The sequence below is a fragment of the Pinus tabuliformis genome, chromosome X, assembly GCF_031772625.1.
Source record: "Pinus tabuliformis cultivar Carrire ecotype Pingquan chromosome X, CPIR1, whole genome shotgun sequence".
Lineage (NCBI taxonomy): Eukaryota > Viridiplantae > Streptophyta > Pinopsida > Pinales > Pinaceae > Pinus > Pinus tabuliformis.
The window spans coordinates 705,772,587-705,844,675 of record NC_142308.1 but is presented as its reverse complement, the minus strand read 5'-3'; the positions used below and the strand labels follow the sequence as shown (position 1 = coordinate 705,844,675).

Here is a 72,089-nt window from a genome sequence, read left to right as displayed (position 1 = left end):
CAAGACAATCTCCTACCTTGCCCCAAAAAGACCTCTGCAAAAACTGTGTCTCATCCCCGCACCCAAAATTGTCGTGCTCATCTTTCCAACAAAACCCTAAAAATTTAAAATCAAACTTTCCCTATCAGTTTACTAGCCTAAAATCAGTGTTCTTTATTGGTCATCTCAGCCATTTGAAGACCTTTTGCTGAGATAGACCCGGAGAGAGCCCTCTCCTGTCCCCGTAGGGCTAGCTACGAGGCTAAGTGGTTTGATGTTGCCTTGGATTTTGTCTTTTTCAGCCTGAGGCCAAATTCAAGCGCTAACAAGCCCGATCATAAAGGAGGATCAGGTCGCCTTCAGAAAAAGTACGAGGAGAAAAATTTTGATCAAAATGAGCTTTGACAGGTTTCTTTTGGGCTTCGATTACCATCGTAACAATGTAACAAGTCTCGTCAAGACTCTCAAGGTAGAGTAACCACTCCTCTTTAGGCGAGGTATTAGGAAGAACTTCGACAACTAATTTGAGTGAAGGGATTTCACATTCAATTGGGAGAGTTGCCTATAAACCATAAACCGGATGGAATGGAGTGAATCCATTGGTCGTCTTAGCAGAAATTCTATAAGTCTAGAGAGCTGAGAATCACATGAGATGCCAGTCCTTTTTGTGCTTCCCAATGGTGCATTGAATCATAATAATCAGAAATTTATTAATTGCTTCGACTTGGTCATTGTCTTGTGGATAGTAAGGATTTGAGTTATCATGACGAAGGCCCAACTGAGAAGTTAGCTCTACCATCATATATTGACGAGAATGTGATCCATGTTAAATTACAATGGCTTGAGGAACACCAAAATGTGCTATGACGTGGTTGAAGAGGAACTGAGCAGCAGTGATACCGTCAACATTATATGTGGGCATCGCCTCGGCCCATTTAGTGAAGTATTCGATGTCGGTGATAATATAGCCATGACCCCCAGTCAAGCGAGGGTTACATGTCATGAAGTTTATGCCCCATTTAGCAAATGGTCCAATGGTAACTACTGTGTGTAAGGGTGTTGGAAAGGCGTGCTTATTGTGTTTAAAAATATGACATTCATGGCATTTTTGAATAGCCAAAATACAATATTTAAAGATGGAAGGCCGTAAATAACCAGCGCGGAGGATTTTCTGAGCAGTGGCGTAGCCTGTCATATGACCACCACATGCCCCAGAGTGGAAGTCATTCAAGACCCATTCAACCTCTTCAATTGTTAGACATCTGTGAAGAACATAGTCAACACCGACTCGGTACAATGTATCACCAAGAATTTGATAGGGTTGGGACTGATTCCAAATGCGGCATCAGTCAGATCGGGACCACTTAGATCGGAAGGTTTGGGTTTGAAGATAAACGATAACATCCCCATACCATAGGTCAAGAGTACTGATGTGAAAGAGAGTTTAATTAGGAATATGCTCAGTAAAATCAGTAGAAGTGCTTGCAGATGGAAGGGCACATATCAACTCAGCAAAAACAAGTGATTTGTTTGATTTGGAAGCAGTAAATTCCAAATCAAACTTCTACAGGATAACAATCCATTTGGAGTATTTTCCCCCAAGTAACTGACGAATCAATATATGGGTCATGGGGTTGCAATCATAAATCACCGTGGTTTTCCGTAAAAGGATATAATGACGAAATCTTTGGACAACATGGATTGCTGCCAAGGAAAGTTTCTCGACATGGGCATATCGAGATTCAGTGTCAAGGATATTTCAGCTTAAATAATAAACCACATGTTCATTGCCATCATCGTCATCTTGAACCAATACCATAGCAATGGTATTGTCAGTTGCAGCCAAGTATAGGAAATAATCGCATTGATAATCAGGGGGATGCAATAAAGGAGCACTAATAAGCGTGGTTTTTAAAGCATCGAAGGATTTCTGGGAATCTTCATCCCAAATGAAAGGGATCCATTTTTTAAGCAAGCGAGTGAAACCCTTGGTGAGTTCAACATAGTTAGGAATGAATCGATGAAGAAAGTTAGCCTTTCCTTGCAGAGTTTTCAAATGAAGTAATGAGGTGGGGGGGTAAGTTGAAAATAACCTCAACTTTTAAAGGATCTATTTGAATACCTTCGCGGGACACAACAAAACCCAAGATTCGGTCATATTCAACACAAAAAATGAACTTATACAGATTAGGTCGGATGTTATAGTGTCGAAATAACATAAATATGGATCTCAAGTGGTCCAGATGGTCATGACGCTTAGCAGAATGGGTTGGTAAGTCGTCAATGTAAGGTTGAACAATGTGTCGAATATGATGAAACTCATAAGACATTTCTCTTTGGAAGGTAGCGCCAACATTTTTTAAATTGAAAGGAATCTCCTTATAAGCAAAAGTACCCCAAGGACAGATAAAGGCCATCTTATGTTGATCAGCAGGTGAGATGTTGATTTGGTTGTAAGCAGAAAAGCCATCTATAAACGAGAAAATCTCACTCCCAGCACACTCATTGATGATCTGATCGATAAACAGAGTGGGATAATTGTCTTTTGGACATGTGTGATTCATGTCGCGGTAATAAACACATATGCGGATCGTGCCTTGCTTTTTGGCAACAGGGACAATATTAGACACCAAATCTGACAATGAAATTGGATAAATAAATCCAGCTTTTTAAAGTTTCTCAACTTCTGCTTTAATAATAGCAGCCTTTCGAGGATGCATAGGATGAAGTCATTGACGAACATGATTTACACCAGGATAGGTAGGTATTTCATGCACTACAATTGTTGGATCAATACTAGGGATTTCCTCATATGACCACACGAACACATCTCGAAATTATTTGAAAAGTTCAATGTAAACCCTGATCTCATCGGGAGAATAGGCAACCCCAATATGAACGTTCTCAACAATTCTAGGTTTGATGGAAATTTCAAGAGGCATGGTTGTAGTAATGTTTCCCATATTACCCTCAGATCGGACTACATGCACCAAAACAAGTGTTTGAAGTGGATGCATAGGGCTATGAGAAAAAAAATGCTTTAAGACACGATGGCATCTCATTGAGACTGGGAAGAAATGAAGAACAATGATGGAGACCGTTCCAAGGAGTTTCTTCTAGAGACATAACCTCAACGATACTCTCGTCATTGGGGGAATGTCTCGTTCAAAGGATCTAGAGAATCCCATGAACCAAGCCAAGGAGATGGCACATAAGTATCTAGGGTCATACTGAAAAGAACATGACTTTCTGAAGCAGCTGTTGAAGCCAAGACAATTTCTTGATATTCTTGTTCTAGTGGACTTAACAACATAGAATTACCAAACGAATCAATTTGATCTAGAGTAGGAATAATACAAGGATCTGTAGAAACAAAGATCATATTGATCGAAGTGACATTCAAAGGTGGGAGAGTAAAAGTACCCATTAAAGCATAATCGTTGAAAAGACTTGCCCCCACACTCTCATAAGGAATTTTCATATTTCCCACATATGGGACATTGCGTTCGAGATACCAGAAGAGAAAAAATATAGTTGGTCGACGGTGACTATTTTTCCTTTGTGAGGAAAACAAAGCACTCATAACAAAGAAGAAACCACACAAACATAGTGTGGGTCCAACTTCGCCCGAAGAAGAAGGTTGTAATTGAGACTCACATCTACAACTTCCACTTCTAGCTCAATGGTCTTTCCTTCCACTGTGACAGGAAAGTTTGTGAGAATACCATATGGATGGGAGCCTCTACCATCAAAGGCCTCCAAAGTGTTCGGGGACTGATTAAGGGGAGGAGAGCCAATGGCCTTCCAACATGAAATAGACATGATGCAGGTGGAAGCACCTTCATCAATAACAATTTCATGGATCGTATTTCCTTTAATGATAACTTGAATCAGAAAACTAATCTAATGAGGAAGATGAGGAACGTGGTTTTCAAGGTCAAAGGTAATTAAACTCAAATCGACAGGATCAATGGCACCTATAGCAGACAACAATGATTTTTGCAGCGTTGGACATGTTCGGAGAACCTCCAAAGCAGACATCGCTGAATGTGCTTGAGCTAAATCTTCAACAATATTATAATGTTGTGCGGCGCTACCATTCAAATTATAAGATGATTTCCGAAGTACACCTTTAGGAGGTGGTCGGATTACAGATTCATTGTTAGGACGCTCGATATGGAGTGTAATAGAATTGGATGGAGTGGAAGTAGAAGGTATATCAGTGACTTCTTTCTCCATCGTATTCTTTTGCGGGGTTTGATAGTCCTTTGTTCGAGTAGCAATTGAAATAGGCGATGGACCATGCATCATGAAAACTTGGGAACCAGAAGAGACAAAGGATTGTTGTTGGTCTACCAACTGCGTCTGCTAACGTGGAAATGGTTCTTTGAAAATAGTCGGAGTCCCTTTCAATAAACTATTAACTTCAGCACATCTGGGACAATCCTTGGTAAAATGGTCTTCCTCATAGATGAGGAAAGGATATTTCGGTTTTTGCTTGGAAGAATCATCAGCAGATGATTTGGGTGAATCATGTTTCGGGGTGTCAGTTTTAGCTACATTTACCCTTTTTCTTACCTTTTGAGGCCTTATCTACTGTGGTATACTGAACATCATGGACCTCGGAGGTTTTACCAAGATTTGACAAATTTTTTGAAGCATTTTTGGAACCAGTGTTTGAAACAGATTTTTTCTTAAAAGAAGTCTTAGTGGAAGTCTGAGAAACTAAACTAATTACATCGTCAAAAGGTGGTACATCCAAAGACTTTGAGGTTTACAGATCTAAAGATGGTCTTGGAGCATCAGGTAACATCTCATATAACATGCTAGATTGGAAATAGACTACATCTAGATACTAAGCACGGGTAATAGCTTGGTCGTTCGTAACACATCCACCCATTGCTATATCTGCAACAATTTTGTTTACGAATGATTTTGTGAACCATTCAGTTAAAAACTCATCAGGAAGAAAGGTAGAGAGAGAGAGGGAGTGACAAGGGAATGATGGAGAGAGGAGAGATAGAGGGAAGAGAGAGAGGCGAAGAGGAAGAGGGAAGGAGATAGAGATAGATATGGAGAGAGAGTGTGTATGTTTGGGGGGTAAGATAGAGAGAGGGAATAAGAAAGAGACACATAGATACAAATATAGATATTATATAGTATTATATAACCAGCCTATATCCATCTTAACCTGGATCTACCAAGTGCCCAAAAAGAGGCTTTCACATCAAGATATTGGATCCCTCTTGATGCTTGATTCGGGTTAAGATGGATCTAGGCTGGCTTAATAAGTTTGTAGTTGTATTTGATAAACTAACACTTTTTTTATGGTTGTGTTTGAAAACAATTTTTCCATGTTTGGTGTATTTATCATAATAATAATAATAATCTAATTTTAATTTAATTTTAAGCTTACCTTTTTTATGAAATGATTTTGTTGTTAGTTTATAGAGATAGACATGTTATACTTTTGGAATTTGAAAAGGAAACATGTGCTCTTAACTTGGTTGTATTGAAAACATTTAAGTGTAAGAAAGAAACATGCCCTCTTAACATGGTTGTATTAAAAACATAAGTGTTCTTGTATACTAGATGGGTGCAAACAAGAGAGAGTACATGGTAAGTGGATTAAATAGTTAAAAACAAATGTTAGTTAAGGAGAAAGTTACAAAAATCTAACTAATAGGCTAGGGTTAGGATATTACTATTTTGGGACATCTAAATTTGAAGGTACATTTTATGGAGGTGTAGTCTAAGCCCTTGGGTGTAGGGCACATATTATAGGTATCTTGGACTTTTGGTGTGTGTTAGTGGTGTCAACTAGTGGTGGAGTTTCCAACCAATGAGTAGGTTGGCATCAATCAAGTATTCTCCCTCTCTACCCAACTCTAAGATGAGGAGTGTGCATAATGGACTTATTATTGTAACAAATGGCAAATATTTGATTATCTTTAAGTTGAAGGGATTGAAGTGGCTGCCTCAACCTACAAATATTTAAAGGAACTATGTGTTTTTTAATTAAACACTTGTGGTCAAGGAGCTGCAAAGAGGAAGCCCTTATGGCTATTTTTAAGGGGTTATAATGACCCTCGTCTTGTGGTAAATATGTAGATATGATGCTAATGGTCCCAATCTTAGTACATTCATGTATATAATGTAAATATTTTCCTATTACCTTGCATTGTGTAAATATAAGAAATATTTTGTGGTTACCCTGATGTACATGTTGAAGTTCCACTTGCATGATTATGGGAAATACTTCTCAGTTATCCTTGTGTACATGGGGAAGATCATAATTACTTTATGCAATAAAAACACCTAGTAATATTTTCACACTAAACACTATACAATAAACTTAACCCTAATATCTTAGTGAATAACAAGTAACTAGCTAGACTCTGGAAGGGTTTTTGGATTGACTGTTAGTGAAACTCATTGTAGTTAGGTGTGCCAATGTGTGGTGAGTGTTAGTGAGTGCTAGGGAAACATAAACGAGCACTAGGTCAAAATACATGGAAATGAATGAATAAGAGTGTGTGATAGGGAGTTTCAATGAGTTCCAGGTGTGGTAAGAGGGGAGTGACATGGTATGCTAAGAAGCGCTAAGTCATTCTAGCTTGCCAGAGCGACATGCAACCAATATGTGCTAGGTGCCAAGGTGTGCCAAATAGTGCTAGGAAGTGTTAGGGAGTGTTAGGGAAATGCAAGTGAGCACTAGGTGAAAATAATGCATGCAAATGAATGATTAAGAGTTTGTGACAAGAAGTGTCAGTGGTTTCAGGGTGTGCTAAGGAGGGAGTGACAAGGTATGCTAGGCAGTGCTAAGGCATTTTAGAGGCCAAAGAAACATGACAAGATGTGCTAGGTGCTAAGGTGTGCTAATGCATGCCAGGGTGAGTTATGGAGTGTCAAGGAAAAACAAGGGAGCACTAGTTTCAAATGCATGGAAATGAATGAATAAGAGTGCATGACAGGGATTGTCAGTGAATTATAGGTTTGCTAAGGAGGGAGTGACAAGGTATTCTAGGTAGTTCCAAGGAATGGTAGAGTGCCAGGGTGACATGCCAAGATGTGCCAAGTCCTAGGGTGTGCTAATGTGTGTCAGGGAGTGCCATGAGAACACAAGGGAGAACTAGTTCAAATTCCATGGAAATGAATAGATAAGAGTGTGTGATAGGGAGTGTCAGCAAGTACCAATTGTGTTAAGGAGGGAGTGACAAGGGTAAATGCTAGGTAGTACTAGGGCATGTTAGGGAGTGGTAGGGTCTGTTAGGGAGTGGAAAATCATGCCAAGGAATGCAAGGGATGATAATGTGTACCATGTAGTGCCAATGGATTGTTATACGTGCCAGATGTTATGGCATGTGAAGATGTAAACTATGTTTCTTAGTTGTTTTATGGGCACTATTGGATGTGAGTCTTGACTTGGTAACTTGTTAGGTGGGATGAGTTAATATTAGATATGAGAAACCTAAGATGATCTATAGTCCATTAGGGGAACAAGGCATAGTCTAGTTGTAGTAAATGTAACTTGGTAAAGTTGTTGTAGTCAAGGCAGGACTTGGTTGGATTCCTAAGTCTAAAAGAAAATAAGGGTAGTTATGAGGGAATGATAATTACGAAGTGCCAAGGAATGAAAAGGTGTGCTGACATATGCCAGATACTGTCAATGCATGTCAAGGAGTGTTTGGGAGTGTCAGGGAATCATAAGGGAGAACTAGGTCAAAGTGCATGAAAATGAATGAATAAGAGATTATGCCAAGGAGTGTTAGTGAATTCTAGGTGTCTGATGGACGAAGTGTGTTAGGAGAATTTCATACTTGTAGGAGGAAAGCCTACGAGTTTGATAAGAGGATGGAAAAATAAGTTTGAGACAAAGGGAGACTTTGTTCTAGGCCCAACACTATTTTTTGAATGACTTGGTTGGGTTCCCAAGTCACAAAAAAAATAAGGTTAGCTATGAGGGCATGAAAACTAGGGAGTGTCAAGGTGTGCAGGGAATTTCAAGAAGTGCTAACACATGTTATAAATTTCCAAGGAATTTTAGGCATGTCAAGACATGCCAATGTGTGCTTGGTTCTAGGATTTGGCGCCAACACATGCTAGGGATTGCCAAGGAAACACAAGGGAAGACTCGTTTCAATTACATGTAAATGAATGAATGTGCGTGTGTGATAGGGAATGTTAACAAGTTATAGGTGTGCTAAGGAGGGAGTGACAAAGTATGATAAGTAGTGCCAATAGACGATAGAGTGCTAGGAAATCCTACTAAGATGTGACAAGTGCCATGGTGTGCCAATGTGTGCCAAGGAGTGTTAGGGAGTGTTAGGGAAACACAAGGGAGCAATAGGTCATAATGCATGGAAATGAAGAAATAAGAGTGTGTGGCATGGAGTGTCAGTGAGTTCCAAGTGTCTTAAGGAGGAGTTACAAGGCATGCTTGGCAATGCTAAGGAATGCTATAGTTCTAGGGCTACATGCAGCCAAGATGTGCCAACGCGTGTAAGGAAGTGTTAGCTGGGAGTGCAAGGGAGAACTATGTCAAAATCAATGGAAATGAACAAATAAGAGTTTGTGATTAGAAGTTTTAGTGAGTTCTAGGTGTGCTAAGGACAAATTGACAAGTTATGCTAGGTAGTGTTAAGGCATGCTAGAGGTTAGGGTGACATGCCAAGATGTCATAGGTGCTAGGGTGTAACAACAAGTGTCAAGGAGTGATAAGGAGTGTTACGGAAACACAAGGGAGAACTAGGTAAAAATGCATGGAAATGAATGAATAAGAGTTTGTGACCAAGAGTGTCAGCGATGTCTAGGTGTGCTAAGGAGAGAGTGACAAGGTATACTATGTAGTGCCAAGGAATGCTAGAGTGTTAAGGTGGTAGGCCAAGATGTGTCAAGTGCTAGGGTGAGCTAGGGAGTGTTAGGGGGTGTCAAGGAAACATAAGGAAGCACTAGTTAAAAATGCATCGAAATTAACGAATAAGAGTGTGTGAGATGGAGTTTCAATGAGTTCTAGGTGTTTTAAGGAGGGAGTGACAAGGTTATATGCTAGGCAATGCCAAGGTATGCTAAACTACCAAGGCATGTCAAGAAGTGCCATGGTGTGCTAGGGAGTGTCAAAGCATGCTAAGGAATGTAGTGGATGTTAACCGCATGCCCCATAGTGTCAAGGAATTCTAAGACATTTCAAGTGCTATAGCATGTCAAGACGTAAATTGTGTTGCTTAATTGTTTTAGACCAAGGTTAGATGTGATGAGCCTTGTCTTGGTAACTTGTTAAGTGGGATGAGTGAGATTGTACATGAGTACCCTAATATGAGTTACAAGTAGTTCTTAGGTGAACAAGGCATATGTTGAATTTCCATGACACATGAGAATCCGGGTTTGGCCTTAGAATTTTTTACGCGAACACACTCAAGTGCCACAACACATTTACTATGCAGAATGAAATCTTCCATGAAATAAAAAGTAATGGATTGAATGCACATAGTTTAGGGTCTGCACATCTTCATATGTTAATTCTTATTATTGTCATATACAATAGCCATTTATATGTCTAGTGTAAGACTCCTTTGGATATTTCTATCCAACAACGACATCTCTGTGGTAAAAGGTGTACTGTCAGAGGTTGCTCCATCAAAAATAACAACCAAAAGGGACCTTGTTGTGCACACAGATGAAGAATTAAGAAGGGACAAAATTACACAAGCAGTGAACCTTTTTGTTCAACCAATCAAGATCTAAAAAGGAAAATGTGTGATTATATATACATGTGTGATAGTATTTGGAGAAATGCCAATCTAACCCACAAATTTGTTGACATTTTGTTGGAGATGACCTATAATTGTTCCTAAATTTAATAAACATGTAAAATAGGACTGAATTTTCAATACAAAATATAAATTGATAGGTACATGGCCAAATTGTGAAAGTGTAAAAATTGGTATGATTTAAAGGGACTGATCCCTTTGAAAAGTCTTAAATGTGGTAATGAAGGTTGAGCCTCGTTCTAGAACCCCTTTGGGCATCAATCTTAGGAACTAGTGTAGGATGCAACACTTCAGAATAATTTTTGTAGCAGTGATGTCAACACTTGTATAGAGACATGGGGTTGGAGTTGGTCTGTTAAAGCTCACTGGTATACTTTGTAACTTCTCTAGGGTGATGCCTTAGATGATTTGGAGTATGAGGGCATGATTTGATATTTAGTTTGCATTGAAGAAGATTTGGAGGCTAGATATTGCAGAAAAACCCCTTGTTCTGAACAGGGAAGCACATGCCACTGAAGAAAGTAACAGAAAGTACACAGATTTGAAACTCAAATCACATCGCTATTTATTACTCTTTGAAACAAGAAATAACTAAAAATTTCAAACACTACTATTCACTTTCCCTTTAGTCTAGAAGGTACAATGAATCTGGAAACATGTGCAATAATGTCTCAACTTTCTTAACTCCTAATCCTAATGCACCTTCCTTGCATGGATAGGTAAGACAATTAAAGTCTGCCCTTAGTGAATATGATATGAGATATTCAAGCATGCTTCCTTAGCTAAGGCTAAGAATTAATAACTAGGGAAGTGCTCCTTTTAACTATGCATGCAAAAACTAAATAAAGCAAAGAGTTTCGCTACTCCAGGTGCCAGAAACGAATCCACTGCCTAAGGTAAGTGCTTTGCCCAGAACAAGATATTAAGGACTCAAAAACTTTGTTGCTTCCTTCAAGAGAGGTGTATGCCAAATATAACTAAGCTATCACGCACTATCCTCCAAATTCATTCACCTTTAACAGAAATCTTGTGCCCAGAAAAAGACAAGAGACCAATATCCAATAGAATTCGCTGACCAGCCAGAGACCCTTATGCTCAAACAACGAGATAATAAGGGAATGTCAACTAGGGTGGAATATTTTGCCACCAAATTTGACAAGAGATAGAAGGGGTCAAAAACTACTAGACCTAATGCTCAAGAAAAAATGAATTAATCCACACTTGGTGATCCAAAATGAATTCAAACCTTCTTTATTTATAGATTTTGTAGAGGGGTTTCATATTCTTAAGTGATTGAGTAAACCTTACTCCAAACCCCAAATTTGGGTTTTTTAAGCCCAGTTTCCCCAAAATTTCCCAACAATGGGTATTTTGGGGTTTTCCCCCCTTTATGGAGGATGATAGTCTACGGGGATGGATAGGATATTACGTCCAATTCATCCTCAATTTGTAGAGGACGTTACATGGCAACTAATAAAAGAAACAGTGCTTTAGTTTAGGAGGTAATAACTAAATGTTTATTTTTTTCCACATAGGCCATACATCTTGCAAAAATGATCATGGGGTACAAATACTACAAAAGCCGTAAATCTTACTAGCATTGTCATAGTCCAAGAATAAAAACCCTTTCAAGTGAAACAAAGTCAATACCACATACTACAAGAACAAATGACAAATTCAAAAACAATAAACTTATTCAATGAAAGAATGACAAATCATATTAGCGCACTTCAAATTTAATAGATCTTGAGTTGCAGTGTTAATCAAAATTTCTCAAGTTGGATCATAATTAAGTACTCAATGTTGTTTTGGGTCTAATTTGGGGAAACGGAGGAGCTCTTGGTGACAATGGGATGATCAGGATTTTCAGAATGGAGCTCTGCTATACTTTTCAACATACAAGCCATTCATTCTAGTGGAGGAAATATAGAGAAGCCTTTAATAAGGACCTTTCCAAGATCAATTTGGAGGAAAATCCATTTTCAAAGCTTAAACATAGTTCTATATTCAAACAAGAGTAGTCATTTTTCAAAACAATTATTAATTCCCAAGAAATTAGAGCCAAGCTGACATGTTGACCATTTATTCTTCAATTAGACAAGGAAGCATTTATGAAAAGTCCTTGGCCCTTTGATCTAGTATTTGATGTAAATATCTTGATTAGAAATGTAATAAGAGATGCAGTTTATATTAAGGAAAAGGGAATAGTAGAGGGCCAATTAATAATTATCTCTAAAAAACTCTTAATAGAATCCTAACATATTTGAAATGGAAAAGGATAAATCCATCATTATTTTTTGCTTTAGAAACTTTGCCAATTTCCATGATGCAAGCATGTATTCATGCCTTGAAAGAAGCTCTCAAATGCTTTTGATATTGGTTGAAGGAAAGAAAATGTGCAAAGTTACACTCACATAGAGGTATCGAAAAAGAGAATGTGGAGCTTGTTGTCCCAGAATCCAAACAAAGAATGGAAAAAAGGTGAAAAGACCAAGTCAAAAGGTATGTGTAGCTTTTGTCATGCAGAAGTAGTTGTTAACTCCACACTCTACAGTGAAGGCTTTGCGGTGCAAGTGACACAAAGGTTTGCATGCAGAACTTTGGATTAAAAGGAGTGGAGCTTGATGCTACATGTCCACTATACCCCACTTTCTATATGAGTTATAGGAGATAAAAATAATGAGATACAGGAGATACAGAGTAGATACTATTGTTATTAAAATTTAATAAAAAATATTACTATGTCTTCCTCGACATAAAAGAAACATCTTCCATAAAATAGTTTCTCCATGAACCTGATTTAAAATGAATCTCTTTTGTTGATGCGTCCAACCGCAAATAGAAACGATGCTGATGGGCCAATTTTAGTTTAGAAAAATCACAATTAGTTTCAATTGTAAGATCTCCTATTTTCACTTCAGATTTCAGTTACAAGTAGTGAAATAGGACTCGCCAATTAATCATGATTAATCACGAGTTGGAATCTTCTCACTCTCCAAACGATCTGATCTAAATATTTGCGAGTCTAACTCACGTTGGCCAAGTTTAACTCATGGTCAATGAAAATTTGACTTGATACTTGCTGATTAAAGCATATTCTTGCGATTCATTCCAATTTATTTGATTTTCAGCCTTGACTCTACGAGCACAATTTTTTCAAGTTTAGGTATGCCGCATTGCTAAAAACTAAACGTTAGTTGTTCCAAAATTTATTTCTCATTTCTCAGGCAAAAAACTCATATGTTGAGACCTTCAGTATTCAATCACTACTCATTATTACATAGTCCAGACTCAATATCGGGGAACCGTCAAGGTGAGCCTAAGTCCAAACTCCATATCGGGAAGTCACCAATGTGTGCTCTATCCATACTCCATATCGACCCTCGGGTAATCACGCGTCACCTTCAACATGTGTTACCTTTAGGCTTGGCCGCTTCACTATTCAAAAATCAAGGTACATTGGCACTTGGCTTAAATAATAGGTATATTACTATATTGAAGTTTCAATGTCGTTTTCAATGGCAACCTTCAAGTTTCACTGTTCAGCAATCGAATGTTCGGCGTATTTCTTTGGTTATGACTTTTCAACCCTATAAATGGGGCTTAAATAGATTTTAAAAATGCACTAAGAAATGGTTTCATACCAACCATCGACCAAGTCATCAAGCATTCCTTCCTTGGTCGATGTCTTGTCGACTTCAAAGGCTTTAACCATGCATTCACAACTTTGGGTATTTTTGTTCCTCCAGAATTTGTTATTGATGTATTGGTTCAGTTGTTTTATGCTAAACGAACTTGCAAATGAAATATTATAATGCAATATATGTTGATAATATTTCCTTTAGGTAGAATTTCCTCATATATACCTATTTGTGTTTCAAGGTCATAATGATATATTAGGTCAAAATGTGCTTGTGTTGTTGGACAAACTCCTCTTTGATCCTTAAGAAAACCTCATATCCTTTAAAACCAACCCTCTTTTTTGCGAAGTTATATATGGCATTTTTAATTTTAATTTTTTATTGTGTTTTACAGGAGCCAAATTAAATAGAAAGCACAACTCAAAATCTAAACAAAAACCGCAATTTAAACACAAGTCCAAAACAACAACAATGCCGAGGGAGAAGGACTTTGCTTGGGCTTATTGTGACAACATTCTTGGAAACCTAAGCTCCTTTGTAAATTTTGCAAAGAGAAATGTAGTGGAGGCATTTATAGATTCAAGTACCACCTTGCACAAATACTCAGCCATGATATAGGTCTCTGAAAAAACGTTGACGAAAATGTCAAACACCAAGCAACCTTGGCCATTGATATGTTGAGTTAGCATAATGCAAAGAAAGAAAAGCAAAAAAAAGAAATAGGAACTCCTGGAGTTGACAATTTTTCTTCCACTACCCCATTGTCATCTCCCTCTGTTGAATCCTCAATGCAGTTCCCAAGTTTCCCACACATGCCTCCAAGTCCAAGTCAAACTCAAGGCCAAATGAATCCTCTTGCATTCAACATTGGAGGTGGAAACATAAACACCTTTTTTTCTCCCCGCACAAAAACCAGTTCCCAACCTACCTTGGATACCACTGGTTGGAAAGAAAATATCCATAGTCATGTAAGGAAGGCCATTGCTAAATTTTGGTACTATTCTAACATACCTTTCCACTGTGCCATAAGTCCTTATTAGTAAGCTATGATTCATGCAGTTGGTGTTGCAGGTCCAGGGTTCAAAGCTCCTTCATTAGATATCATTAGGTCAAATTTGCTATTAGAAAGTGTTGAAGGTGCCATGCTTGTGCTATCTAAGTTTCGTTCATCATGGGTAGAAATAGGGTGCACGATCATGAGTGATGGATGGACAGATAAGAGGAATAGAACTTTAATAAATCTCCTTGTATCTTGTCCAGTAGGTACAATGTTTCTCAAATCAGTGGATGCCTCAGATAAGGTTAATAATGCACAACCTATTTGTGAAATGATGGAGGAAGTCATTTAAGAAGTGGGAGAAGAACATGTTGTACAAATTGTCACCGACAATGCAACTAATTATATGGTTGCTAGTAGACTTTTTGAGATTAGGCACCCCACTAATTTTTGGACCTATTGTGTTCCCCATTGTATAGATTTAATGCTTGAGGACATTGGTAAGATTCATTGGATACATGAGGTTGTGGAGAATGAAAAATCCAGAACCAAATACCTATACAACCACATTATTTTCCTAAACACCATGAGAAAATACACTGAAGGTAAAGAAATTGTTCGACCTGCAGTGACTATATTTGCAACAAATTTCATATCTTTGCAATTTGTGGTTGAGTAAAAGATAAATCTGAAGAGGATGTCCTTGGGACATAATTGGATGGCATATAAACACTCCAAGACCCTTGAAGGCATTGAAGTTTTTGCACTTGTGTTTAATGATGGTTTCTGGAAAGATGCCGAAGAGATTATTGTTGTGATCGAGTCCCTTGTTAGAGTTCTTAGGTACTTCAAGTCTTTTAACTTTTTCATGTTTTAAATTTCATTTCAAGCTTATTTTTACTTTCAATGTTTCATATTAAATTAAATTTGAAAGCTTGAACTTTCAGGATGGTTGATGGTGACAAACCCATTATGGGTTACATTTATGAGGTGATGGATCTCACAAAGGAGGCCATCAAAAGAAGATATGGGAATGAGGAGGCAAAGTATATGCCTCTTTGGGACATTATTGATGCATATTGGGATAGGAAATTGAATTCCCCCTTACATGTTGTTAGGTACTTCTTGAACCCATAGTATTTTTATGATAGGAGCAAATTTAATGAGGATGGGGAGGTTCACAGAGGAATTATGACATGCATGGAAAGGTGCTTCCTGTTATCACTCAAGTTGTCCCTTGGATCCTAAGGGATACGGCCGAGGTAACCACTAACCAATCTTTTAGCTGCAGGTACTAGCCTACCTGCAACCAGAGAGGGCTCTCTCTTCATGATTTAACTTTGTTTTTGTTATGTTAGGCTAGATATGAAGTGCAGGGTTTTGTTTTGATTTCGGTGGGAAGGATGAGGTTTTCAAGCAGAGTTGGGATGCATAGTGTGAGAAGTTCAAACCATTGGGCATGGAGTCATGGATTAGGGCTTGCTGTTGTGTTTTCTTGGTCACAAGAGGAATACAGAGCAGGATAGCTACACATAGAACAATATCAGGTTGGAATAAAGATGGAATGAAGGTCAGAGATGAAAGGCAATTGAGAATCTTTCATTAGCTAATCGAGAGGGAAGGTGAATGAAAGTTTGTCTAGGAGCAGTCAAGAATTCCTAAATAACAGTCATATGTGAAAGAAACAGGGTAAACATGATCATTTAAGTATGCATATTCATAACCATTTCTGAAGAAAACATATAGAAATAACAAGAATTGAGCATAGAGTGCAGTCAAGCAAAGCCTAAGCTATTCTTCTTTCTTTCTATTTAGATGGTAACACAATGGTGGCGTAAACATATATAAACTGTAAACAGAGGTAAGAAAACACTTATTGAGCCATGTAGTAGCACAGGAATTCCACAGTCACTCTTTGGCCATTAAATAACACAACAGACAGTTCTTCATCCAAAGCATTCCAGCAGTCTTTGATTATAGAGCTCTCAAAGTATACAACGCAAGTCTAGAATGAGGATTATCAACCAACCAACCCCAAATACGTTCTATGGGGAGGTATATATACAAAAACAAGATACAAAATATCTAGGTGATGAGTCTTCAAGCAATAAATTACATCACCAACTCTTGCGAGGGAGTAAATGAAGAATTAAACATTGCAGTTAATATTGGCTTGCTATCTGTCTATTTTGTCAGAAAACTTTGACTTTCTGGGCTAAATGAGTCGGCTGCCTGCTGCTCATTTATTCCGCGTGTGCTGCCCTGATGCTGGTATGCTACCTGTTGTTGTCTGGGTCTTCATCCTGTGTGCTCGGCTTCTTAGCATTTGATGAGCTGTAGTTATCATTTCAATTCTGCTTTATGTTGATTTACCTTTGACAGGTGTATCGTGCCATCTGTATATGCTGAACTGTAGCTTGATCAAAAAAGAATTAATAAACAAAATCACCTGAGCAATGTATCTATCATCCCTTTCCACTAATCCTCTGTAGGTAGCTGATGCTTTTGTATCTTTATCAGTGTTTCATCAGCTTCTGTGTATCTATGAAAAGTGGGCTGGAATTCGAATAGGGGGTTTATCTCATGTGCAATGTAGAATAGATTTTCTAATTTATCAAAGACACTCTGTCCTGATGGAGGCCCTGTCTCTTCTGATGCGCTTGAGGAAGCTGTGATTTGATTAGCAGCATAATTGTTCACCCTGTTGGCATAATGGTCATGTGACAGCAGTCTTCCAGCACTGGTTAATAAACTTGGTAGCCCTTTGCTATGTAATGCCATGATCTTTGTCTTGAACTCATCCACCTCTGTTTGCATTTCTTGGCATTTTCTGTCCAATGTCTACACAAAATTCCTAAGGGTTAACACCCTTTTTATTAGCAAGATAGTTTCAGTCCTGTTCCTGGTTCCTAATGCTGCCAGCTACCCTTTGGTGCGAGTATTCAAAAATTGGATCATTCTATTTGCTTGCTCAGGCATATTTCCTAAAGATGCTCTAGCCTTTTGGTTTTCAAACTGAGCCAAGTTTATCAAATCCATTTGCTCATGAATGGTTTCAATGGATTTCCATTGGTCTGTAATGGATTGGCCAATTTTGGCCCACAAAATTTTCTTGATATCTGCTAGAGTTTTTTCAAAGGTAAGCTCTTTCTCCAGCTCCTTTATTCTTAATGGATCAATTTTGTTTCTGAACTTATTCCTTATCTCACAAAAGGCTTGCAGATGAGGCTTTACTCCTTCCATATCATCAATTTGATAATCTCTATCTACCAGTGGAAGCCATTCTAGCTGTCTATGGGGTGCATTTAGTGGAGCAATGTTAAGGGCAACTGGGGCCTCCATGTTTTGACTGTGATCATAGTTGGATTAGGCCTGTATTTCAGCAGAAAACAGAGTTCTGATAATGGTTTTCTGGGCAAGGAATTCACAGTTCAAGTTTTGTGCAGAGATACTATTGAGGAGTAAAACTCAAGGGAAATGAAGCGTAAGGATGGCTCTGCAATAAGTACATTGGAAAGGGGAAAAATAAAGGACTTTAGCAACCTGTTCTTAGTGATTCCGCAGGTGAATTAGCGCTGTAATTCAAGCTGGAGATGGCAATTTTATCAGGGGGCAGATGCCAGGTTTTGGCCGTAAATGAAGTTATGTGGGGCAGAGAGGAAAAGGTTGCAGGTGCCAATATGTTTCAATGTGGATTTTTTAGGTGTATTTGGCTAATTTTGCAGAGAAATCATGAAAAACAGGGTTACTGGTGTTATCGGGTAAATACCTGTTCACTTGGAGAAATGTTGTGGTGAATGGCTGCGGGCGGAGGCCGAACAGGTCGGGTTGCAGGTCGAGTAGGTCTTGGCAACTGTTGGGCACGTCGAATGCGCAGTGGACGTGAGTGGCATGCAAAAGTTTGCAACGTTTGTTTGCATAAAAAACAAGCGAAAACGATGTTTTTTTCCATTTTTAACACCAATTTGGGCTTTTGCGGCATTTTGGTGCTTTTTTTTATATGATGTCAGCATGACGTCATCGGCGGATCCCAGGTACGGCAGGGTGATGTGGCAGCTGACTGGTTTGACAACGTGGCACAGGACATGGTGGCGGGGTAGGGATGGAGGCAGATGCGGTGGCAGTGACACGTAGCAGTGGTGGGTTGACGCGGAGATGACGCAGCGCTGTCGTCAGGGGCGGAGAGACAGAAGGCGGTTTGTGGTTTTATCGGACCACCTTCTGTACAAGAGCGGTAAGTGTCAGAGGGGATCCGATACAATCGCGTGGAGACACGCATCTTTTGTACGGTGGAGAAACCGCTAGCCTATCGGAAGCTAACCGTTGGACGTCGGGGCGGCTCCGAAATCGGTGAGAGCCGTCGGATGGGGAGGGCCCGATCCGACGGTGGACGGAACTGTGAGCTGCGGGTACGATAATGTATGGGGGTCCGCTATATTATATTGATTTATTTATGCAGCGGGGGTTCGAAAACTTTGGTTTTGTGGGTTATATGGGTTTTATATGGTTTATGCGCCGATGGTTATTAATTTGACCGAATATCAAATTAATCCCAAATAACATGTATGCGCGGAGGATATTGCTATAAGGTTTATGGGTAAGAAAGGGGGAGGGAATGGTTATTAATTTAACCAAATGCTAAATCAATCCCAGGTTTGAACGCGGAAAGGCTAATGCCAAGCCCCAAATGAACTTAGCATTTCCCCAAACTTATGTTATAGGGCTATAGTGCCAAGGGGTGGAAATATGTATTATTTTTGGGATTTTATATGATTTTTTGCATAATAGGGGATAAGGAAATGATCTAGGGAGCTAGATAATAAAGTTAGGAGTTAACATGACTTTGTGAAGTGAAAGTGTAGGGGTATGAAGCTAAGTTTATGAAATGGAACTTAGGCATAATACTGAATGGAATATGGAGAAATGATCTTTACACAAGAAATGTGGCTTCTTTTCATTGAAGAAAGTCAAAGCTTGACTTAGTATTTTTACAAAAATGAAGTGATAACAGGACTGGTTGGGCAGATCCCAAGGTCCTTCAGGGGTGTTAGTAAGAAACTTTGAGGGGGCGGGGGGGGTGAAAGGGAGTTAGACATGCTTCCATAGTTCTGCCATCAAACAACTGCTTTGGCATTTCTGTGATTGATGAGATGAGTTTTGTTTTGACCATACAAAAGAGATCCAAACCTTGCTTCTGCAACCTCAAGCTACTTACCCAGCCTAATTCACCTAGCATTTTTTCTTCCATTTGATTGGGTGCACTTAGACTTGCAGACCTTGATTAACCTTTTTTCTTTTGACTGCCCTCCTATCTAAATTTGCCCTTATCTCTTCCAAGGGCCCAGGTTAAGCAGTTGGGCTCCTTCATTTCTCTACCTAGCTACTGATCTGCCAAGCTTGAACTGTTTGGACAGATATTCATTCTCTACTCTAGAACAAGCAATTTAAACCATGGCATGGTCCAGATTGAACTGTTGGGCCATCCATCAAGCTAGTTGTGGCATTTGGACTAGCCACTTTCTTGGTCTTTCTTTGGGGTTCATTTTTATCATTTTTCTGACCAATTTACTCTTTTTTCCCTTTGATAATTCTTTTAGGGCATACCCTCTTCACATTTTTTAACTTTCCACTAATTCTTTTACAAAATATGGAACCTTTGCATCATGAAAAGATGAACATATTTGGCACTTCCAATATCAATCATGAAAAATGAAACCTATTGGTATAGGAACCTAACACTTCCCTGATCCAGAATTTCAAAGTCGTGTATTTTCCAAACTATAGGATTATAGAGCACCACCTAAATTATTTTCCTATACCAGTGTTATACAAGAAAGGTCTAAGGTGTTGTCAGGTACCCTTTCAGGCTTGAAGGCTTTATCAGTTCATTAAATTTGTTTAAACTTTATTTTGTATGTTAAATGTTTTATTAAATTTTTCTGCCTTTTTAAGTTTTTACTATTTAGTATTTAGTACGTCTACTCACGAACCCTTGCCACTTGCTAGGTCTTTGGTGGCAAAAATTTTGTAGCGATATGCCAGATTTTAAGAGATTTGGCATTCGAATCTTAAACAAAGCATGTAGTGCTTCAAGTTGTGAGTGCAACTGGAGCATGTTTTAGAAAATACATTCTAAGAAGCGAAACCGATTGACACAAAAGCGCTTAAATGACCTTGTATTTTTCCATTACAGTCTACAACTTTGCAACAAGAAAATACTAGGTGAGAGCTTGAATTTGAAGGTTTCATAATCTGATTTGGAATTTAAAGTTTAAAGTTCAAAGTCAAACTTAAATTCACATTTCATGTCTCATGATAATGATAGGTTTGGATCATTCACCAATAGACCTTGAAGAGATAGATTTGCAAACTACAAATGTAGCAGATTGGGTCCAATTAGAGGAGGCTCCTCTTTTAAGCCTACATGACTTGAATAACTTTGAGAGTCAAGCAAGTGGAGGAGTGGGAGGAATCACTTCTAGTTCTCACTCTTAAGAGTCTTATACTCTTAGTTATTGATTTTTTCTAATTAGTATGCAGTTGTTTGTAAAATTTTAGAAGCAGTTGCTTCTAGTTCTATGTAGTCACTAGTTAGGAGTCATGACTCAGTACTTTGGATCATGTTTGGACTCATAACATATATGAGATGCTTATTCATTCATGATATTTTGGACATCTATTGATATTATGAATTGTTTGGACATGGATTTACTGAATATCAATGAAAAATGTTTTTTTTTTTTTTTAATTCAATATATGTGTATATTTTTATTTATTGAATTCACTAATTTTTTCCCGATTTTTTTTTCTGATTTTTTTCCAATTTTTCCCCAATCTGATTAAAACTCTTATCTCTTTTGCCTCGCTGATTTATTGTCTATTCCGAGTCTGGTAAAATTGTTTACACATTTCATTCTTCACTTATGAGTGCTAAGGTGTGATAGAGAGTGCCAATGCATGCTGAGGAGTGTTAGGGAGTATTAGGACAACACAAGGGAGCACTAGGTCAAAATGCATGGAAGTGAATGAATATGAGGGTGTGTTAGGGAGTGTCAATCTATGCTAATTGTCATGCCAAGGAGGGAGTGACAAGGTATGCTAAGAACGGGTAAGGAATGCTAGGGAATATCAGGGAATGTTAAGAAGTGCTAGAGTGTGCTAGCTAGTTTCAAAGTGTGCTAACATGTGCCAAATAGCACCAAGGCATTCCAGGTGCTAAGACATGCTAGGATGTGCAGGGTGCCATAGTATGCCAATATACGTCAAGGAGTTTCAAGGCAACAAAAGGAATAACCAAGCTAAAATGAAAGGAAATGAACACATAAGAGGGTTAATAAGTTAGGACTTTATGTTTTTCAAAAGGGGCATGCTAGGCACACTAATAATATGTTCCAATACATGCCAAGTTCCAATGTGTGCCAAGTGCTATTTTTTGTCAATGCAATATTTTGCCAAGGAGTTCCAGGGCATGCTAGGGACTCTAGGGAATGCCAACACATGATAGGGGAGTGCTATGCTATGCTATCGCATGACAACAGGTGCTTTAGCATCCTACTCATGGCAAGATGTTATAGGTACAAAGATGTTCCAGGTACAAAGACGTTCCAATACATGTGAGGTGTCAAGGAATGTTAAAAATAGCAACAAGAAATGCTAATTATAGAAGTGCTAAAAATAACATTGCTATAAATGGCATTTCCGAATACATTCCAATTTTAGTTAGTCCCCGAACTAAAATTGAGAATTAAAATTTGAATTTGATCTTAGCAGCTGTTTGAAAAATAATTAATTAATTCAGCTTGAGTTAATTAGTTGGAGAAAATCAAGCATGAAGTCTATGTGAAGACAAGCAATAGTTTTCCCTTTGATGGAGGAAGTTATCCCTTAATTAAGGAGATCAGGATGTGTTGTACTTTGAGTTGTAATTAGTTAGCTCAGTTAACTGAGTTAAGTCCAGTTAGATTAGTTCCAACAGTTTGTGGAACTCATTGTGAGTTCAGTTAGTTAATGCATGCATGCATGCAACTAGTGTAATTCAGATAACTGAATATTCTCTCATAAATAACTCATGCATGTCAGTTCAGTCAGAGACCCAGTTGAGATCAGGGGATGGGACAGTGTACTATCAGTTGTAGGAATATTCCATTGAGGATATCTCTTGCACACAGAAGGAATTCATTCCTTGAGGATTGAGCAGTTATTTCTAAGTTTGGTGAGTTGTGCGAGAGGTGAATTCACACAGGTGGCAGCCAAAGGACCCAGGAGAAACTGCGCAAGGAAATATGAGGCTTGGAGGACTGCAAGAAGGCATATTTTTTGTCTATTCAGTCTATGAGCAGCATTGAGGGGTTGTATTGAGAGTTGGATAGCTTGTGAGCTAAAGCTTTGTTAATCTGGAGATATTTCCACTTGTATGATAATACAAATAGTGAGGTTTTTAGCTGAGGCTTTCCCCAGAGTATTCTTCTGTGTTCATGTGTGATTGATTTCTCATTCTCTGTTATATGTGTTCTATTTGATCTTGCTCAAAATCGATTAAGCTTCTGCAAAGTTTGTTGTAGAAGTAGATCAAGTATTTTGCTTTAGTATATTGTATTATCAGGTGATCTACAATGAGAATTTCTACATGGTATCAAAGCAAAGGTGATCAAAGTGGAGAATAGTATACAAAGAAGGGAGAAGTTCAAAGTTTGAATTTTTTGATTATAGAAATCGAATTCTTATCACATCTCAAATTTCACCAATGGCGTTCAGCGGTTTGAGACTTGAGTATGCCCTGGATGGCAGCTCGAATTATATAGCCTGGAAGGATTGCATGGAAGCAGTATTAGAGGACAATGGTTTGAATGACTTCATTGATCAAGAAGTCCCCAATCCAAAAGCAACTAATGCCCAAGAATTGGCGGAATGGAAGAAATGTGTGGCTAGAGCAAGGAGGATTCTTCTGGAGGGAGTTCGAAACCACATTGTCTCGAGTCTCCATGGGAAGGAGACACCGCTTTCAATGTGGAAAACATTGAAGGATATATATAAGAACAACAGTGATCAGAGGAAGCTGGCGCTAAAAGACAAGCTTCAGAAAATCAAGTGTGAAAAGGGCGACACAATCTCTACATATCTGAACAAGCTCACCACTTGCAAGGATGAGCTTGGAAGTGTAGCAATCATGACAGCCGATGATGACATGGTGAGTCTTGCTCTCCTCGGTCTTCCTAAGAGCTGGCATAGCTACCAAGACTTAGTAAATGGAAGAGAGAAAACGCCAGATTGGGAATGACTGTGGTCAGATCTGATGTAGGAGGAGATAAGGAGAAGCACCAGAGATGGATCTTCCTCAAAGCATGATGATGAATAAAATCTAGCCTTAGCGAGTAAGGCGAGGAAAGGGAAAGGGAATGTGTCCCATTCCAAATCAAGTTCTTCCCATGGTGGGAAGAAGATTGACAAATCGAAAGTGCGATGATTTCATTGTCATGAGGTGGGCTATTATGTTATGAATTGTCCACAGAAGAAATCTAAGAAGGGATCCTCGAAAGGATCAGATGGTGAGGCATTGGCCTCACAGTTCGAATTGGATTTCACCCTTATCGCATGCATGGTTTCATCGATGGTGGGTTGTGTTTGGTACCTAGATAGTGGAGCCTCATTCCACATGACCGACGACAAGAGTCTATTCAGTACATTGGAGGAGAAGGACCTCCAGATGCGCATAGAGATGGGTGATGATGGAAAGTACCGTGTTTTAGGTGAAGGTACAGTTGTGTTTCAGAGGGAGCATGGAGCTCCTCTCACCCTGACTAATGTAAAGTATGTGCCTGGTCTGAAGAAGAACCTGGTATCTGTCGCTATGTTGGAAGACAAAGGCTATGATGTAGTGTTTAGTAAAGGAAAGGCATTCCTGAGGCATATCGTCACTCGACAGACCAAGAGGGTTGGGATTTGAGTAAAGAAACTCTACAAGCTAGAGGTAGATTATTGTGCTGCATTGAGTTCCAAAGCAGAGTTGGTGCAAAGCCAAGATATTGGCGAGCTTTGGCATAGAAGATTGGACCACTTGCACCATGGGGCCTTGAAGATCATGCAACAAATTTCTACCAGACTTCCCAAAGGAAAACTAGAGCAAGTGGATACATGCAAAGGTTGTACCTTGGGTAAGTATGCAAAATCTTCCTTTTAGGATCGAGACAGTAGAGCTGGATAAATCCTGGAGTGATTTCATACAGATGTGTGTGGACCATTCTCGACAGCCTCCACCACTAAACAAAGGTACTGTGTTATTTTTATTGATGGTTTTTCTCATAAATGTTGGATCTAATACATGCAGAAGAAGGATCAAACCTTCTCAAGGTTTTGTGAGTTCAAAGCCTTGGTTGAGAAAGAATCTGGGAAGAAAATAAGGGCATTGTAAAGTGACAATGGTGGATAGTATTTCTCCCAATAGTTTAACGACTTTTGTGCAGCAGAAGGAATTAAACGGGAGTTGATGGCACCCCATAACCCACAGTAGAATGAGGTGGCCGAAAGGAAGAACCGAACAATTGTGGGAGCAGCTCGGGCGATGCTGCATGACCAAGGCCTACCACTTCATTTGTGGGATGAGTCATGCAATACATCAGTATACTTGCAGAATAGAAGCCCACATCGTATACTGGGGATGAAGACACCAGTGGAGGCCTTCTCCAAGAAGAGACCAGATGTGAGTCACTTCAGGATCTTTGGATCATTGGTTTATTGCCATGTGACCAAAGATGCCCGAAAGAAGCTAGAGCCAACAGCTGAGTTGGGGATACTTGTGGGGTACACTTATACACCCCACAACTATCGGGTGTTCTTGCCTACCAGTCAGAGGACAATGGTAAGTAGAGATCTGAAGTTTGATGAGTAGAAATCCATGCGATTATCCCTTGAGAGGGAGCTCAAGTTGCATGCAGAGGAGGAACTTTTGGTTCCAAAGGAGGAGGAGCCTCAGACTGATGCAGAGCAACCGCATGTAGAGGATCCAAGAGTGGAGACATCCACTCATGTAGAGTCTTCCAGAGATGGGCGGAAACACTCAAAGGAAGCTGACAAATTGGTGATGGATGCGAGAGAGAATGTGGGGCAGCCATCCTCTCAGCACAGACAAAGGAGATCACCTGAGCGGTACACTAGTTACATGGCCTTGGTTGGGGAATGTATAGAGTCTAAACCATCTTCCTTTGAGGAAGCAATGTAGCAGCCAGTCTAGGTTGATTCTATGGTGGAGGAGTACGACTCCATAGTTCGGAATAGTGTTTTGGATGTTGTCCCAAGACCTGAGGACAAGTCAGTGGTGAGTTCCCAATGGATTTACAAGGTAAAGCAAGCAGTTGATGGCAGTGTGGAGAAATGTAAGGCAAGATTTGTTGCCCGTGGTTTCTCACAGGTCGATGGGATTGACTATGATGATAATTTTTCTCCTGTAGCAAGGTACTCATCTATCAGATCGATGTTGGCACTATCAACACAGATGGGTTGGAAGATCCATGAGATGGATGTGAACACTGTGTTCCTTAATGGCAAGATTGAGGAAGATGTGTACATAGAGCAGCCGGAAGGATTTGAGACCTTCAATCGTGAGTCGCATCTATGCCGACTCAAGAGAGCTTTGTATGGGCTGAAGTAAGCACCTTGTGCTTGGTACACTAGGATCGACAGCTATTTCACCAGGTTGGTCTTCACAAAGAGTGAAGCAGATGCAAACCTTTACCACATCATGGTAGAAGGTAAGCCATTGATCATTGTTCTTTATGTTAATGATCTGATATTGACAGGTGATGATTAGTTTATCAAGTCTTGCAAGGAGGACCTTGCAAGAGAGTTCGAGATGAAAGACATGGGTCTCATGCACTACTTTCTAGGCATGGAAGTGTGGTAGAAGGATGGGGAAGTATTTATGTCTCAAGGAAAGTATGCCAATGAGATACTTAGGAGATTCCACATGGAGAAGTGCAAGCCCATTCAGACTCCTCTAGCACGTAACTGGAGGAAGGAGGATGCTACTTCAGGTGAGGTAGTAGCTACTACTATTTATCGGTAGCTTGTGGGTTCATTGATGTATTTAGTGAACACACGACCAGATTTATGCTTTGCGGTGAACCAACTGAGTCAAGCTATGGTTCAGCCTACCAAGTTGTTTTGGAAGGCAATGAAGCATGTGCTAAGATACCTCAGAGGCACATCTCAGTATGGATTATGGTACAAACGGACAGAGGGATTGAAGCTTCAGGGCTTCACAAATGCAGATTGGGTAGGGAGTCCATCAGATCGGAAGAGCACTTCAGGAGGAATTTTCAACCTTGGTTTAGCTGTAGTTTCTTGGTACAACAGGAAACAGAGGTCAATTGCACTTAGCTCAACAGAGGCTGAATACATGGCTACCAGTCAGGCAGCATGTGAGGCCATTTGGATGCGGAAAATTCTAGTTGGATTGTTTGATCAGAGGATGGATCCAACTGTGATCTATTACGATAATCAGAGTTGTATCAAACTCTCTAAGAATCCAGTATTTCATGACAAGCCCAAGCACATCAATATTTGGTATCATCATCTTCGAGACTGTGTGGTGAAGAGGATCATGTTGTTGCTGTATGTTTCGACCGAGGAGCAGGATGCAGATATTTTGACTAAGGCATTGTCAAAATGCAAATTCGAGTTCCACAGAGATAGGATTAGGATGACAGATAATCCCTTTCTTGTTGAGAGAGAGTGTTGAAAATAGGAACAAGAAATGCTAAATATATAAGTGCTAAAAATAAAATTGCTATAAATAGCATTTCGGGATACATTCCAATTTTATTTAGTCCCTAAACTAAAATTGAGAATTAAAATTCGAATTTGATCTTAGCAGCTATTTGAAAAATAATTAATTAATTCATCCTGAGTTAATTAGTTGGAGAAAATCAAACATGAAGTCTATGTGAAGACATGCAACATTTTTCCCTTTGATTGAGGAAGTTATCCCTTAATTAAGGAGATTAGGATGAGTTGTACTTTGAGTTGTAATTAGTTAGCTCAGTTAATTGAGTTAAGTCCAGTTAGATTAGTTCCAATAGTTTGTGGAACTCATTGTGAGTTCAGTTAGTTAATACATGCATGCATGTAACTAGTGTACTTCAGATAACTGAACATTCTCTCATAAATAACTCATGCATGTCAGTTCAGTCAGAGACCTAGTTGAGATCGGAGGATGGGACAATGTATTATCAGTTGCAGGAATATTCCATTGAGGATATCTCTTACATGCAGAAGGAATTCATTCCTTGAGGATTGTGCAATTATTTCTGAGTTTGGTGAGTTTTGTGAGAGGTGAATTCACATAGGTGGTAGCCAGAGGACCCAAGAGAAACTGCACAAGGAAATAGGAGGCTTGGAGGACTGAGGGAAGGCATATGTTGTGTCTATTCAGTTTATGAGCAGCATTGAGGGATTGTACTGAGAGTTGGATAGCTTGTGAGCTAAAGCTTTGTGTAATCCAAAGATATTTCCATTTGTATGATAATACAGATAGCGGGGTTTTTAGCTGAGGCTTTCCCCAGAGTATTCTTCTATGTTCATGTGTGATTGATTTCTCATTCTTTGTTATATGTGTTCTATTTGATCTTGCTCAAAATCGATTAAGCTTCCGCAAAGTTTGTTGTAGAAGTAGATCAAGTATTTTGCTTTAGTATATTGCATTATCAAGTGATCTACAGTGAGAATTTCTACAGTTAGTGTATTGTTCCAAAGCATGTTAAGGTGTGCCATGAGTGTTGAGGAGTGCTAGGTCTCTATCATTAATAGAATTGACAGAGCTTGATTATGTATTAAATAATATAGTTCCTACACACACTAGTGGAACTTTATTTAAAGGAAATCTGCTAGATAATAAACCTAATAGAGATTAATCATGTTTTGACTCATAGGAAGACTATATTCTTATGACTTGAGGGAAAAGATACACATTGAATACTTGACTAGCTATTATAACCACTATGACCTTGGACACATAATGAAAAAGACTCCACAACAATGGTCTTAAATCATTATATTTTGACAAAAAATATAGTAACAGGTACATAGAGTCATCAAAAACTCATTGGAATAATCAATGATGATGAAGATTTTTTGACCGTCACCAAAAGTAACCAAAAAGAGCATTGGTGAGGGTCAATAAAAGATCGTCACTCAAAGTGTCACTAAAGAGAGAATTAGTGATGGGCCTTTAACGAACCTCACCAAAAGTGTCACTAAAGAGAGAATTAGTGATGGGAAATTAACCACCCTCACCAAAAGTGTCATTGAAAATGGCTTTGGTCACAAACCTTAAAGGACCATCACTATATACACTTACAACAACAATTTTTTAAATACCATCACTATATGTGACATTGGTGATGGACCTTAAAGGTCCATCATAGGCATGAAGCGTCATAAAAAACTCATTGGAATGATAAATGATGACGAGCATTTATTGATCGTCACCAAAAATAACCAAAAAGATCATTGGTGACGGTCAATAAAAGATCGTCACTAGAAGTGTCACCAAAGAGAGACTTAGTGATGGGCATTTAACGACCCTCACCAAAGAGAGAACTAGTGATGGGCCTTTAACGAAACTCACCAAAAGTGTCATTGAAAATGGCTTTGGTGACAAACCCGTAAAGGACCATCACTATATACACTTACATCAACGTTTTTTTAAAGACCGTCACCATATGCGACATTGGTGACGGATCTTAAAGGTCCGTCACAAGCATGACCCTCACCAATGACCTTTTTTCTTGTAGTGAATCTATTGCATATCAAAATTATGACTGTGAGGCTTCATGAAGATCTTGTGTGCAAGATATGTGAGCTATGGTGAAAAAGATAGTTCTTAGGGGAAGATTAGTGACTGTTGCTGTCTTCACTTTCCCGCCCATGATCATCTCTGAAACTAGGAAATGTCTCCTGACTAGACTACTAGTACTCTCACCTCCTGGACGAGATCCAAAGAGTTGGACTCTCTCTCCCCTCCTAAACAATCCAGTGATGAAATAAATGTTTGTTTCTTCCAGCACTAGCTCCCGATCTTTGATTATGAAGAGCTCTTAATCAACATCCCATAAGATGATCAAGTACAACAGAAACTCCATTTGAGCTCTCAGTCCTGTAGTTCTAAAGAACTTAAGAAATCCACAATTCCTCAGGTCATTAATACATTGAAGATCTTGGGTTGCCTGATGGTATTCTACCTCATGGACTTGTTCTTTCCATTCTAACACCATGGTGGTAGAAATCTCCTGCAAGACATCATTAAACGCAAGTTAGAAATTTTTTCGTGGATCAAAACTAATAATTTTTTCTTTAAATAGGTTTTTTCCTTTAAACAATTCCACCTAGGAACCATCGTGCTTGTTTTTATTAACATAGCAATGACATCATGAGGGCCTTTAAGCTTGGGGGCAATCATCACGGGTCTGATGAGCAAACCCATGATGATCGCCCACGTGATTTAAAAACAAAAATCCTCATAACTACAAGCAAAAATTGAATGGAAAAGCCTAAAAATACAATGAATTACAAGAGTACAGGCAGAGCTCTTACTTTCTGAAGATGGTTTGAGGAATGATGCACTGGTTCTCCCATATTGATCATTTGAAAATCGAGCAAAATAGGGCACAAATGCACTCTCAAAACTTACTTTGGTGCAATGGTAAAAATATTTTTACTTATGGCATATTTATAATTTTTTAGTTCATTTTCGTCAATATTTTATTATTGTTTCTCGATATCAATGATGGGTGAATTTCCTTGTCCAGTTACAAGTACTTTCTGGAGAACATGTAGTTATTATTGACTAATTCAAACAAGTTTTTGTTTTATCTCTTTTTCAGACTCGTTAAACATAAATGAAAAAGGAACCCCTTTGGAGTCATCTTTAAGCTCTTTTTTGACTCTCGAAACATGAAAAGATCGCCGAGTACTTGTCATTTCGAATTTGTTAAATTAAATGAATTGACGTCGTCTTAGTATACGTTTACCCCTTCTTCGGGATGAGATTGAATATTTACAAAAAAGGTACACCTTGGTTGACATGGTCAAAAGGTTTTCTCGAATATTGTTTTCTACCTTTTCGAGTTCGAGGGACAAATTAGAAAAATGGACATGATGGAGTTTTCTTTTTCGTCTCTTTTTCAAACTCTCTAAATGTGAAAAATATACCGAGTTATTCTTACGGCAGAATCGTTAAAATTTTATGACGAAAGACTCGTCACCATGATGAGACTGAGTTTCTCCTTCCTAGGAATCGTAAAACTTACTAGGATGGATTCATTCGAAGAATGAACTTACATGACAATCATATGCTATCCCCTTCAAGATTGTGATAGAAATAATTGGGGTACTCGCTAGAAATAGCGGGGGAAAATTTGAAAATAAAACATCCTTTGTATAGGCAACATGTCGCTCTTGAACATGAAACTCTTCTATTTTCGTGTCGGGTTTGGGATATCCTCACTCAGTCACTTGTCCTCCTGAGTTTGGTTGATACGTTTTTTCCTCTCATCTGACTGTTCCATTTTGTCATCATGACTTTTAGTCCTATGTTGACTCAAATGTTGCCACACTCTAGAGTCGTGTCACTAGTGTTAAAGAGAAGTCCTATTTGTAGTTATTTACCTAAACATTTTCTGACCCGTTGTTACAGTCTTGGATCTTATTCATTTCATTCCACTTTATTCCTTGTTTCATGTTGATGATGGGGGCTTCATTATTTCCCTCCTTCAATAGGTCTCTTCCTATCGACTTTAGCTTATTATCCAAGAAGATTATTTAGAAACTCCCTTTCAGTACCTCAGAGCCTGCATGCCTCAACGGCAAGTTCTTCACATCCGACGACAGGTTTACATCATTGGACTTCGATCGAATGATTCCACAAGTGTTCGACTTCAACTTCATTATCACATTCACGGATTGTACTATTGTACCTTGAGAGCCATTGTCATTATTGGTGGTTCCACTCGTGCCTGTTAACGGTCCACATCATTGGCTAGTAATCAGGTGGTTTTCTAGCATGTTTGACTTCAAAACATTCATTCGCATGTTAGAATTCGTACTTCGATCAGGTTGGGATGGAGCGCAAGACCCTGAGTCCCGCTTGATATGACTCAAGCTGCGTGGAGTTATGTATTATTCATGATTTTACACATGTTTCTACTACACTGATGGTTGTGACCATACCATGGGACTTTACATTTATGATGATCCTTCTCATTCGAATGGTTGCACCCATGCCATGGATCCTTTCATATCATGGTAAATTTTAGGGGCAAATTATAGCCCAAAGGCGAAATTTGAGGGTTTTTACATTTTAAGAGGGCAAATTTTTTATTAAAAACCCTTTTCATATATTTAGCCCCAATTTTATTTAAAAAATAATTATTTTTTTGATTTTAGCCCAAAATAAAAAATGGGCAGATAAACTAACCAAACCTTCATTTGGCCCAATTTGCTGGTTTTGGGAAATCTTATTCCCTTAAAATCGCCAAATTTTGATATTTGCCCATGGTTTGGGAGATTAAAATGATTTAATACCTTACATTGGGTGCAATTTTTTTTAATACCATGGGTCAATACCACATGCCCAAAAACCATCTCTCATTTCACAATCAAAATATTTATAAATATTTTATTTGAATTTAATTTTATAACATTTTTTAATTAAATCTAAAAGCAAAAATATTATAATTACTTTTAAGATATATCTAAATCCCTTATCACAATCAAATATATGAGATATAAATAATAGTTATAAATCTAGATCCATTTTACCACATAAGTTAGTCTAATAATTTTGTAACCATATTTAAACTTTATTAATAAGCACATAAAAATTTAATACTTATATTATAACAATTTTTTTAACCATGGATATTCACCCCCACTTTACCATGGACATTATTAAGTTGTGAACATGCTTTGTTACAATACCATGGGCCAATACCATGTCTTATCAATACCACATGCCCAAAAACCATCTCTCATTTTACAAACATATATATATATATATATATATATATATATATATATATATATATATATGTTATTACATTTTTTGTATGGAAATGATATTGTAATGTCATGTTATGTAATCTAAATATTATGACTCAATCAAATTAAAAAAAAATGATTAATTAATTAATTAATGAAAAAATAAAATATTTTGACTCAATGAAATTACATAAAAATAGAAATTACATTAAAAAAATAAAATTAATAATTAATAATTAAATAAACCTAGATCCATTTCAACTTTGGATCTATCTAGAGATTTGATAATTAATAACCCTTTGTTAAAATGAAAAGTCTACGTAACTCTATGTAAAAATGAAAAATCTACATTATTATTTTTTTAATATATCAAGAGATATTGTTTTGTCCATTACTGGTTTTTGAGCTCAAGGTTTATAAGAACCCATGGTATTCATGTGGAATATAGTCTATATAAAGGGGGGAATTATACCATCCTATATCCATCTTCTCATTCTCCCGCTTTCTCTCTCTCTCCCTTAGTTTTGATTCACATTCTGCATTAGCCTTAACTGTTGATCTCTCAAGCTTAGAGAGGGATGGATCTTGGCTCGTGTATATCTAAAGAGAGGTATGCTATGAATTCTTAAAGTAGTATACTTGGATTTGCAAAATGTAAGATTTTTTTTACATAGGGATATCTTAAAGTAGTATACTTGAATTTGAAAAATGTAATAATTTTTTTACATAGGGATATCATTTACTTTTGATTATGGTCTTGCCTATTAAGTGCCCATATTCTGGTTTTGATGAGTTTTGATTATGGTTTTGATCAGGTGCAACGTCTATGACCCTTTCCTATTAAGTGTCTATATTCTAGTTTTGATCAGGTGAAGCGTCTATGACCCTTGTCTATTAAGTGCCCATATTCTAGCTATCATTTGGGAGGTTTTTTTTATTGCATCCAAGGATGTTGTCTTGTTCTGTGAAGTTACCAGTGGTTTTTGAGCTCCAGGTTTATGAGAACCCATGGTATTTCCCATGATATTCATGTGGAATATAGTCTTTTTAAAGGGGGAATTAAACTAGCCTAGATCCATCTTCTCCCTCTTCCTCTTCCTATGTATCGAAACCATCAGTTTTGATTCTCATTTCCCACTCGCTAGGTTTTGATTCTCATAAACTAGCCTAGATCCATCTTCTCCCTCTTCCTCTGGGTATCCCTCGAAACCCTCGGTTTTGATTCTCATTTCCCACTCACTAGGTTTTGATTCTCATTTCCCATTCACCTTAACTAAGGATGGATCTAGGTTGGTGTGTATCAAAAGAGAGTTATATTGTGAATTCTTAAAGTAGTATACTCTGGTTTGCAAAATCTAAGGTTATTTTACATAGGCATATAGTTTATTGGATTTGCTAAATGTAAGGTTTTTTTATATAGGGATATGGTTTACTTTTGATTATGGTTTTGATCAAGTGAAGCATCTATGACCCTTGCCTATTAAGTGTCCATATTCTACATATCACTTGGGAGGTTTGCATAGGTTGATCATGATTGCGAAACCCTATTCCAAAACAAAGACATCTATCCACTTAATTAATCCTTTTTTTCATTTTAAATTAAAATAAAAATCAATAATATGAAAAATATCAATTATGGGGCTGAAAAAAAGCTAGAAGCACTAGTAGTTGTTGGGAGATTTTGGGTTTTCTAATATCATGAGAAAAATGTTTTTTTTGTTGCTTTATATTTTATAGTTTGTGTACAGTAAAATATGGTATATTAACAACTTAATCACTTTCTATCTTAATGGTTAATTTTTTTAAATTCATTTATATAATTAATTAACTTGATATAAAAATTATTGATGAGACAATATTATATAAAGGGAAAGTGATTTGATAGTTATAATTATAGGTTGTCCAAATTTGTGATTGAATGATTATCTTCACTTTCAATTTCTGAATTGAGATATAATTAAATTTTTAATGGTTTATTTATATAATCATCACTCAAACATGATATTTTTCGACAAGGAGGTCACTCAATAATATATATATATATATATATATATATATATATATATATATATATATATATATATATATATATATATATATATATATATATATATATATATATATATATATTATTTAATTCCAAAACTAAAGAGGTCATTTCAAGTTACAAGGGTTTGTCTAATATATATATATATATATGAAAATTAACCATCATGCAATATAATATTACGGTGACTCCATTAAATTAAAACATAAATTATTATTTTAATATGATAACTATAATTATTATTTTATATGTCCTTAGAGGTAAAGTGTTGTTAGATTCTAGCTAGTTCATTTTTTATCATGTTAAGAAAACAATCATAGTACCTAAGGTGACCATGTATATTCATTTTAAAATTTAAATATTTTGTAATAATTTTTGTCAATATAGACAATTTTAAAACTGAAATTCACTAAGCAAAATCATAACAACACTTATCTACTACTCTCGCTTAAAACTACATCTCTCCCTAGACTTTTGTAATTAATATACATTTAAAAAATAAATATTCAAAACTGAAAACTAAATCTCTCCTTAGTTTCAAATGTTATATAAAATATTTTTTTAATTAGTGCATATTTAAAAACTAAATATTCAAAACTTATTTTTATTCACACCGAGCCAAGTTTTCCAATGATGGTCTAAAATCCAAAACCCTAGTAGAAAAAAAGATTCCTTGCCACATGATAGGCTTCTTTGCGCTCAGATTACTGGGAGGATGATACTAAGATGTAAAAACTGGCAATTCAAAAAATATTGTAAGATAAAGAATAAATAAGTTAATTACATTATAATTTTTTTGAGTTGAATTGCAAGCCACAACCCTCGAAATTTAACAAAACATCAATTAAATCATGATCAGGCTATTTACCTACTTGCAAATAGTAAAATCTCATCTTCCTTCTTAGCTCTTGTGAATATATGTAGGGCTCTACATTTTAAGGACATCGCTTTGAAATGTTGAGCATTTTTGCAGGGCAGAAACCTCTTCTTTGACTGATGCGAGGGGTTTTCACTTATTTTCGGTTAGGGCTTTGTGTTTTGGGGTTTCATCTTGATACATAAAATTCCAAGGGAGACGCAGGCTTATTATCATTGTTTTGCTTGGCCGCAGGAGTTTTAAGGCTGAATTCTATTGCAAACCTTTATGCGCTATAACCTTTGGTGTTGATTTTCATCATGCAGAATTTATTACTATGTTCTTTTAGTATGTAATGTTGGATTTTTTATGCTTTTTAGTAATAAAAAGTTTTTGGTTTGGGAATATTGTCGATACAGTTGGGGCATACTTAATAATGGACATGGCTATACCTGTACAATTTGTTACAACAAAAAAATGGGAGAATTCTATCTCTAATACTCATATTTGTTCATCTCCATCTAAAGATAGGTAGGATGAGTAAAAAACATTTCACAAAATCCATGCTCTAACATAGCTACTTGGCAACTATTTTACAAACTAATTATATAACAAGATACATAGATAAAACATTCCTAATTTCCCAATAGGCCTCAAAGGAAGTACCCAATCTCAATGAGCAAGGATTGTAATCCCAATGCTTTGTTCCATTTAAATTCTTGTTCTCACATTTCTTTCCTAGGTGTCCTCCCTCTCATGACTCGCATAGAGCTTAATGTTGTACACTTGCATAAGTGAGAGTTCTAATGTCTACCTATGTTACCCCTAGGCTGAGGGAACATCTTCCATCACTATCTCTAATCATGGTTCCTCCCATGGATTATTAATTTGTTGTTTCACCATTTTTCCCTTGTATTTCTTCTCAATTTTTCCATTTTCACCTTTTTAATTTTTTGCACTTATCTTCTTCATGTCAATTTTCTAAGGACTTATTGTGGTTCATTTCCCACTCCTCAATCATATATTTATAATCTAATACATGAGAAATATATTTATATTCCATATGCGTAATATACATATTTCAGTCCTCGAGGGATTGCTTAGAAAACAAGGCTCATAGTCATTACAAGAAATACTCATTATGAGTCCAACACATTGTCACATGTAGGATTTCTCCCTACCACCTGCAATAAACCTAATTGACTTTCCATGAGAAATATCTTTATATTACATATAAGGAATATACTTGTTTTGGTTCTTGACGGATTGATTAGCAAGGCTTCAAGCCATTACAAGAAATACTCATTATGAACTTTGTTAGCCCTTTACAAAGCCTTTATTATTCAGTGAAATATTCACCAAGATATTACAAGATTTTATAATCCAATGAAAGATTCGCCAAAAAAATTATATATACATATTATATTATTGATAAAATCGCCTTCCATTTTTCCTATGTATCATGGGGATTCGCCCATTTATTATATATATAAATTTAGGGGGGTTCTTAAAATTTTCCTTGTTTCATATAGTCCTTATCATCCGGATGGCTACGTCCATACTGTGGATTCATGTTTCAATATCACATAGGTATATGTATATGCATCTTTGATTTGCATGTCCCTTGACAGTGTTTGTCATCATCCTTGCAAAAGCTTGTAAAGCATCTCAACCATCACTCCTCGTTCTTCCTCCATGCTTTAGGGGGCATCCGTTACACAATATTTTTTCACACCTCCTGCACTTCCCTGTGACATACCCCGAAGTTCTTGAAACATGACCATTATGAAGTGTACTCATTCGTATATGCAACTCAAATCCTTCCTAAGACATTGATTGGAAAATTCCTTGAGCTTACCTTGAAGGATATAGTTCTAAAACCATAAATTTAGAATCATCACCCTTATGAGACTAAAAAAAATGATGATTGCCTATTGCACTATACTAGACTCGTGATGGCATCACTCTGTTTTCTTGTATACCCACGATGATCTGAAAAAGGCAATTTTCCCAAAGAGGATGAGAAGCTTCATTATCTAGAAGCTTCGAGAGTGGCAAGCTGGAGTTTGTTTGGTGTAGATGAGGTTGAGTTCTCCCAACTTGGCCTCTTGGTCTTATCCCTATGAGCTACCTCCTTGAGATGAGGCCATAATCCTATCTTTAGAGAGATCATAACTCCCTTTCCCAGCCTATTAATTCATCCTCTCCCATTCCCAAATGGTTGGTCTATGTATATTTGCACTCTTATGCTAAGATTGTGCATATATGCTACTCATTTGGCTTGGAGGAGTGCTTGGAGAGCTTAGCTTAGACTTGGACATTCATTCAAGGAGAGGTTATCAACATCAAGGCTTGGTTGTATGCTTCCCTTTATTTTCTATTAATATACAACTGTTGGTTCATTTTCCATCGATGTGTATGTTCATGTATCATATATCTTAACATTCCTTGATTAGTTAGGTAGGTTGCTTTTGAATATGTTATTTGTATTTTCATGCCTTGTTGTGTCTTGATCTCTTGTGGAAGTGCATAAACATTGCGAGCAATAGGAACGATCCCGTGACACAAGTGATTCAAGATCTTCAAGAAAGGACGACTTGATAGCATCAGAACAAGGTAGGCCATCTTCTTCGTCTCTCTTTTCAATTGTAACTTAGGAAAGTGTCTAGTAGATTGTCATGTAGGTTGCTAGTCCCACTCTTTGGGCTAGAGGTATCGTCTCTGTCCACAGAGAGGATTTACCTAGACAACAATGTTGATGCTACAGGAGGAGGAGACTGGAATTTTCCCATAAATTGTTCCAAGGAGGAGGTTCTAAATCCCCAATAAATTATTCCAATATAATATATACCGCCTGCTCTCAAAAATTCCATCTTGACCTGTGCATGTCTACATTGGTAGCATATCCAAGTGTTGAGCAACTCGATCCTACTCTTTGAATGTTGCAACCATTGTTCTTGTTGTTGTTGCAATCCTTGTTCAGGATTGTGTGAAGATGATCCATGATACAATATATCATCTAATTCCACGTTCCAGGCCATGTCCAATTTTTCTGTTAAGAAGTCAGCATCAATCTTTCTCTTCGTTGCAAATGTAAAAAAATTTCTCAGTGTCGATCTTACGAACTAGGATACATGCCTCGAGGGTTTCCAGGACTTGATTGGAGGCGGCAATGCGACTCTTCAATCCACCAATGACATACTAAAAGAATCCAGAAAGTTCTCTCAATTGATCAGCAATTCCCTCTCCCTCTTCCAAACCCTTTTCAGCAACGCCGGCTTGGAAAATAAAGCTTTACCTGGTGAATAGATCAACAAGTCTGCAGTTCCCAAAAACCCTTCCATCCAACCTCAAACCCTAGGATTTTGGAATTGTTTAACAATACATGCAATTGCGGAGATCCAGAGCTCCTTTAGTATACAAGAGTAGAGGAAAATAAGAATCTAGAACTATGCATCGTGACCGAGTGCTTCTGTTAACAAGGTTAATCCTCTCTCCAGACAGAGATGATCCCTCTAGCCCAATGAGTGGGTCTAGCAACTAAAGTGACAATCAACTAGACATATTCCTAGATTACAATTGAAAAGAAGAACAAAGGAGATGGCATACCTCGTTCTGATGCTATTCCAATTTCCTTTGATGAGGACCTTGAACCGCTTATGTCACAGGCTTGTTCCTGATTCTCTTAGTGTTTATGTACCTTCACAAGTGATCAAGGCACAACAAAGCATACCAAACAAATAACAAATCCAATAGAAACCTACTTAGCTGATCAAGGAATGTCAAGCTAAATGATACATGAACATATACATTTTGGGAAGATGATTTTGGGAAGATGAACCAACAATTGTGTATTATTAAAAGTAAAGGGAAGCTTACAGCCAAATCCTTGATATTGATAACTCTCCTTGAGTGGTAATCCAATTCTAAGCCAAGAACTCTCCAAGCACTCCTTCTCCAAGTCTAATGAATAGCCTCTATGCACAATCTTAGCATAAGGGTGCAAATAGACATAGACCAACCCAACATCCAACCTAAACAACCATTTGGGAATGGGAGAGGATGAATTTATAGGTTGGGAAACGGAGTTAGGACCTCTCTAAAGATAGGATTAGGCCCTCATCTCAAGGAAGTAGCTCATAGGGATAAGACCAAGAGGCCAAGTTGGGAGAATTCAAACTCATCTATGTCGAACAACCTCCAATGTGCCGCTTTGGAAGCTTCTCATCCTCTTCGGGAAAATTGCCTTTTTGGGATCATCACGGGTATATGAGAAAACTGAGCGATTCCATCGTGGGTTGGGTATAACACAACATGTGACCATAGTATTTTTTAGCCTCATAAGAGCGATGATGCTCAAATTAGGGTTAAAGATCTATTTCCTTAAGGGGAATCTCAAGGAATTTTTCAATCAATGTCTTAGGAAGGCTCTGAACTGCATATATGAATGAGTACACTGCATTATGGTCATATTTTGGGCACTTCGGGGTATGTCACAGGGAAGTGCAGGAGGTGTGAAAAAATATTATGTAACAGATGCCCCCTAAATCATGAAGGTAGAACGAGGAGTGATAGATGAGATGATTTAGGAGATTTTTCAAGGACAAGGACATACACTGTCAGGATACCTGCAAATAAAGTATGCATATACATATATCTAAGATAAAGACATGAATTTACGGAATGGGAGCAACCATCCAGATAATAAGTACTATATAAAAGGATCCATGGCATGGGCACAGCCACCCAATATAGAAGGATCATCTGTAATCTAAGATCCAAGGCATGGACGCAACCATTCAATATAGAAGGATCATCATCATAAATATAAAGTCCCAAAGTATGGTCACATCCATCTGTATAGCAGAAACATGTATGCAATCATGAACAACATATAACTCCATGTAACTTGAGTCATATTAGGCAAGACCTGGGGTCTTGCACTCCATCCCGACCCGATCAAAGTACAAATTCTAACATGTGAATGAATGTGTTGAAGTTGAACATGCTTGAAAAACCACTTGATTACCGGCCAATGATGTGGACCGTTAATAGGTACAAGAGAAACCACCAATAATGACAATGGCTCTCATGGTACAATAATACAATCCGTGAATGTGATAATGAAGCTGATGTCAAACAATCATGGAATCACCCGATCAATGGCCAATAGTGAAAACTTGTTGTCGAATGTGAAGAACTTGCCATTAAGGCATGCAAGCTCTAAGGTACTGAAAGGGATTTTCTAAGTCATCTTCCTAGATAATAAGCTAAAGTCGATAGGAAGTGACCCGTCAAAGGAGGGTCATAATGATTCCCTCATCATCGACATGAAACAAGGAATAAAGTGGAATCCAAGATTGAAGCAAAGAGTCAGACAATATATAAGTAATAAACTACAAATAGGAGTTCTCTTGAACACTAGCAACACGACCTCGGAGTGTGGCAACATTTGACTCAACATAGGACTAAAGGTCATGATGAAAAAATAGAATAGTCAAATGAGAGGCTAAATGGATCACCCAAACCCGGGAGGACAAGTGAATGAGTGAGGATATCCCAAACCCAAAATGAGAGTAGAAGAGTGTCATATTCAAGAGTGACATGATGCCTATACAAAGGATGTTTTATCTTCATTTTTCCCCGCTATTTCTAGTGAGTACCTCTTTATTTGTATACAAGCTTGCATAGGATACCATATGCTTGCCGTATAAATCCATTCTTCGAATGAATCCATCCTAGTAAGTTTTACGAGCCCTAGGAAGGAGAAAATCGGTCTCATCATGGTGATGAGTCTTTCATCACAAAATTTGAACGAGTCCGATGTAAGACAAACTCGATATCCTTTTCATATTTAGAGAGTTTGAAAAAGAGATGAAAAAGAAAACTCCACCATGTCCCTTTTCGTAATTTGTATCTCGAATCCGAAAAGGTAGAAAACAATATTCGAGAGAACCTCCTAGCCATGTTCGACTAAGGTGTTCCTTTTTTGTACAATAGTCTATCTCAGTACGGAAAAGGGTTAAACTCGTACTGAGTAGACGTCGATTCATTTACTTTAACGAGTTTGAAATGACATGTACTCGGCAATATTTTGATATGATTAGAGTTTGAAAAGAGTTGAAAGAGGACTGCATCTGGAGGAACGAGTGGTATGAAAGGATAGCAAATGGTTCCAGTCATGAGGGAACTTCTCAAAACATGTAAAGGTCAAGAGGTTGGCTAATAATACCACTCATCGCAGATGTTCCTTAGGCAAGGGTAAAAAAACCAAGTGAAAGCATATGATCGGCCAAAGAGATGGTGACGATGGAATGAAAGAACCAAGGCTCATCTGGAAAAATTGGCTGATAAAAATAGCAATCACGAGATGTAAAGTGGGAATGGTTTCATTTTTACACAAGTGTGAAATGGAAACAAACTATGCTTGGATTGTTTGCATGCCCCCAACATAATGACTCAATTCGAGATACATTCACTTACGAGATCAAGTGAAAGACTCAACTGGGATTTTACGAGATCCAATGAAAGACTCAAATGGGAAGGGGATTTTGTTTCATTTTTTGAATGAGCTTGACACAAGAAAAGAACCATGCTCATAACACCTATTTCATTTTTTAACAAGTTTTACACACTAAAAGAACTATCCTCATATCCTATTTCAATTTTTAATGAGATTGACATAGTAAAAGAACTATCCTCATGGTCCTTGTTTCATTTTTTTAACAAGCTTGACACAAGACAATGAAATTTGTTCCATCACATTGATCACAGACCAACAGAGGCCATGGCTTCCAAGAGTTTCTCATCAGATGGGAGAACAACACACTGGAAGGGATACATGTCTAGGGATCCAATTGAAAAATTGGGTTCCAATTGTTAGGTCCCTATAATACTAGTGATTACCCCATTACTATTGTAGTTGTATCCCTTATTAATATTGTTGTGCCCCTATTGTCCCCATATTGTTATTACTGTGCCCCATAGGATCCCTCTATTGTTATTTTTGTGCCTTTATATTATTATTGTTAGGTCGGCTGGGTTATATTGTGACTCCTTAGACTCCTATATATAGAAAGGAGGTTTTTTCATTTGAATCATCAAGGAATCATTCATTTGTGTAATTTAAAGGAGGTTGCCCCCTCGAAGAGGCTGAATTCTAAGGCGTTGATCTATCTTTTCTATCTTTTTGTGAACTGGTTTCATAACATTTGGTATCAGAGCTTTTGGATTCTAGGGTTTCACTGCTCCAAATAGGTCATCGTGGTATTTTCACTATAACTTTTTTTCTGCGATGTTTCAGAAGCAAAAAAAACCCATTTTAGACGAAATCTCACTGAACCTTGGGTCCAAATTTTAGATCTTTTTGCTTATATTTGCGGAGATATGATCTAAGCAAGTTTGTCTTTTTGCAGACTCCTGAATTACATTCCAAACAGGTGACTTGGGGAAAATCGTCATAACTTTCTCTCTGAGCATCGAATTGAAATTTTGTAAGAAGTTACATGAAGAAGACGGACTGTAGTTTCTTGTGTATATGTTTCAGAGCCAAAGGTTGAAACAGGGACACGTGGCACGTCGTACAAGTTAGCTCTACTGAACTAGTCAATAATCAGGTCACTGTGGGAGATTTGGCATAACTCTTCCTTGGAGAACCCAATTTGGATCAGACTAGTGGCATTGGAAAGAGGACATAGAGGGCTACTACAGATCACAATTTCAAAACTGGATGATACGAAATTACAGAGATACATCAGAGGCAATATCGAACTCCTACAAAGTGAAAAAAGGTGTGTAGATTTTTTTAAATTCTTGCTTAAGCTTGGTTTGAAAAATTATTTTGAAGGAATTCAAAGGGCATAGTAGACCATTATTATCGGTAACTGGTGCCCCGAGGAAATAAAATGCAAACACCTAGTAAGCAACCTAAAAGCTCTAGCATGACTCATGAAGAAGAGGAAGAAATGCTACATGATATATCAAAATTACAAGACCAAGTGCAACAAATGTCACTCTCACAAAAGCTAATAGAAGCTAATATAAATGGCGTGGAAGCTAAGATGAATGGCATGGAAGCTAAGATGGACAATTTGAAGATATATTTGAACACAAATTTGAAGACAGGCATGGCAGATTTGAAGACAGATTTGACAAATTTTCTACAAGAAATACTTACTAATGGCGAAAGGGTAGTAAAGGAAACTCATGATGCGAACAAAAGAAATGTTAATCATGATTTCATAGACTCTAATGTTGGATTGAAGACCCACCATATTCAAAAAATTGATATGAGGAAGTTTGATGGCAAGGATCCCGCAACATGGATATTACAGATGGAGCAATTTTTCGATATCAATAATGTGCAAAACACACAAAAGGTGCGTATTGCAACTTTATATTTGGAACCAAATCAGTTTGTATGGTATCAATGGCTTTGCTCTCGTAAACAAATTATCACTTGGGCAAATTTTACGGAAGAATTGACAGCACATTATGAGGATACAAAAAGCAACACTTTTTTTAGCCAATTGATAAGTCTCAAACAAAAGGGTTCAATAATGGAGCACATTGAGGAGTTCCAAAAATTGAACATAAGGATAAAAAATATTCTAGAAGAGCATAAGATTGATGTGTTCATAGGGACTTTAAAGGATAATATCCAACATGATGTTCGCCTTTGGGAACCTGATTCATTAGAGAAGGCATTCAGGTTAGCAAGAAAAATGGAAAGCAAAATTATGGCAACCAGGAAGCGTACCACTCACAACTATAAAGATGGAAGTGTTGTTGCCCCTAGTCTTCCACAACCTATAAGGTTGACACCACAATAATTGGAAGAAAAAAGAGCAAAAGGGCTTTGTTACAGTTGTGATAGCAAATACACTAAAGGTCATAAATGTGCTGAGAAGAAATTATTCTACATAGATTGTGAAGAGGAAGAAGAAAAGGAGCAAGAAAGGTCAAAAGAAGAGGATATACTCCAGGAACAAAGCCTAGATAAAGAAGAAATGAATCTGACCATATCTTGTAATACATTGGCTGGAATTACCACTCCTCAAACCATCAAGATAGAAGGACAAATCAAGAAGAAAAAGGTAATAGTGTTGATATATTCAGGAAGTACACACAATTTCATTCATTGTAAGGTAGCAAAAGAATTGAATTTCTTCCTATATCCAGCACCAGAGTGTCAAGTGATGGTTGCAAATGGAGGAACAATAAATTGCTCTGGAAAGTGCCATAATATCAATCTATCCATGGGAGAATATGTATTGACTAGCCCAATGCTTTCCATTCCAATGGCAGGTGCTGATGTTGTACTAGGAGTCCAATGGCTACAATCCTTGGGTACAATAGCTTTTAATTTTAAAGAACTTTTCATGAAATTTTCTGTGGAAGGAAAGGAAGTTGAATTAAGGGGTATTGCAGGGAAACCAGGAAAGATAATCAGTTCTAACGATATGACAAAGCTTCTAAAAAAGGAACAAAGAGGTGTAATTCACAATTATGTTTGCTAGATGTTTCGACATCGAAATCATCTATTTCTCCAAATCTCCAAAAAGTCTTGGACAATCATTCCAAGGTATTTGAGACTCCCAAAGGTCTCCCACCTATTTGTGATCATGATCATGCTATTCATCTGATTCCAGGAAGTGTTCCTCCAAACATCAGGCCGTACAGATATCCCTATGCCCAAAAGAGTGAAATTGAACGTATGGTTGCAGAAATGCTAGAGGCTGGTATAATTCAACCTAGTCAAAGTTCTTTCTCTGCTCCAGTAGTATTGATGCACAAGAAGGATGGATCATGGCGCATGTGTCCAGATTATAGGGAGCTCAACAAGCTCACTATTAAAGATAAGTTTCTCATTCCTGTCATTGATGAATTACTGGATGAATTGCATGGATCAATTTACTTCACCAAGTTGGATCTTCGTTCAGGATATCATCAAATCAGAATGAATACTGAAGACATTCCGAAAACAACATTTAGAACTCATGAGGGTCATTATGAATTTTTGGTCATGCCTTTTGGCCTTACCAATGCACCTTCTACATTTCAAGGTTTGATGAATTCCATTTTCAAACCCTTCCTTAGAAACTTTGTGTTAGTATTTTTTTGATGATATACTAATCTACAGCAAGTCTTGGAAGGATCATGTTGAACATGTTGACAAGGTGCTACAACTATTGGAGGAGAAACAATTATATGCAAAAAGATCCAAATGTTTCTTTGGAGTACAAGAGGTGGAATATCTGGGTCATATTGTATCTCATGAAGGAGTTAAGGTAGACCCTAGCAAAATTAAAGCCATTAAGGAATGGAAAATCCCCACATCCATAAAGCATCTGCGAGGATTTCTTGGTTTGACAAGGTATTATCGCAAGTTTTTTAAGAATTATGGGAGAATAGTAGCACCTCTAACAACATTATTGAAGAAAGATGCATTTTCATGGACTCTAGAAGCAACAAAGGCCTTCGAACATCCTAAAGAGGCAATGTGCCAAGCACCGGTCTTAGCTACACCGGACTTCACAAAAACCTTTATTGTGGAATGTGATGCTTCAGGAAATGGAATTGGTGTTGTTTTAATGCAAGATGAAAGACCCATTGCTTTTGAAAGTCGTCCAATCAAGGGAAAGCTTTTACACAAAGCTATTTATGAGAAGGAAATGTTGGCAATACTACATGCACTTAAGAAATGGCAACCCTACCTAATGGGAAGACACTTCAAGGTAAAAACGGATCATGATAGCCTTAAATACTTTTTAGAAAAAAGATTATCCTCGGAAGAGCAACAAAAGTGGGTCACAAAGATGTTGGGTTATGACTTTGAAATCATATACAAAAAAGGGAAGAGAAATGTGGTGGCAGATGCACTCTCAAGAAAGGATGAGGATGCGGAAGCATTGTTGTGCGCCATTTCTATTATCCAACCAGATTGGATAAACGAAGCAAGGGAGGAATGGAAGAATGATGAAGAAGTGTGGGCACTTATTCGAAAGTTACAACAAGATTCCAGTACATCTGATACATTTAGCTGGAAAAATGATTTGTTATGGTACAAAGATCGCTTATACCTCTGTAAGAATTCCCAACTCAAGCAAAATATTCTTATGGAATTGCACACTTCTCCCTTAGGAGGGCACTCAGGATTTTTAAAAACTTACCACATGGTTAAGAAGGAATTTTTTTGGGATGGCCTTAAATCAGATATTCAAAAGTTTGTGGCAGAATGTTTGGTTTGCCAACAAAATAAAGTTGAAACAATTAAGACCCCGGGTCTATTACAACCTTTATCCATTCCAAGCCAACGTTGGGAGGAGGTTTCAATGGATTTTATCACAGGTTTACCCAAGTCTGAGGGAAAGAGTGTCATCATGGTGGTAGTTGACAGACTTACCAAGTATGCACATTTTTGTGCATTATCACATCCATTTAAAGCCATTACAGTTTCTAATGCATTTATGGAAACAATTCAAAAGCTACATGGAAACCCAAAGATTATTGTAAGTGATAGAGATCCCATTTTCACTGGAAATTTTTAGACAGAATTATTTTCTTGTCTCGGTACTCAGTTAGCTCATAGCTCATCTTATCATCCTCAATCTGATGGGAAAACTGAGATAGTAAACAAATGTTTGGAAGGATATCTTCGTTGCTTTGTATCTGATAAACAGACACAATGGGTCAAATGGTTGCCTCTGGCTGAATGGTGGTATAACATGTCCTTCCATACAACAACAAAAATGACCCCATTTATGGCACTTTATGGATATCAGCCACCATCCATCACAACATATTTAAAAGAAAATTTTAAGTTTCAAGCAGTGGAACATCACATCGAGCATCAACAACAAGTCCTCCAACTCTTAAAGGATAACCTCGTGTTGGAGCAGAATCGAATGAAACAATAGGCAAATCAACATCGCAGCGAAAGAAGTTTTGATGTAGGTGATTGGGTATTCCTACAGCTACAACCATATAAACAAATGTCCCTCAAGCAAGCTAAGAAGGATAATAAATTATCACCAAAGTATTATGGTTCGTACAAGGTGTTGCAAAAGATTGGTAGTATGGCATACAAATTGGAGCTTCCTGCAGCTTCTCGAGTGCACCCAGTTTTCCATGTTTCATGTTTAAAGAAGGTTATAGGTGACAAGCTCCTAGTTCAAACAATATTGGCAGAACTTGACGAGGAAGGAAAAATTATATTGGAACCGGAAGCAGTCACAGAAACAAGAACTCGAAAGCTACGAAATCGATCAATTTCAGAGTATCTCATCAAGTGGAAGAACTTATCCGCTAAAGATTCCACATGGAAGGATGAGAATTTTATACAAAAGCATCCAGAACTACTCAAGCGTTGAGGACAACACTTTTTTGAAGGAGAGGGGCATGTTAGGTCCCTATAATACCAGTGATTACCCCATTACTATTGTAGTTGTATCCCTTATTAATATTGTTGTGCCCCTGTTGTCCCCATATTGTTATTATTGTGCCCCATAGAATCCCTCTATTGTTATTTTTGTGCCTTTATATTATTATTATTAGGTCGACTGGGTTATATTGTGACTCCTTAGACTCCTATATATAGAAAGGAGGTTTTGTCATTTGAATCATCAAGGAACCATTCATTTGTGTAATGTAAAGGAGGTTGCCCCCTCGAAGAGGCTGAATTCTAAGGCGTTGATCTATCTTTTCTGTCTTTTTGTGAGCTGGTTTCATAACACCAACGCCCCTAGTACATGGTGTACTACATCACCTACTAGATGATCAGTAGATGTGGGCATGGAACAGGTGCCCATGTAATTAACCTGTAGTGGGGGTGATACCGCTTGCATATAAGAACCATTTAGGGATAATGGTTGAGCGGGAGTTTATTCAGGACCAATGAATGTAAGATGAAAAATGATCACAATGCTTCCTTCATGAGGGAAACACATCACTTGAAAGAGGGAAGATACAAGAGCTCTCATGAAATAAACATAGTCACGACCAAGGAGTAGATTAAAATCCAATGACCTTGGACAACCATCACATCTATATAGATATTCTTTCCTCCCAAAGTAGTAGGTAACTTAGGAAGGATCCCTAACGGTTGACTGGTTCCTCTGTTAAAAGCTAACAGATTCTGGGTGATGGAGACAAGATGAGAATAACCTAAAGCTTTCCAAGCAGTTGAGGACATGATACTAACATATGCGCCCTCCTCTATGACTATGTTAGGTATGACCATATGGTAAGCCTGTCCTGTAATCTGGAAAGGCACACAAGATGGGAGGCGATATCCTGCTAGTTGACTCCAATCAAAAGAAGTGGCTAAACTACTCAGAGGGGGTGTCATGGGAGGGTGAGAGCTTCCCTTTTGATCTATAGGAACATGAGAGATGATCTCATGCACCTCAGGAACAGGAGGATTTCCCTCCATTTCACTCGAAACTAAAGAAACCAGAAGAACCTAAGCAGTATGAGGTTCACTCTCTACTGGAAAGGTACGGTTAACTGAAGGTGGAGTCAAGTCTACCGTTTTCCCAACCAATGGTTGGTCAAGAATGGACTCATGAGACTCACTTTCAGAGAGAGTGGGGTTGACCAAAGATGACTTGTGATCAATCACTGGATCAACGGGAAAGCTTTCGATACCTAGTCGAAAGACAAGGTTGAGAAGTTGTAAGGTTTCCCAACTCTTTGGAAGCTTCATCCTTAAGCCCAACAAAGGTGAATGGGATGATTACCTTCACACAACTTACAAGGAAATTTGACTTTTCCCTTTTTTCCATGAGCTTTACTAGTTGAAGGTTTATCACTAACATGATTGCCAGAGGCTAATGACAAAGGTCGATGTGAACTTGTAGACCACACTTCTAAGACCCTGGGAATACCAGGACAATTTTGAAGAAGGTGGTCACCCTTACATAACATGTAAGGGAATTTCACTTTCCAGGGCTGATTGGAATATTTTTTTACATTAGTTGCATCCGTAGAAATAGCTGCTTGGTTGTCCCCTTGCTTATTTTTCTTCTTCTTCTTCGTCCTCTTCTTCTTCTTCTTAGCTTCCTAATTACTAGAATCCAGACTTTCACCAAGTGAAGAGGAAGAACGGGGTGAAGAAACATGCGAAGAAGGTGATGGTTCAAAGTTAGGATCAACATGAGGTTGATGTTGTTCAGGTGGAGGAAAACTTGGTTGAAAAGCAGTTTGGACACTCGGGACCACCAAGATTTAAAATAACCAAACTAACAGACCAATGGTCAATCCAAGAAGGGACAACTTTGCCATATAGGGAGCACCATTATTTCCAAAAGAAGGAAATGGACTAGGATTCCCATAAGAGGGGTTTCCTTGACTGGTAGACTTAGGAAATGTTTCCATTGGTATCAACCTAAGATCTACTAAGGAGTATTTCCACAGGAAGGATGTTGTTTCGTGGTCAATTGATTTTATAATTTGAAACAAAAACTTTTCCTTTTCATGTTTTAAGAGTTGATAAAAGGAAAAAAATGTCACTCTAGTTACTTTTGTTGGTTTAGCGAGCTTGAAAGGACAAGTGCTCAATGATGTTTTCAAATTTTAAGTTAGAAAAGATCGAAATGACCACTCAAGTAACTCTAGGAAAAAGGAGTGCCAAGTAACCGTGAACTGCATTATACACCTCAACAAGTAGATTTACCAAGGACTTGACATACGTGCAGGAAAATATCCCCGACTGCTATGTTCGGTGTATCACGTTTACAGGGTGACAGACTCAGTTTCCTATGGATAAAGGTTTGCAACCTATGAGGGTCTCCCTTTAAATATGTGATGGTACGGGGAGAATAAGTCCATGCTAGCATTGTCTAATGCAAAAGCGAACGACAACTACTAAGTTTTATAGACACCGGAACACCTCTCTAGCCTAGACCACTAAGTATGAACGTTAATGTTTCAAATGATCCTTAGATTAATTGATAGATTTTAAAGTTGATCTTGAAATTATGTTTTGGTTTTAAGGCTTGACACGATGTCACCCGAACATCTAAGATGCAACTATATGAGAAAAATAAAGCTTTCGTTTCTATGAAAGCTAGACTAACCAAGGGAAGAAATTTCAATTAATAATACACCAAACAAAATGCATCATGCAAAATTCCTTCCACTAACTTCACTTTCGTCTTCCAAATGCAACGCCAAAAGTAAAAAATATTTCCACTTTCCACTATAAAAAATGCAACTTTTTGAAAGCAAAATGATTTTGGCTTTACAAAGGTGCCTTTATATGAATTATGCTTTTCTTTTCGTTTTGAATGATTTTATGCACCTAATTCAATTTTTGGCTTTCAATCATCAAAAAATGTGATCTATTCTCAATGATGAATCTCAAAAAATAACTTCTCAATGCAACTAATCTAATGCATTTTCATGAAAAGTAAATTTCAAAATACAAGCTAAAACAGATGCAAAACAATGTTTTCAATTATTTCTACAGAAAACAACACTCAATCAATCAGCAAAACAAACATCTCAATGACACCAACAAGCAGAAAATGATGACCAATTGACCAGGAACCCTAGTACTCAGTCATGTTTCACTTCGCAACCAATGAGACAAATTTACAAATTAATCAAGGCAATCAATCAAAACATTGACAAATCCAAGCATATAGGATGGGAAAAGACCTTAGGGGCCAAGACACACTGGATTCAAGGAAGCAATCTTAGAAATTCTCATATTCAAGGATCATCGCTACTTTACATACCCAAACCTGCGATTATCGCTACCTTTGATAGGAAAACCCGCGATGGCATCAGAACTTTGTATAGCAAAAGTAGTGATGATTTCAGCGCGACCAAATGATGAAGAATTTTTTTTTCATCACAACTGTAAAGGTAAAAACTGCGATTCCATCGCGGTTGTTAAGGCTAAACCTGTGATGGGCGAGGAATGTATGAAAAAACTAAAAATATTCCAAGAAAAAATCTAGACTTAGCATTCTAAGGTAGTAATCAGTGATGGTATACACCCAGACTGATGTAGACAAGCCGAAAAATCGACGGTTGATCAAACTCGTCAAAAGACGAGGTGAAGAATTGAAAATAAAGGATCATAGGGTCCCCAGCGGAGTTGCCATTTTGTTGACAAGGTTAATCCTCTATGTGGACAGAGACGATCCCTCTAGTCCAATCAATGGGTCTAGCAATTGAAATTACAATCAACTAGACATCTTCCTAGATTACAATTGAAAAGAAGAATCAAGGAGATGGCCTACCTCGTTCTGATGCTATTCGGTTTCCTTTGTTGAGGACCCTGAACTACTTGTGTCATGGGCTTGTTTCTGCTTCTCTTAGTGTTTATGTACCAGCACAAGTGATCAAGACACACCAAAGCATACCAAGCAAATATCAAATCTAATAGAAACCTACTTTACTGATCAAGGAATGTTAGGTTAAATGATACATGAACATATACATTTTGGGAAGATGAACCAGCAATTGTGTATTATTAGAAAGTAAATGGAAGCTTAGAACCAAAGCCTTGATGTTGATAGGATCTCCTTGAGTGGTAATCCAAGTCCAAGCCAATTAGAACTCTCCAAGCACTCCTTCTCTAAGTCTAATGAATAGCCTCTAGGCACAAGCTTAGCATAAGGGTGCAAATAGACATAGAGCAACCCAACCTCTAACCTGACCAACCATTTGGGAATGGGAGAGGATGAATTTATAGGTTGGGAAAGGGACTTAGGACCTCTATAAGGATAGGATTAGTCCCTCATATCAAGGAGGTAGATCATAGGGATAAGACCAAGAGGCCAAGTTGGGAGAATTCAAGCTCATCTATGTCGAACAACCTCCAGCTCGCCGCTCTAGAAGCTTCTAGATCACGAAGCTTCTCATTCTCTTCGAGAAAATTTCCATTTTGGGATCATCGGGGGTATATGAGAAAACATAGTGATGCCATCGCGGGTCGGGTATAGTGCAACATGCGACCATCACAGTTTTTAGCCTCATAAGAGTGATAATGCTCAAATTAGGGTTAACGAGCTATTTCCTTCATGGGAAGCTCAAGGAATTTTCCAATCAATGTCTTAGGAAGGCTTTGAACTACATATATGAATGAGTACATTGCATTATGGTCATATTTCGGGCACTTCGAGGTATGTCACAGGGAAGTTCAAGTGTGGAAAAATACTATGTAACAACTTCCCATATCAGAGCCCCAGGGTATCGTGAATACTTGAACATGCTTTCGTAAAACATTATTCTAGGATTCTAGGAGGCGTGAGGGAATTAAGCTCTCATGTGCTACACGTTAGCCCCTTGTGACCAAACCCCCTATGACTATGGTCTAACGTTATTGGGTAATTGGGAGTTCTTTTGCAAAATTCCACACCAAGGTTGCAAGGCTTGCTCAATGACACCAAAATTTATGTTGGCTGTTGTTTTATTTTGCTATCAAGTGATCGAGTAGAAAAATACCACTCCAGGATTTTGGGGGCTCGATGATGCCAAAATTTCCTTCAATGGACATATACTATTTTGACTCATAGTCTTTTCAGATGACAAACCCCAGCCTCTCAAGTGATCTGATAACAAAACACCACTCCGGGGTTCTGGGGTCCACTTAGTGTTCCATCTCATCCTCTCAACAAACAATCATAGTCTGACACATGGCCAATATTAACATGTCCTCTGCCACATGGATTTGCTAAAACAGGTGTCACTCAACTTTACACAATTGGACATCCAAAAATGCCAAATTTAGGTGACATGTTTCCTCCATTGTGACGTCATCTTCTCCACCTAACATACCACATCATTTCTCTATCATTGGTCTAGTTGGCCTATCTGTGCATTGGGCTATAGAGAAAAATTATGAAATTTTGTTGTATTCCTGATGTTCCGAGGGCCCAATGGGGATTTTATCCATTGTGAAATAGGGAACTCGAAAAGGCGAAAAGAAGTGTGGGAAGAAAGAGTATGTATTTTTTGTTCTTTCGAAAGAGTGAAAACAAAAAAACATTTCATTTTAGAATGCAAGGCCTTCAAAGACAACAAGGAAAGTTATGCAGATATTCGAGTAGCTAGCTCTTGGGATAATCTATTTGGCAAGGGGTTTTTCAAGAAGTTGGGAGCGTTTATTGTGAGGCTTCACAGGAAAAGGGTTGAATACATACCTCAGATGAAGAAGAAATATGTCCCATAGGCTATCTTTAACCTCGTGAACATTAAAATAATTTTCTTTCTTAATGCTCTTGTGACTCGGGTCTTGATTAGGTGCCAACCATCTTAGGTATCAAATAAAACATAAAGAATGGATTTGTGTTCCCAATCACTTACATTATAATATTACTCTTTATTCTTCAAATAAATATACCATTGTTTTTTCTTGGAAACTAAAATGTGTATATACAGGTTTTTCAACAACTCGAATTAGTGCTCATATAAAATACAAAATTTTGGAATATTCAACAAACACGCTCAAGTTGTCATATGCTAAGAGTTTACAATTAGGTGAACAATGATTTTTAATCCCATAATTACATTAGACTTCGACAAACATTTGCATGCCAAATAAAAGCTCTCCAAGGAAATAAATCGCGCTGAGGTATAGTGAAAGATTTGCATGGTTGATAAAATTACTCCATACCCCAAGGAAATAAACTAAAATGTCTTCAATCGGGGATAGATATGAATGGAACATGGGAGGAGAGTTTTACCTAAAACATGCTGGAAGTAATGTTTCCATGTCATGTGTAGTTGCCACTGTGATTCCCTAGGCATTAGTCTAGAAGTTGTTGATTCCTATGTTATGATTTGGAGTCGAGTCATGTCTGAGTCATAATTTGTTGGATTTAGTGATCAAATTCATATAAAAAGGGTTATAGAAAGTAATTTTGTTTATAAAAATGGTTGGTGGTTCTTAAACTGGAAGCCCTGGTGTTTGAAACATCAATTCTTGTGTAAGGCCAAGTTGTTTGATCAAACTCTTGAGCACATTCAGTATCCAGACCTCCATCCTATCAATTGACGGATAACCGAAAGTGAAATATATGAAAGATGGTGGTTGGTCCATAGGATGGATCATTACTTGATGACTCTTATCGTGGAAGTCCGGACAAGTTGAGTTGTCAATATTGTTGATCTTGCAAAGTTCGTCAACGATGGTCAGAGGCGGTTACATTTTAAATGGAGGTCAAGTAACAGCTCGAATATGTGGTGGTGAAAGAGCAGTGTTTGCCAGATTCTGGAGTGGATGTGGGTGCTGATGAAGACTAGTTAGACAAAGATTTATTTGTTTTTGTAATATGTGTTTTCAGTGTTTTCCATGTAAGCATTAAGGGAGGGTGTTGGAAGTAATGTTTCCATGTCATGTGTAGTTGTTACAATGAATCCCTAGGCATTAGTCTAGAAGTTGTTTATTCATATGTTATGAGTTGGAGTCGAGTCGTGTCTAAGTCATAATTTGTTGGAGTCAGTGATCAAATTCTTATATATGTAAATGTCTTATGTGATCAATAAAATTAGAACGTGTTTTGATGTTGTGTGTAATTGATCTCTCTGATCTTTCATTTCTAATAAAATGAGTAAATTTTGCTCATTAAAATTTTCAAATGACAAATTCATTAAATCTATATCTTCAGGAAGTAACTCAAAATCAGTAAAATGAACCCTGAAAATATTGCAATAATATATAATTCAGTGCATTACTTACTAGATAGAATTCCCTCCCTTCCAACGTTTGCCATGGCTCTGACCTCTAAGTAACTGTGAGCTTGAATTATCAACATGGCCATAAGATTGAGAATGGTCACATCATCTCTTCTCATGAATTTTTTTTTCATGATTCCTACTTTTGTCCCTCTTTTCATGTTTATTATCCCATTTGTTCCAAACATTTCTTTTTTTCCTTTTATCCTTTTCGAAATAATGGATTGTAATTCCTTCCAAAGTTGTCCTCTTGAATTGGTTATAAAAAACATGATCTATAATCAAAATTATCTCCATCCAAACTTTCCTTATTGTGTTCACCAAACTGTGAATCTTTTCAAAATTGTAGCCTTGTAGATTATGAGTATTAGAGTAGACATCAAATCTCAAAATTTGTCAATATAAAAAAAACTTGTCAATATCTCAGAAGTTATCATCATACCCAACCCTTCAATGCCTTTGAGCTTCCTTAGAGATATCTCGTCATCTAAATTTCTTGTAGATTGAGACCAAAGTTCATGAGTAGAAGCGCATGGATCTCTCTCTGGGAAAGCGTAGTTATTTCAAAAGCATCTTTTGGATAACAAGCTTTTTAGGAAGGCCACCATCAAGATAGCTTCTCTGTAATGGCTTCCACGAATGGAGGACAAACAAACATAGTACCCTACTCATTCCCTTCCCTTAGGATATAGTCTTTTATCCATTCCCTTGGGATATAGTCTTTTATAAAAGGGACAAGAACCCAAAATAATCATGGTTGAGCAACTTTGGAGTCAGTTGGGGTTTTGAGTGGTTGAAGATGAAACCCTTGAAAGGAAATAAATAAAGAAGTGGGGTTTTGAGTGGTTGAAGATGAAAACCCTCAAAGGAAATAAATAAAAAAGGAGGATTGAATTCATTTGGATATTTGTGTGGATCTTTTCATTTATGTCTTGAGATTTTCTCTTAAGATTTTTCAAGGCCCCACTCTCTCTTATCAATTTCGGTGGTAGAAATATTCCACCCGAATTGATTACTATCTTCTTCTATTTTCAGTCACAGGGATCTTATCTGAGGTAGCGATTTTCTTGGGTATTGATCTGGTTTAGGAGTCTTTTTGGAAGAAACAGAGAATTTTTTTTTAAAGAAGGGCAGTGAGTTCGTTGTATTCGATTTGGCATAAGACTATCAAGAACGAGTTTTCTGTTGACATTTCTTAGCTCTGGTCATAGCATATTGATTGAACAACGAGCTTCAGGCCTGGGCGCAAAGACATCTAGTTGTGGGTTGGGCAAGGGAGTTTTCTTTGACACCAATCTTGAATTTAGAGCATCCTTGGTTTGAAACAGCAGCGAAGGATCCAAGTCATAGCGACAGCTGAGCGAAGAATCTTAAACCCTCCTGGAAACAAATTTGACCGCTCCATTCCAAACGCGTTCTTGGAAAACCTATGCGGTGGCTACAGGGAACCCGACGTCTAGGCTTGAGATAATGAATGTCATAACAGAGAGCTACCGAGAAAACTCCTGGAGGCCCTTGAGAGAAACAAACCACCCTGAGTCGATGAAAACGGAAGACGGTTGGGACAATAAGGTCATATTAGATATATTTTTTTATTTATCATTGTAGTGGGGCCTGCTAAAATCTTACTTTAAATTATACACTAATTTGGTAGACCGTTTGAATTGTTTTGACAAAAAATGCCACTGAATTATCAGTTGACAGAACTGTTACAGTAATATATATTATGTTCTGCCAAAATCAATTGGACTATCTGTTGATTCAAAATAAGGTTGTATTTTTTGAATTGAAATGTATTTTTCAACATACTGCTCACTGTGGAAATATATTATTGAAGTACTTACAAGAATGTCTTGTCGTTTGTGAAGTATTAAAAGAAAAAAATTTATTTGTAAATCACTGTTGAGAGAGAAAATCCTAGAAAATTACCTTAGCTCTCATTACAGTGGTATCATAGCAAAGCATTTTGTTAGGGTTTTCTCTCTCACATAGTTATGACATGTGTAAGTGATATTATAGTTACCAAATTCACTCCAATAAAGGCAAATTTGGTGAAATTTGATACGTTCTACAATCCACGATTTTTATTTTATCCCATGGGTTTGTTCTTTCTCAGACATAGGATTTGACAGATTTTCTATTTCCATGCATAATATGCTAATGGAAATACCTCGCGTCTATATAGAAAGAAGGAAAGGAAAAATAATTGTGAAATTGGAAAAAAAAAATTGCTTTGATACCACTGTAATGAGAGCTAAGGTAATTTTCTAGGGTTTTCTCTCCCACTGTGATGAATAATTATTTTTTCTTTTAATATTAATACACATTTGTATATGTTGGACACCTAATCCTCTATGGGTTAGTGTGGAAGTGGAATAAACTAAGGAAGTCCAAGAGACCTTAGGATGTAGAACCCAACAGTCACACTATGTATTATAAATGTATATCATTTGTTAATAAAAAATGTACTCTCATGTTTTATCTTTCATACTATTTCTGCCATGTGTGTGTTTAACATGGTATCAGAGCGGACGATCACCTGCCCTGCTCAAGTGTGAGCCACCTGTTTCTATGGCCTTTGTAAACCAATAATCTCCTCCTAATTATACTTTTCTGAGCATTTTTTAGAATAGAGGTTGTTACCTCTATCAGCGCTGTTATTCCTCTGTTGTGAGCAGTCCTGGCCCTCTGCGACTTAAATTCTCTATTCTGAAATCCTATCAGCCATATTTTAGCTGCATTCTCTGTGCACACTAACCCAAATAGAAAATCCTGGTAGCTCTGACGCTTCCACTGACCTGAATGCATCATTATTCCCCTGCGACTCACTATTATTCCACTGGCCTGTTCCTTCTACTACGCTGCTCCTGTCGCTGCTCCACCTGCATACAAAATGTTGCTCTCTGTCCATTATTCTGACATGGTCAAAATTAAGACATTGCGCGCATCTCTTTTGAAGATTTTCTCTCCAGTCTTACCATCACCTGGAGGAGTCTTATCTGTTGTACTGTGTTGAAACGCTATCGGAATTGAAGAAGTTGTTTGATGCAAAAGGGCTGCTGTCAAAATATATTGAAATTTGGCTGTGCAGGAGGATGCAATTGCGGTGTGAACCTTGCCGTTGTTCTTGAATATCTGGCTGCTGAGGTTTTGGAACTTGCTGGTAATGCTACCCGGGATAACAAAAAGAATCATATAGTTCCAAGACATATTCAGCTTGTCGTTCGCAATGATGAGGAGCTGAGCAAGTTGTTGGGTGTTGTAACCATTGCCAATGGAGGAGTCCTGCCTAACATTCACCCGGTTCTTTTGCCTAAGAAATTTGGAAAAGACAAAGGGGAGATTGGATCTGCTTCTCAGGAGTTCTGATCTCGTGGCATGTTGTTGAGCGATTTAGAATAGTATTTTTATTTGTAAATGATTGGTCGAACAAATCTGTTTACATATATTTTTTATGAAATATGGTGAATGTCATGAGCGTGGAATAATGATGTTGTTGTTGATCGAACAACTGGCCTGTGATGTGGCATTTATAATTACCTGGTGCCTTATAATCCTTTCATACCTGCTGTAGATACAATTCCTTGCTTGATAGCTTCATTTTGTATTTCATCTAATCTTTTCGATTTTGGACATTTGAACTATCACGCTGGTGCGGTGGTTGCTTCGTTGAACGCTCCAGGTATCACGCTGGTGGTGTTTGAATAGTGTATGCAATACCGTTGTCTGAACGTTATAAGAGTGGTATCAGGCCTGCGGCAGAACAGGACATCAACATAATCCATGTTGGGCCTCTTCAGTGAAGCCTTGGTGTCTTCAACAATGTGCTTGCGGAAAAGCCCCTTGTGCCTTCAACAATGGACTTAAACCCATTGCAATAGAATTGGATGTGCCTCTAGCACAACTGCTATTGTGTGGTGTGCATCAAATCCAAATGTTAGCACAGTCATTACTGGCGCAACAAAAGAAAGCCAGATTCACGAGAACATGAAAGCAGTGGACGTTATTCCAAAGTTGACACCAGATATCTTGGAGAGGTATTAAGCCTGAGAACATAGAAGAGTTGTACAAGTCAGTGCATGCTACAATGTTTTCGGAGAGGACTACAGTGTTTTCGGAGCTCTGAAGGGTGCTTTGGATGGAGGATTAGATATTCCTCACAGTGACAAGCATTTTGCTGGCTATAACAAGGAAAGCAAGAGCTCACCTAGCCTAACATAGTATCAGATTCTCTGCGAAATTCAGTGTGTTCTATACATTCAAAAACGTGAACCTCTATATTGTGCATTCAAATCCCTTGGAGCTATGTTGAACATCCTATTTGAGCATTGGTTCATTAGTTCTATTGTGCGTTGAAGGCGTATGGAGAGACTTGCTTGTAAAAGGAGCGATGTTGCAAATGAAAGGACTTTCGACTTGTGAAAGGAGCATTGTTGTCGCTGTGTGTAGAACACTTTAAAAAAAAAAGGCCTAGTTTGAAGATTGTGCATTGCAAATGCTCCTGCATATGGTGCATTCTCCAGGAAGAATTTTAAGTATATTGCAATGAGTTCAATGTCTGTGTCAATTCATTTGTGAAAGCACAATGTGTTGAGGTCTGTGGTGGTCGATAACATGTGTTGAATACATATTCTATCAAAACCATGTATTCAATTCATTATAAATCGTGTGCGCTCCTAGATATGCGTTAACCCATGTTTTGAATTATGTATTATGTGCGATGCCCTAATTAAAAAGGACAATAGTGTTGACTATGTATAGATGGTTTTAAATGTGGGTGTTGTTTGAAGGTTGATATATACGCATACTTCTCTGGAATATGAAGCAGAAATTCTTGTGCCCTCACTGTAATTCAAAAGGCCGAGTCATTCTAGATCTAAAGGTTTCAAGAGTTGAGTTATAATAGGGAGAGAGTCGCATTATTCTAGATGCATCAACGATAGTCTCAAGAGCTTAAGTGGATCAAATCATCCGCCATCACTCCATGTCTATTGAAAGGAGACAATTCATCTAGCCATTGGAGAAGCCATGTTGCAATATTAGGATCAAAGGAATCGAACTACAGCCACTGATGTTATGATCTGATTTCATGTGCCTGTAGTAGCTTGTAATGTGCATGCAGCACTCTATCAATATCTTGTGGTTTATTTGCTTTGTAAAGAAATGGAAGATCTAGAGAAAGAGAGCACTTTACTGGGTTCACCAGAAAATTGCATTGAAGGTTATTGTGCACGGATGTTAGTATTATATGGTGTATGGTCGATGAAATATAGAAGCTAATCTCATTTCTGTTGGGGTCTTGTTATTGTTGGAAAAGAAGAGCCTGTGGGCTGCAAACCTGTCAAGCTGGACATTCTGTTAAAACAACAATATTGGAATTTTTGTGTAGAAATTGAGACACAATACATTGCGAAGTGAGAACATAAGCAGTGCAAATTAATTCGTGTTGAAAAGTTGGCAAATTAATTTTCTAAAACCATTATTGTTTCTACAAGTGCATTTTTGGTCATTTATTGATTTGATTGTTTAAATAATGGAGAAAATTCATGGATTATTGAAGTTATTAAGCACTCTAATCTTATCTACTGGTGGAAGCACAGTTAAAGTCAACAAAGACACTCTCAGAGATATTCAAACATCTTTACAACATGCACAAGAAAACATTGATTTTTTGCAGCTTGAATCTCAGCTACAACAAGCAGAATTAAAACAGAGGAGTCATCATTCTAAACCTGTTTCTGTTCAGAACATTGAAACAGACTCCCATAAGTAGCAAGTTGATTCAGATCTAGTGCTCATTTCAGAAGCAGATTTGCATGCAGATGCAGAAGTTCAGTTTGCACTTCCCAAGCCCATCATCAGACCTTGGGAACAACTTGTCCACAATAAGCACAGAACTGGTCTTGGATATGACAAGGACATGTCCTTTCATATTCCAGACTACTCCAAACCAATCCAATTTCAAAGTGTTAGATTTCTTTAGGACGGTTCATCTTCACCTGCTCCTCATGACAGTTCACCTTCAGCGGTTCCAGATTCTGCCCCTCTTCCACAACAACAAATTGTGAAATGCCAACACTGTGATCGAGTTGGCCATCTGAAAGATCACTGTTTTGATCTTCATCCATGTAAGCACTGTCATAAAACCAGTCATTTTTCAAACAGATGCTTCAGAAACAAACCTCCTGCAAGAACAAAGATTCATCTTGGATGGATCGCTTCTTGGCAATGGGCATCAATAGCCAAGAAGATATTCCAGTCATGTGTCAGAACTTGTTCTAGAGTATTGAACAGTCTTGCAGTTGATTTTTCTACATCATCTCACCCTGTATCTGACAGGGGGGGAAATAATGGTCATCTACAAGCTTCAAAGCCACATCAAGCGAGCCTGAGCCACAACTTGCCATACCAGAGTTGTAGTCAGAGACAAAGATGCCCCTGAGCATGCCTTCAATTGGTAATCTAGGACACTTCCTCTAGCAGAAGACTTCAGCTTCTTGCCAGTTTCGAAAGAATTCCAGGAATAGAATTGGGGACACCTCCTCTAGCAGAAAACTTCAGCTTCTTGCCAGTTTCAGAAGAGTTCCAAGAATTGCATTAAGCATTCCAAAGTTGTTGGTCATCCTTAAACCATCATAGGTTGAGACTTCCTTTTCAGGTTGAAGTTCTCCCTTTTATGCGGGGTGAGACCTCCCTTTCATGGTTGAAGGTTTCCCTCTTCAAAACAATAGGAGCACCTCCTCTAGCAAAAGACTTCAGCTTCTTGCCAGTTTTGGAAGAGTTCTAGGAATTTCACTAAGCATTCCAGTGTTGATGGTCATCCTTAAACCACTTCCCTTTATACCAATATTTCAAAGAGCACATTCAGCCTAGTGTTGCCATGCAATTTTTGCACATTTTGTATTACAACTCTCTTCTTGGACTCATACATAACCCTTCGGATTAAGGGGGGGAATGATGGACACCTAATCCTCTATGGGTTAGTGTGGAAGTGGAATAGATTAAGGAATTCCAAGAGACCTTGGGATGTGGAACCCAACGGTCACACCATGTACTATAAATGTATATCATTTGCTAATAAAAAATGTACTCTCATGTTTTATCTTTCATACTCTTTCTGCGATGTGTGTGTTTAACAGTATATAACTCTGTGAGAGAGAAACCCTAGCAAATTATCTTAGCTCATTACAGTCATATCAAAGCAAAGAATCTTGCCCATTTGTATAAGTACATGATCTTTGCATGTTTCCTACGGATATAAGTAACATCACTATAAGGAAAAAGGGGAATAACCACCATCCTACCATGGGAGACAGAATAGCTCAGGGAGAACATGACCCTGTTATTTTACTTTAAGAATTGATACAGGGACAACAACAGATGCATCAACAACTACATCATCAAGGGTAACAAATGATTCAAGGGAAATAACAAAATAGCACAAGGATTGACTGAAGGGCAACAACAAATCACAATGTTGATCGCTCACCTCACAGGACAACCAATGTCACTACTAATAGTACTACCACAGAAGGAAGTGGAAACCATAATCCTGGTCCACCAAAAAACCAAGCAAACAACAGAAAGAGTAGCCAACCACTCCTACCACAATTCATAGATAACCACATGCCAACAACCCAAGAACCAATTGAGCCAAATCAACTCCTTAATAGTTATGTTCAGGTTTATGCAAGATTGGAAGAAAATAATCGAGCAACCATGACCTTCAACAAGTATAGAAAATCCTGATATAGGTATAGACTTGGGGACAAATTAATGGAGAATTAGCTCTCAAGGTAAGTAAAATTCCTTTACCCTCATTTGATGGATCATCTCAATGTACAACAAGGGCTTGGGTGCAAAAATTAGACACCTACTTCATGCTCAATCCTATGACCAAAGTAGATGCAATCCAATTTTCCACATTACATTTAGAAGAGTAAGCACATGAGTGGTGGTAACATGGTCTAGTGACCCTAGGACATGCTAACATCACCTCTTATGGAGATTTTACACAAAGACTAATAGAAATATTTGATTGAAAGAACCCAGAAATCCACTTCAGAGAACTAGCACTACTTAAGAAAACGAGGTCACATGAAGATTTTATTGTATAATTTGAACGCACCGCAGTTATGGTAACAAATATATTTGAAGAGCATTTAGTTATGTTTTTCAGTGAAGCACTAGTTGAACCCCTACAGGGATGGATCATAGAATTCAATCCCACCACTCTTCAAGAAGCCATTTAAAAGGCTCAAGACTTAGGACATGCAACCGCTAAAGCTAAGGTTTCGTCCAAGCCTTTCATCCCTCCAAAAGATAAGGAGAAGATCCCTTCCAATGTGATAGGCCCAAAAAATATAGACTAGATGAGGAAACTCGAAGCAAACTAAGGAGGAAAAATATATGTTTTACTTGCAGGGAACCATGGAAACTTGGTCATCGCTGTTTAGGGAAGGGGAAGATTCATTACATCGAAGTACTCTTTGATGACGAAGAAGAAGAAGAGGCCACTCCAAATACTGATGAGGAGTCACCACAAAGGGAAGTGAAGGAAGAAGAGTATCTTGACAGCTCTAAAGAAGAACTGTCACAAGAGGAAAGTCTTAGCAGATAAAAGAAGACACGACCATAGGTCAAGATTGCAACCCTTTCAAGCACGCGCAAGTATCACACCTTCAGGGTCAGGGGCGTCATTAACGGACGACGCATCACAACCCTAATTGATGGAAGAGCCACACACAACTTCATTGATGCAACATTAGTAGCTAAAATGGGACTTCCCATCGAAGAGTTTGAGGGATTGGATGTGATAGTTGCAAATGGGTAAAACTTGGATTGCAGACAGGTAAAACTTGGATTGTACACAAATGATCCTAGGTTTGAGTGTAACTCTTGGTAACTATACTTTTACTAGTGATTTGTATGTAATAGATCTCAATATGGTACTAGGAGTTTAATGGTTATATTCATTGGGCAGACATATAATGGATTACCAAGCATTGGAAATGGAATTTAGAGCACCAAATGGAAATAAGGTCATATTAAGAGGCATGTCAAATGGTAGTAGCAGGGCATTTATGCCAAAAGGATGGAAGCCCTTTTTAGGCACAAAGATATAGCATACACAATGAAATGTTAGGTTATGACCCAAAAGACCCCTGACAATGACAAACTGCAATACCAGGTAGATATTCACCAGATATTGGACATACACAACTAGGTGTTTGACGATATTCGCCTAGGATTTCCGTCCAATAGGTTTTGAGCACACTATTGAGCTGAAGGAGGGAGCTACGCCTGTGATAACCACATCATACCAACATCTAAAGAAGTTCAAGGACGAGATATAAAAAAACATCCAGGATTTGTTGGCCATGGGGCATATTAGACCCCACTCAAGCCCGTTTGCATCATCTGTGGTATTGGTGAAGAAGAAGGATGGCACATGGAGAATGTGTATTGACTATCAAGCACTCAACAAGAAGACCATCAAAAAATGTACCCCATTCTCTAGATTGAAGATTTGTTGTATGAATTACATGGAGCAGTGTATTTTCCAAAGATTGAATTGTGCTCCAGATATCACCAAATTCTAGTTCGAGAGGAAGATGTGCCGAAAACAACATTTTGATGCCACTACGAACATTTTGAATTTATGGTCATGCCATTTGGGCTAACCAACGCCCCCACTACCTTCCCATCATGCATGAACAACATTTTCAACAAACTTTTAAGGAAGTTTTTGCTAGTGTTCTTTGATGACCTCCTCATCTACAATAAGACATGAGATGATCATTTAGGATACTTGGATCAAATTTTGAATATCATGCAAACGCAGTCTCTTTATGCCAAGGCATCAAAATGCATTTTGGGTTGACAAAGATTCTTTATTTAGGACATATGATCAACACAAAGGGGGTACAAGTTCATTAAGAGAAGATCAAAGCCATAACGGATTAGATTACACCCAAAACCCTAACAAAATTATGAGGGTTCCTTGGGATCTGCAGCGATTATCGGTGGTTTGTTAAAGGATTCTCCTAGTTAAGTGCACCCCTGACAGACTTGACTAAAAGGGGGGCATTCAGATGGACAAAAGCATCTGAAAAGGAGTTTAACAAGCTCAAAGAAATAATGAGCTTGTGTTTGGTATTGGCTCTTCTTGACTTTAGCCAACCATTCATATTAGAGTGTGATGCATCATGAGAAGGAATAGGGTTTGTCCTAATGCAGAAGGGCCACCTGATCGCATTTGAAAGTCAGAATTTGGAAGATACAAAAAGACTTTACTCCATATATGACAAGGAGATGTTGGGTATCATGCACGCATTGGAAAAGTTCAAACAATATCTTGTGGGAAATAGGTTCATAGTCAGGATAGACCACAACAACCCACACCATTTCTTGGGAAAAAGGGACTTGAATGAACGACAACATAAATGATTAAGAAAAATCCAATATTATGATTTTGAAATTGAATATGTGAAGGGGAAAAGGAACGTTTTGGCAAATTCAATTTCAAGGAAGCTAGTAACATGCGCTCTCATGGAACTCATAGAGGACTAGAAGGAACACCTCTTCGTTGAGTATGCCAAGAACCAGGTTGCTTGTGCACTATTTGATAAGATCATCTCAGATGACAGGTACAAAATAGTTGATGAAGTTATTTACTATGAAGACATGATATACCTAGTTCTTGATCTACACTCGAAGGAGAAAATTTTGAAGGTTACACATGATATTCCTTCGGCTGGACATCAAGGGTTATGCAAGACATATCGTTAGATTTGGAAACGATTCTCGTGGAAAGGGATCAAGGAAGATGTGGTGAAATACATCAGGGAATTCATGACATGTCAATAGAATAAGGTTGAGCATACACATCCTGCAAGTCTTTTCCAACCTTTACCGATTCAAAAACAAAAATGGGAAAGCATTTCGATGGATTTCATCATAGGGTTACCTAAAGCGGAATGAAAGGAATGCATATACACAGTGGTAGATAGGTTGACTAAATTCACACATTTCTTTTCCATCTCAGCTGATTACTTAACCAAAAAAGTGACAAAACTATTCTTCAAAGAGGTCTTTAGGCTACATGAGCTACCAAAGAACATAGTCAACAATCACAATAATAGATTTGTGGGCACATTTGGGCAAGATATTTTCAAATTAGTGGGAACCAAATTGACCCCTAGCACTAGCTATGCCATGCAAACTGACGATTAGACAAAGATTGTAAATAAGTGGATTGAAGGTTATCTGTGCAACAATGTGATGGGTCAACAAAAGGCATGGATTAAGTGGTTGTAACTTGGTGAACATAGTTACAACACCACCTATCACTTATCCATTGGGACGACACTCTTTCAAGCTCTATATGGATATGATGCACCATCCTTCATCGATAGGATTTTTGGTGACTGCAAGGCACTGCTTGCCAAAGACTAGATACCATGGAGTCAGGTTGTTCTTAGGGTACTCAAGGAGAATATATAGGTTGCTCATAATCGATAGAAGTTGTACACAGACCAACATGGAACAAAACGTAGCTTTAAGATAGGAGATCTTGTTTTCTTATGATTGCAACCCTATGGACAGTCTACACTAAAAAATAATGGCACAAAAAATGAAGCCGAGATTTTATGGGCCCTACAAAGTTCTCCAAAAGGTTGGTGAAGTGGAATATGAGTTGGATCTACTTAGTGACAACAAAATCCACAATGTATTCCATGTACTGTGCCGCAAGAAGACTGTGGGTTAGCAGGTCACAACTTTTGTCGAATTGCCACCATTAGATGAAGAGGGACAACTAGAATTGATTCGAGAGAAGATCATGGAAATACGAGAAAAAAAGTTAAGGGGCAAAGTAATTCCAGAATATCTCATCAAATGGAAGAATTTACAGATGAAGATGCAACATGGGAAGGAGAACGAATTCTATAACACCCTAATTTGCAATTGCTTGAGGGCAAGCAATTTCGGGAAAGAGGGACTGTAATGTCCTCCATGAATTGAGGACGAATGGGCTTAGTAACCTACCCATCCCTGCAGGCTATAGTCCTTTATAAAAGGGATAAGAACCCAAAATACCCATTGTTGGGCAAGTTTGGGGTCAGTTGGGGTTTTGAGTACACTACACTCAACCAATTAGAGTTTTAATACCCACTCTCTCTCTTATCAATTTTGGTGGTGAAAGATTCCATATTAATTGATTACTATCTTTTTCTCTTTTCAATCTCAGGGATCTTATCTGAGATAGAAATTTTCTTGGGTATTGATCTGGTTCAAGAGTTTTTTTGGAAGCATCAGAGATTCTTTTTTAAGAAGATCAGTGAGTTTGTTGCATTCCATCCGGCATAAGACTACCAAGAGCGAGTTTTCTATTGGGATTTCTTGGCTCTAGGCATAGCAGATCGATTGATAAGCTTCAAGATTGGGCACAAAGACGTCGAGTTATGGGTTAGGCAACGAAGTTTGCTTTGACATCAATCTTGAATTTCGGGCATCCTTGGTTTGAAACAACAGCGAAGGATCCAAGTCATAGCGGTAGTTGAGAAAATAAACTTAAACCCTCATGGAAGCAAATTTCACCGCTCCATTCCAAACCTATAGAGTGGCTACAGGGACACCGACGTGTAGGCTCGAGATAACGAATGCCATAACTTGGAGCTACTGAGAAAACGCGTGGAAGCCCTTAAGAGAAATAAACCACCATGAGTTAATGAAAACGGAAGTCGACTGGGACACTAAGATCATATCAGATTAATTTTTTTTATTATTGTAGTGGGGCCCGCTAAAATTTTAGCGTTAGATTATAGACTTGGGAAATTAATTTGGTAGACTGGTTGAATTGTGTTGGCATAAAATGCTACTGAATTATCGACTGACACAATTATATTCTATTCTGCCAAAAGCGATTGGACTATCTGTTGATTCAAAATAAGGTTGTATCTTTTGAATTTAAATGTATTGTTCAACCTACTGCTGACTGTGAAATATATTATTGAAGTACTTACGAAGCATTTTTTGTTGTTACTTTGTGAAGTATTAAAAGAAAATTGTTGAGTTGTAACCCACTGTGTGAGAGAGAATCACTATAAAATTATCTTAGCTCGGTACACTTTCCTTGCTAATGATCAGCCAACTCTAACATCAAATACCACACCCTACACCCTAACAATCAATAGAAAGAGAACACATAACTTTCATGAAGCTCTTCCATCACAAGACTACACTATAACATTGATGTAAGTCCATTTGCATTGAGTTAGATGGACAAAACCTTAACATCTGAAAACTAATTACTCAGAAAGCTACCATAGATTATGAAAAAAAATGCACAATTAAACCATGAAAAAATACAAAAATATTCAACCAGTGTATCTAATTCAAGTTTTTGAAACTCATATTTTGATATACAATCAAGGTTTTGGTCTGTTGGATTGAAAAACTTGATTTTTGTTAGAAAATTATATATTACAGAGAAATGGAACACATAAAAATATTGCAGAAATATAAACACAGAAAACGCATAAAACAAGAGAGACACAGAGTTATGCGGTTCAGCGAATTTGGGCTACGTCCATGGAGAAACAACTCCTTCTATATTATCCAACGAAATGAAGAGATACAACCTACAACAGATCCGTTGTAATTCCCTCTTCACTCCCACATAATATCCTCTCTCTTTCTCGCTCAGAATACACATCTACATAGTCGCAGTACAATTTCCTTATATATAGCGAGGGGTTTCCTTCTAGGGGAAAAAATCCTAAATTAAACATAACTTTTACCGTTAGATTTTCACCTAATGAACAACCCAGATTGACTACGAAATTACAACATTTTACAAGGAAAATTTAGATCTATTTTTTGGCTTCAGGGGCACTACCCCCGATCTCCCGCTGGGGGGCAGGAGGGGGAGGGGGGGAGGGGGCAGGCCTCTAAAGAATCATCATTGCCCCCCCTGGACCCCTTGGCGGCACGCAAAAACGATTACGAACTAGGTTCCAATGTGGAGATACCTTTGAGTAAAGAAGATAATCAGGTTTCACACCCAACAATTTGAACTCACAAATATTAGGGCACAAACATATATTTATATTTATTAGGCACCCATGTTATCTGCATTGCTTGGGAGGTCCCCACCAATTGCTTAAAAAAATGTTGAGGAATGTTTTGGTGAGAACCAAACAAGAGTGAAGGTATATAGAAAGTGAGCAGAGGCATATGCTTATCAGGGATTTATTTTTGGGGAATATGAAGTGGAAGATAATGAAACTATAATTTGGGATTCACCATTCTGATCTTTCCTTCGAAGTGTAGATAGTCCAGGTCAATATTCATCACCCTCTTCAACCATGAGGGTTTAGTACAATTTGGGTGACTCCCTTAATAGCTTTATGAGGAGCAAACAAACCACTAGAACATATCCTAGGGATGTTTTGTATAGTTTCATTGATGTAGTAGCAAAACTTTCTCCAATGGGGACAAGAGCTAAAACTGTCATTGAATATATCCTCCAAATAAAATAGTATTGTTATCACTGAACCTTATCTTAGTCATTGCATGCTAGTGGGAACTTTGTGTCTAAGATTCAATCTGAAATAGAAACATAGAAAATTTCCATTTTTGTTCCTTTTTTAGGCCATGAAAATGTCAAAGAAGGAGACATAAAACATGGAGAAGTATAAATTTTGTACTAATTTTTTTTCTCTATTTTGGAAGGATACAGATCAATATGTTGGAAATTATTGGATACAAGTTCATATCCTATTGGACATGTGCCATTTCTCAGTTTGGATAGGATCCAAAATGTAAATTGTGTATCTTGGTTCCTGGACTAGCAAATCTGGTAACTTTGAAATTTACCAATAACTGCGTTTGCCTAAAATTGCATAAATTCTCTTTCAAGTGTCTCAATGTTGGTCAAAGTGTTATATCTATTACAGTTACATGGACCATATCAACTTCCTAGTCAAATGTGTCTTAGAAATCACGCTAAGTAATTGGATATTGAATACATTTTACAGGTAGATATAAGTTTTCTAACATCATTAAATAATTTATCCTTGGCCTCATTTCTCACATATTATTAAGTATAGGAGACACAAGCCCATTCAAATTTGGATGTATATTAGAAGTATCTAGAGTCATACCCCATTGACTATCCATTCTTGGAATTATTTGTCCTCAACATTTATATTTTATTTGTATAAAGGCAATTTCAATAAGATGGAATTATTTAAAACCCATTTGACCGATTAAGAAAAAAAACATAGAATGTATAAAACTAAAAATTAGTTCAAAGGAAACATATATTAAATAAGAAAAAAATTCAGAACTAACATACATCCAATAATTTCAGTTACAAAACCTAGAAGTTCCAACTTTCAATGGAGCTGAGTAAGCTCTATATTGTGAATTGACTGAACATACCCTCCTAGTCTAAATTTGTCCCATGCCTTCCATATCCATAACATTTCTCATCTACTCTAGAACTAATCAACAAGATTTTAGCTTCTGACCTACAATTTTGGTGCTCGAATCTCTTATGTCTAGTAGAAAGTGAATTAGACTCATAAAAGAAACAATCATCTTCTCCTTGAAGAACATCTTCCTTCACCATTGTAATATTTTGTATTAAATATATAATGAACACTCAAGCCAAATATTATGCTAGTTGTCATTAATGCTTAGTCATTAGACTCATAAAAGAAACAATTATCTTCTCCATGAAGAAGTTCATCTTCCTTCACCAATGTAATCTTTTATATTAAATAGATAATGAACACTTGGGCCAAATATAATAGTAAGTGGGCTAATCAAATCAAGATTTATTTTCTTCAATAACTTCACAATTCCACATGTAACTCTTAATATGATTTTCTAGTCTTGCTCGTTTTGTGCTTGGGCTTTATTTAGCTATAGAATAAGGCCTACCTTGCCTTAGAGTTGAATTAGAAGTCGGAAATGAAAATTGTAGTCCAAATGTATTTAGCCCTTGAAGGGGATTTGGTCCTGAAATCAAACCCCGCCTTGTTGAAGACGTGGAGTTTAAAGATGATGTATGGCTAATTGATGTTGGATGAGTGTTAGTGCTTACATCTGCAATTGAAAGTGGTGGTATTGCTAGAGCATTGTCACCTTGCTCTATATGCTTTATAATATCTATTGGTTGGAACTGGTTTTGAACTCTGTCAAAAGATGGGGATAACATGCTTGAGAAACATTCATTAGAGAAGAAAAATGATCTTGTTGTAACTCCTCTCCAACTTCATATTCCATAGCTTCAAATGACTCATCATTCTTTTCTTGATTTTGTTCAAAAACCATGTTAAAACCTTTTATACCAATAGGTTCTAGCTTATACTTGGTGTTGTGAGTGTTATTTCCCAGATTATGCCATGAGAATGCACATTCCTCCACATCATGATTAAATCACCATTCTTTGAATTAGAATCACAACTTTCTCCATCATAATCCTCTACTTTTGACCCAAGGAAATCAATATTTGGAGGTTGAGCTTGGAATTGAGCACTTGGTGCACATAGTAATGAATTAATATTTTCAAGTATTTTGGACCTAATTTTGTCCCATGTTTGTTTTGTGTTTTTATTTTCCATATCACTTGGAGCCACATGAACAATGTAATCTTGTCCAAAATACTAGTAATATTCATGTGGGGCCATTTTGTCATTAATTTCCACACAAACAACAATCCCAATCTCATTGTACCAACAATGAGAAATATTATGAATTCAACGCCCATCATTGTCTAACGAAAAAAGTAACACATTAAATTACCTCATGTATCAAACACTCTTTGCATTCCATTCCACAAAAAGGTTATCTTCAGACAAAGAATTAGCTTCACATTGAAGAATAACCACCTTAGGATTATAAACCAACATCACTTATTGAATAATAAGATTAAATAGAGACTGAAAACTTCCATCGTCCAAAAGGAAATTTACAAAATAATATATCCCTTTCCCACACTCGATGTCTTTAATATACTTGCCCAATGAAATAGTCCCATAATTTATGAAATAATCCTTACAACCTTATT

At 37.6% G+C, this 72,089-nt stretch overlaps 1 pseudogene; it reads left to right on the top strand.

Moving 5' to 3' along the window:
* Positions 1-18,542: 18,542 nt before the first annotated feature.
* Positions 18,543-58,378, top strand: LOC149141927 (histone H2AX pseudogene; annotated as a pseudogene).
* The last annotated feature ends 13,711 nt before the right edge of the window (positions 58,379-72,089 follow it).